At 36.9% G+C, this 72,089-nt stretch overlaps 2 protein-coding genes, 2 long non-coding RNA genes and 1 other non-coding gene across 7 annotated transcripts; 1 reads left to right on the top strand and 4 right to left on the bottom strand.

Moving 5' to 3' along the window:
* Nucleotides 1-3,976: 3,976 nt before the first annotated feature.
* On the bottom strand, nt 3,977-8,517 carry LOC144422688 (uncharacterized). 2 transcript variants are annotated; one of them, XR_013475319.1, is made up of 4 exons: nt 8,147-8,517; nt 5,812-5,918; nt 4,390-4,597; nt 3,977-4,284 (listed from the first exon to the last, which is right to left on the bottom strand). It is a non-coding gene; the product is annotated as an uncharacterized LOC144422688 (long non-coding RNA). The 2 variants fall into 2 exon arrangements; XR_013475320.1 differs by having other exon boundaries at nt 3,977-4,597.
* Nucleotides 8,518-10,839: 2,322 nt separating this feature from the next.
* LOC120344641 (zinc finger MYND domain-containing protein 19-like) lies at nt 10,840-20,957 on the bottom strand. The gene is made up of 5 exons (XM_039413943.2): nt 20,744-20,957; nt 17,399-17,565; nt 15,878-16,012; nt 14,062-14,242; nt 10,840-12,898 (listed from the first exon to the last, which is right to left on the bottom strand). The coding sequence occupies exons 1-5, from the start codon at nt 20,792-20,794 to the stop codon at nt 12,752-12,754; spliced, it is 681 nt and encodes a 226-aa protein (XP_039269877.2). The 5' UTR covers nt 20,795-20,957; the 3' UTR covers nt 10,840-12,751.
* An 8,791-nt stretch (nt 20,958-29,748) lies between these two features.
* On the bottom strand, nt 29,749-38,480 carry LOC120344636 (uncharacterized). 2 transcript variants are annotated; one of them, XM_039413938.2, is made up of 7 exons: nt 38,071-38,480; nt 36,004-36,060; nt 34,547-34,689; nt 33,670-33,807; nt 32,991-33,087; nt 32,073-32,213; nt 29,749-31,077 (listed from the first exon to the last, which is right to left on the bottom strand). In XM_039413938.2, exons 1-7 carry the CDS (start codon nt 38,417-38,419, stop codon nt 30,905-30,907), a joined length of 1,098 nt encoding a protein of 365 aa, XP_039269872.2. In that variant the 5' UTR covers nt 38,420-38,480; the 3' UTR covers nt 29,749-30,904. The 2 variants fall into 2 exon arrangements, with proteins under 2 accessions (XP_039269872.2, XP_039269871.2); XM_039413937.2 differs by having other exon boundaries at nt 32,073-32,216; nt 38,071-38,479.
* A 13,329-nt stretch (nt 38,481-51,809) lies between these two features.
* LOC120345244 (U6 spliceosomal RNA) lies at nt 51,810-51,916 on the bottom strand. The gene has a single exon (XR_005569880.2). It is a non-coding gene; the product is annotated as a U6 spliceosomal RNA (small nuclear RNA).
* Nucleotides 51,917-53,587: 1,671 nt separating this feature from the next.
* LOC120344659 (uncharacterized) lies at nt 53,588-55,936 on the top strand. Its single transcript, XR_005569761.2, has 3 exons — nt 53,588-53,652; nt 54,421-54,642; nt 55,149-55,936. It is a non-coding gene; the product is annotated as an uncharacterized LOC120344659 (long non-coding RNA).
* Nucleotides 55,937-72,089: the final 16,153 nt, after the last annotated feature.

Below are 72,089 nucleotides of genomic sequence, written 5' to 3'. Positions count from 1 at the left end.
AGTTATACAAGATCAAGCATGGATATGCGATCGACCACTGTAATATACACACAATACTATTACAATTACAGATCGCCAGTGTTAAAGTTTTTCCGAAGTTTATCCACCCGTTGACTATATCAATCTAACCTATAAGTGTGAAAACCTTTGACAACATCGATTGATGTATTTTTCGGGTTCAAGCCGAACCAACTCTTAATCGTTCTACGAACTAATGACTGGCGTTACGAAAACAAGAAATAATGATTACCTTAATTATCGCACAAAAAGGTACACAAAACAACAGCGAACACATTTAAGATGAGGAAACGGGAGGAACGTGAAAGTTGGTTTTTACACTTAGAAATACGTGTGATAATTTACCTAAGTAACATATATCACCAGCATTAATGGAAACTCAGAACAAACTTCTTTATTTTTATTCTTCTTTTCTTCGGCTGAATGTGGTTATATTCAGCCCGGTCAACATGAAAGTTTTCAAGAGACGGAACATTTCAATTTTCAAATTGAATATTAATAGTAAATATTGTTCGAGACATTTTAATTAAAAGAAATTATTCATGCCAAGTTATATCAAAGAGAAAAATAAATAGAAGAATCTTTAGTGCAATTAATATGCTAGATTGACTGAGGACCAAACTGGTTTCGTCCCCAGAAGAGGAATAGCCGAATTGTGAATTCCGGTATTGTATATAAGTAATTTTGGTAAAATTCAAGTTGCTTGTTTTATTTATCAAAAAATATAGCAATTCAATTCTTTTCATTTTGTAGCTCCAGATCCATATTATTTGCATTTAGGATTTGTTACTTCATCGAGTCTTGAATGAATTGTTCCTTTTTACGATTAAATTTATCAGTTTTAAAAAACAGAAAAATCGGAATAAAAAAGGTATTCCGAGGATAACCGAGGTATTCCGCGACTAGTTTCAAATGATATTGTCCTTGTAACGGTGTTTTATCATTTCTATAGGCTTAAAGTTACCTTAGCAATATGACCGAGGAGTGATGCCAACACACAGAGCTAAGAAATACGTCCGCACTCCACGATGACCCGAAGCACATTTTAATAGTAGATTTTTGGCAAAATAATCCGAGTTAAATGCTTCTGGAGTTCTGCTACAGATAATATCCCTAAGTGAGATCAGGATCAAAAGTGAGGCAGATGTTGACATTCCGGAGTGAGCATTCATTCATGTTCCCTTCCCAACTCAAGCGTATGGTAAGGTGTTTTTATATGAAATCTGATTTACATTTTCAAATGAGTCTTGCATTTCTTCAGTGATTCGTAAAGTATAGTGATTGGATAAATAAATAGAATTACACACTAGTAATAGATTTGTCTCTGTTACTCATTTTGGCACCAGAGATTAAATGTGCCTTTGTAGTTTTTTTTATTAAAGGTTTTTACTAAATGCCAACGGTCGTTTTCGTGGTATTCTTCAATGGGTCTTTCTTGTTAGACCAGAGTTGTCCAACCTTTTTGGCCGAAGGGCCACATGTAATTTACTAAAAATTGCGCGGGCCACTTGAAATAGTAGTTAGGTTCTAGTTTTGCTACACTACAGGTTAATGAAAAAACGAACAAAACCCTCACACCGAACTTTCACAATTTTAAGAACAATAAAAAAATGAAGATCCAGTAGAGTCAACATAGTTTTTTCTATACGTAGATATTTCAGTGTGAAATTTGGCACAACTTTTCGCTAACAAGTTTGTATGCGAAGCCAATTTTCCATATGGCTGTCAGGAATTAATGATCTCACGGGGGATTTGACATGTTTCGAACTTCGGAAAATCTTAGTAAGTGCTGCCAAATAATGAGGTCATGAAAACTGCCATTCTGTGAATCGTCTAAATTTTTCTTTAAGAGACGTATTTTCTGTCAAATTCTAGTAATGGCAAGTCTTTAAATTGTTAATTGTACGTTCCTTAGGGGCGAAAGCAATCCAAAGTTGTCAACTCACCAATATTTTGCTTCATTGCCGAAACATCAAGTATTTCATGTATGTACGTACCCCGTTTAGACTCACAGCAATTATTACTCATGCCCCTGGCAGGTGTGATCAAGTAATATTTGGTTAGTGCTACATTTGAACGAGAGACCACGTGATAAAATAGAAGAAGATTCTCTCACAGATCAGATAACGTCATAGAGAGTAGTAAGAGACCAAGTTTGTATCACATCTTTGTACACTATATCACTCGAAAAATAGAATTTTCACTCAATTTTTGTTTATTCAAATTTGGAAAATACAACACGGGCCACTCGAAACTCTACCGCGGGCCCCGGGTTGGGCTACCCTGTGTTAGACATTGACTAAAATTTCTATAAATGAATATTTCCACTCCTCGAAAACTACGAAAGTCTAATCTCTTATCTGGTGACAACATGAAGGACCAAGGTCTATTACACGCTTTCATTTTTTATTGTCTTAGTAGCTCTTGGCGTTCAGTGATTTCCAGTAATTTTGTTCAGTGATCAATCTTTTTATTTCTGAGTATTTTTTCGCGTGACCTCGCATTGAGCGAAATGATGAAAATTCTGTTGGATTATTGTATAACAGCAGCCATCCAATGCATCTGACAAATCGTGAGCGTTGATCTATGAATTCATATTTCGTTCAACTCGTATCACAATGTCGTCTACGTCTTCATTCCGATACATGTCAATTGCTCTCCACCGGTCCAGCTATTTCCGTTGACGTCCGCCTACTCGTCAATTTTGACCAACGGCGGCAGGACGAATTTGTGCGAGCCGCGGCAACTCGTTATGTTGGTCCTTAACCAGCTGTTTATAACGAAATCTCGCAACTTTTTCCGAGTAAGATAAGTGTTGATCGGGTAAAAACCATTCTTGTGTATAGTACAATTGTGACGTGCGCATTCCGTCGGCCGAAGCATATTTTGAAATAAGCAGCCCACACTTTATTTTCAATTTTCGTTTTTTCATTCTACTTCAAAAAAGTTGCGGAATAGGAATAAATTAAACAACGGATTGCGAGGTATATACAAGTTGATGGGAGATTATATAAAATTATTACTAAATTACGTTGTTGAGGATGAGCTTTTAATTCAAGTTAAATGTGAATAAATGTTTCGGAAGCAAAAGGAACAACCTATTTGCGCGAATACTTCGTCTCAAATGTGAAAATTGTCAAATCAGGAACCGGCTCAAGAACGAAACTATGACCAATTACCTCGCGCGGTATCAAATATGCCAGACGATATTAGAAAGTTGAGAAATAACTTTCAAAAAGAAGATTTGCACAGTTCAAAGAAATAAATTTCTATGATGTATATATCTTATTATTATCATTCTTCGCATTCGCCATGTTCAACAAAAAAAAATTGTAAGTCATGAGGTGTTATATGTTATTTAATGTGCGGACCGAGGCAAAACCAGAACACATATTGCGGTCTCAGAAAGCATTTGTTTGAAATGGCTGGTTTTGACAATGTCAGCCCTATCAGATAGGATGAGAGACCTATTATTGTTTATCAACCAGAAAGCAGTCATACCGACAGCAAAATTGAACAAAATAGGCGCGATACATCGTTTAAAGTCAAAACTAACTTAATTGTATAAGATTCACAGTTAATAGGAAACTAAAGGATGCTATGTGTTGCAATACTAACACTAGATTCGTCAGACACTGTTAGTTTTTCTCACTCTAGCAATATAAAAAATTTTCTCGCCGCAGGACGATTTCTGAGTTAGGCTTCTTTATGTACCATTCATCCAACAATTGCAGTGTAGGAGACGGGCCTCCAATATAGTATAAACATTTCTCTTTTCATCATTTTGTTTAACCCAGGGACCTGCTCCGCTTCTTCAATATTGATACTCTTGTCTGATTTCAGACGTAAACGAATACGTCATTTTTATCTTTAAACTTTGAACAAACAAATGAATATATTTCAGACGTCGTCGAATTAAATAAGAATTCATTATGAGCTTAGGTAAATCTACTTCCATTACCTGTGTGCGTGTAAAATCCAATTCCATCAGCCTATCATGAAAGTTCAGGAACACATCCGGCTATCGAAGAAGCAATCTGACCGATGCCACCAATATAACTACTTTTCGTACATATTTAGTCAACTGCTTCGGATACATAAACTTCTCTTAAGTATGCGATACGATACCTTCTAGTCACTGATACTTACGATAACCGTCCTTCCAATCACCGATACCTGCCCATCTAGTCACTGATATATGCGATACCTATCCTTCCATTCATTGATACGTGTGATACCTATCCTTCCACACTTGTCTGTTCCTTTCTAGATTTAAAAAAAGCATTTGACACTGTTGACCACGGCATTCATATTCAAAAACTAAGGCATTACGGTTTTCGAGGTGCAGCCGGTAATTTAATATGTGATTACCTGCGTGGTAGATACCAATTTGTGGAGGTAGATTCCCATAGGTCTCCAATGTTGCCTATTCAAGGTTCTCTGTTAGGACCTCTTGAATTTCTAATATATGTCAATGGTTTGTCGAATTCCTCTAATCTTCTAAGCAAACTGTTTGCTGACGATGCTTGCCTACCCAGTATTGCGAAGGATTCGATTACTCTCCAAACCATTATGAACTCTGAAATGAATGAAATACACAATTAGATGACCTGCAACAAACTTCCGATTAACATTGAAAAATCTAAAGTGATGTTATTTAACCCAAAAGCTCGATCTGGATATGTAAACCTTTCAATTAAAATTAAGGGTATATCTTTAGAAGTTGTCTACTCTTAAAAATATCTCGGACAATCAACTAAAATGGAATACGTATAATTGCATAAAAAATTGTCACGATCACCCTGGATTCTGAGAAAACTGAGACAATATATTCAGGACTCAACATTGCGAACCATATACTTTTCCATTTTCCAGTCCCATATCCAATATGCTATATCTGCGTGGGGCTCTGCAGCCTAAACAAACTTGCATAAATTGGAAGTGTTACAAAATAGGGCTGTTAGAATCCTTTCTAGAGCCCATGTTTGTTCTAATTTAAATACCGTATACAACAAAACAAAAGTGCTAAAATTGTCCGACATCCACGGACTAGAGGTCTCTAAAATCATGCATCAATTCCAAAACAATCGATTGTCAGCAGCCTTTGACACTTACTTTCTTACGCTTAGATCGGTGTATGAACATCACACTCGCTCCACCGCTAAGTCATATTTTTTGTACCTCGTTTTTTCTCAAGCAAATCCCAAATCAAGACCCTTGCAAGTACAGGGTACCGGTAACATGCTAGAGTTAACAATACAAGTCTCTTCCTGTCATAAAAGTAATTTGTTACTTGTACAGTTGACACTATATTACAAGATATGTGTGCTCTTTTACATTCAGTCTGCCTCAACCTTGACAACCATATGCACACAATCCAACACTCTATGCTCTTTTCTATACCCTAGCCTTAGTTGCCTCGCCATGACAACACTGAGACTATTTTGCACTATAATTTCCATGGTTACGTAGACTGTGGTGCTTGTAGTCTACCTTCTTTCGTTTGAAAAGACTACTGCTTGGTTTGTACCAGATCGCCTTGACTTACATGTTGCTTTTTTATTTTACTTATTAAATAACATAATTATTTTGTTCATACTTTATTGTATTTACCACGTTTCGTTAGATTTTCTCAGGGTGCCGCCGCTCGTTAACCAGTTTTGGTTTTTGGCGCCAAAATAATTTTTTAATATTTTCTTTAAAATTGTGTATGTAGAGTTCGTATTTTTCAGTATGGTGAAAAAATATATTACTGATTACTGATTAGGTATAAAAACCACGATCTCCTCTTACCTTTCTGCTGCTGCCACATCTTCCAGTTGATATTGTGTCAGCATTTTGTTTTCCTGGCATTGTCAGCTAAACACTGAACCGACAATATGCTGTTGGGTCTTTAGAACCTAAAAGGATAATTTTTTGAATTTCTTTTTGTGGCTTGCATTAAAATGAGGACATGCGTACCCATATAGGGCGATTGGGAACAACTAACAAGTCCGGCCTGACTGCGGGGCATGGATCGATATTAATATCAAAGTTCGGATGCGTGGTGGGGTGTTGCAAAAAGCATGAGATTCACTCAAGTCGATGGTATCAAAAAAACCGAAAACACGTAACATTCGAGTTTTATGGAGTTTTCAGAACTATCATTACTCACATTTTTTTAAAAGTTCGACAAGGTCCCAGGTTTATTCAGCGTCCAATGTAATATGAAACGATGATCGGAAACTATTAGAGATACCACGTATTCACAAATCCCAAAAGTAATAAATAAATTACTTCTAATATCTTTCGTTTGAGGCTAAGCCAAATGCAAGCTGATTATATACATGATTCTCGAGCTCCATCTCGCGGATATGCGTCATCGGAAGATAGCGATATTTCGTTTTGTCGCGCATGACCGCTAAAATGAAAAAAAGAGATTTTGTGAAATTCCACGATTTGAACTACTATCCTTTTTTAAACTACTTTTTTCCAGACTTTGGAAATAACAGTATTTTTTAAAACTGAGACGAATGAGATTTTGACCCAAACAAATAATCAATTGAGCACCTAAATAAATGATACCGTGTTTCCCCGATAATAAGACTCGGTTCGATTTCATTTTTTTCTCGAAAAATACCACTAGGGCGGCTTATTTTTGGACGTTTGGACGTTTTTTATTTTCATTTATCAAAAACAAAATTACAAAGTGGAGAATTACGAGATTTCCAAATACCGTATATGCTCGTTTTATCGCCCGATCTTGATTAAGAGCCCATTTGAATAGCCGCCCGTGTGAACAGAACATAAAAATAAATAAGGGCCGGTGCTTGAATACCCGCCCGATGTAAAAGCTGATTTTTCAGTGGTAGGGAACAATAGGAAATAAAAAGCGCTTTTGTCACAACGCTGTTAAATTTTAAGTGCCGGTAGATATCACTCACGCTTTAGGCGACCAAGTACATAACAGATAGCACTGATTACGCAACACCATGGTTCTCAAACTGAGCGTCACAACAAGTGCGTCGTTTCAATATTGATAGGGCGTCGCAAAACTTTTCTTCTTTTGCGGATTTGTACCTGCGGTGCGTAGAAAAAGTCAAAACTTTCGTTATTTTAAATCATAATTGAGAACTGGAAATAACAATATATTATTTATTGTAACGATCGCCTGTAACAAGCGCCCGTGCTTGTTTAAGGGGCCGGTTATTGAGTTGGTTGATAAAATATGGGCCCGGGCTACAAAACGAGCAAATACGGTATACAGAATATGAAAACCGATATCCATTTACTACTAAATAACACGTTTTACGGGAAAACACGTTAATATAAAACGAAATGTTACGGCTTATCTAGTTGGACCCTTGAAGAAAGGGAAGTGGAAATTAGCAAAAGTATGCAGGTTGCTTGGAATTAGGCGCGTAATCCGATTACGGAAATACGATTTTGAAATAAATAACTGTAATCGGATGCAAATACGGCCAAACCCCTCCAATCAAATAACACAAATATAATATAATTAAAAAAAAATGTGGCAAGAAGGCATACTAGGCCGGGACTTCGAAATGTAAAATTTAATGTTAATATTCGCTGGCTTCCAGAACCTCCAAACGAGCCAACCGGGTTGGATGAAATTACGCTTATAGTTAACAATGGCAACTAACTGGCCTTGTTCGGAGAAATAGCGCGAGCATGCGTCATTTCAAAACATTCTGAATGTTTGGAAGCGGAAATGGGAAAGTTTGAATCAGATTAAAAAGTGAATAAATTCCTGTATAGAGTGTGCTGCAAATTAAAATTGGAATGTAGGCGAACGGTATACGAAACTAATAAATAGAATTATAGCATTTGGTCTTTCGAAATTTCCAAGTTTCGGAAAATCTTCCAGTGGAGATATTGCTTCGACTAACGAAACATACCTCTACACACGGAAGGCCGAAAAAAACGTGTGCAGGGATATTTGATTAATTTATATTAAACGAAAAAGCAAAACATTAAATAGAAGACCGAAAAGCGAAAAAAAAAGTAAATCATAATTTTGAATTTACCATGTGCGTGCTCGTTTTCGTACATTACGTCCCCCCCCCCCCCCATTCACCAGTCTTCGCTTATCCTATATTCGGTCAACGCCAAAGACAAACCAACATACCGTTTTTATTCGTTATTTCTCGATTCCTTCTTCTTTCCATGTGTACATTTTCCCATTTATTATGCAGTAATCTAATTTGTGCATATATTTGTGGCGGGTTCCAATCATTATTTATAATTTATATAAATATTATTCCCGAGTTTTGTGGGGGATTAGAACGCATTACGGCATTTATAGGTAACATGAGCCCCTACTTACAAAACTTTCTACCGACAAAGGTTATTATCCTCTGCTAACAAAACGGCCTCCGGAGCGAATCAATTTCGCAAGTAGAAGTCCTACTGTAATCCATCCATGCATTTGTTATTTAAGACATTACAAAAGTCATTGATTTCTACGGAACCCACCACCAAGGAAGCGTTGCTATCTGATTTGTGTTTTGCTAACAGCTCATCTGTGGGGAACATGAAAATAAATACTCTAAATAAACTTTCAGGTAATACGCCCTCGACATTATGTTTGTTTTGCTACGTCTTCCCCAGCGCGCGATAAAGCTTTCGAATTCTAAACAGTCAAGTCAACAGCATTCTTAAACAAAACAATTGCGCACAGTAATGAGCAACGACTCTGCAATATTCAGTCGAAATAAGAGCATTCACTGGGTAATAACAAGCAAGTCTCTTCTGATTGCTGGCCACGAATTCAATCAAAATATCAGACCTTAGCAAGGCGGTATGGTATCATGGTATCATCATTGCAAATGGCAGTATATGATACTGGATGAAATTTATTAATTCGAGTCGATATGAGTTTCAAACATTGCAAAAACCGTCGTTGTTCGCGCGCGATTATGTTATGTACATGTCGTATTTCATGCAATAAACAACAAATTCATCGCTAATCCAAGCCTAACCTCAGTATCTGGCAAACGGCTAGAGAACGACACATATATGCGAACCCAAAAGTACTGAAATTACGTCTGATCTCTCTCATTTGACAAAATGAATTATCAGCCGATGTACAGTCTACACCAGGGTTGGCCAACCTATGGCGCATGCGCCAAACGTGGCGCATTGCATTATTAGAGGTGGCGCATTGCATCTTTTCATGCCAAAATTGTTAATTGCACTTGGCTTCTACACGCCAAGCCGTTTTTTTTGCGATTTACATGGTGACTTTTGATTGTACCTAAAATCTATCCTCCTTACTCCACGTCGCCGACTTACGGCTTGTTGGAATTAGAAACAACAGGCGATTATCGACGTTAGCTTTTGGACGGACTTTATGACATTCATTCTAGACTTTTAGCAAAAATTAGTAAAATTTACTATTTTTAGTTGACGTTACTAGCCATCTCAATGATCTAAATTTGAGACTGCAAGGCAAAAGCAAACTATTTCCAAGCTTAGTAAATGACATTATCGCATTCAAGATGAAGTTGAAACTTTTCGTTTCCCAGTTGGAAAAAGAGGATTTGTCCCAATTTTTCCTCACATAAAGAACACCGTGAATGTGCTGCTGGTAATGGCAATTTGGCAATATACACAGAAAAAATCAAGTTATTGCGAGAGTCATTTGAAAGTCGTTTTCATGATATTTCAAAAGAAGTTGACTCTATACTTGCTTTTATAAACCCATTTTCACTTAGTGAACTAACCATAATGAAGATGCCAAGCAATATACAATTGGAACTAATTGACTTGAAAACTCATCCATCATTGAAAATTAAATTTGATGAGCTTTCTTCAGTCCCAAGTTCATCTGACATGATCAAGTTCTGGCAATCGTTACCCCGTGAAAATTTTCCAGAACTGAGAAAATTTGCCCAGGGTTTTAGCCTATATGTCGTTTCGGAACGACATATAGATGTGAACAAACATTTTCTGCCATGAAACTAATTAAAAGCAAAGAGAGGTCAAGACTTACAGATTTAAATTTGATGAATGCACTGCTCCTCTCAGTAACAAACTTAACTCCAAGAATAAAAAAACTGGTGAAAGTAAAACAGCAGCAAAAGTCTCATTAAGGCGGTACTTAAATAAAATTGATCAGTTTTATTTATTATACTTCCTTGCTTAATTTCTATTCATGTGAAGTTGTAAATTGTAAAAACTACATATACGTGTGTATATATGTGCGTGTATTATAAATTTAGAAGCGGACATTAGGCGTGGGAATACAAGAGATTTACGGCGCATCTGAAACATTATGTTTAAAACGTGGCGCATGGTATGTGAAAGGTTGGCCACCCCTGGTCTACACTTTAACCTCGAGCTCCATCTTGCGGATACCTTACACACATAATGAAGCGAAATTTCAATTCGTTGCCACCACCCCGTTACATAGCGCGAAGACTAATTTTATAAAGTCGGAATTGATTCTATCTTGCGATACGCTTAATATAGCCAGAGTATAATTAAGTTGATAATGTCAAGATTCATTGGCTTAAAATCAGCATTTGCACTCTACAGGCGGATATAATACATTGGAGATTTGAATTCCGCGCTCATTGCATTCAGTTCCCTGGAACTGTCGAATGAATGGATACGCTATATCGATGCATACCATCAATAAAGTGCTGTTTCCGACACTTGAAATGAAGATAATTAAGCGTTAGGATTGGTTTCTACAACAGTATATATGACTTTTCAAAATGAAGTTAATATCATTCAAGCATGCATCCCGTCTCAAATATCAATAATTGTCGATTTATTTATATTTCTCGCTATTACGAGACGAATAAACATACAAAATACAAGCAGCTTAATATACTTTATTACCTTGCGGATCAATTTGAACTCCCGCCTTTTTCCAAGACAGATTTCATTACAGAACACGCAGTTAAGTACTTTCAATGTATACAATACTTTCAAATGTATTAAAATGTTTTAACTGCATTACATGACGTCTACAGCAAGCTTGAGAGCCCGGTTTTGAAAGAGACATCAACCAGGAAACTAAGCATTGCAAAAATAAAATTTATTCGGTACAGACTACAGCTTTCGATTTAATGACAAGCAACTTCAGGTTGCCAATATTCACCCAACAGCCAACTAAATCGTAAATTTAGCTGCTGAGTTATACAGGGAGAGAGAAGGATATATTATTCGTTAACTAGAAAACGAGCATTGTAACAACAATAAAAATATACAACATGCGCAAAGTTATTCGGTATAGACTGGAGGGAGCAATACAACCATCAGAGTCGGTGAATTTCATCCTACGTCAAGTAATTTCGAGTAATTTTTTTTTTTAAATCAAAAATAAGAAATCAATGTCACCAATTTCAGAAGTATATGAACATGTGTTTTTGGGCCCCTCAATGAAGACAATCAATTGAACTGAAACATATTGTAGCTTTTCACAATAAGAAACTGAATTTCCAGCTGAATGAGCAAAAGAATCGGTATTCCCGTAGTGTGTATACCAGGTTAGGGCATAATTTTATTCCAATTGTAGTTCTATCACGAGGTCGGGGACTGTCTATTAGCCAAGTGAATATACCCCTGTCCATATGTTTCAGTCCCTTCACACCATGGGTTCTCAAAGTGCTACATACAGAGTCTCGGGGCTCTGTGAGAGAATCCTGGCGGCTCCGCAAGCTATTTGTTTACATATTAAAATACTGACTTGGTAATTTTGTAACTGTCCAAAGAATCAATAACGGAATCAATAAAATTTGACAACGGTAGTGTCAAAAAGTGACAAGGAGGTAATTTAAAAATGAAATCACCCATAACCTCCAATGGATATATTTTTTACAAGTCTATTATGGGGCTTCATAAATAATAGTCAACCTCATCACGGGCTCCAGAAGTTTGAGAACCCCTGCACAACTTGATGTAAAATAGGCAAACAAAATTAGTTACTACCAACATATACCATATTTATTGGCAAGTAATTGATTTGTTTTGCATCCCATTATATTGAAATACGGGAAGCAGCACTCAAGCAGAATGACTGGAAGATTCCGCTCCGTCTTTACAGAGTGAAGGTGGGAAAGAATTAATACAAAACTGTTGCAATTAATAGGCAGCACCAACATGAGTTGTAGGATTAGATAATCAGGTAAGTGAGTGCCGAAGTGGCAACATGAGTTGTGGAATTAAGATAATCAGGTGAGTGAGTTTCGAAGTGGGTGCAACTTGACTGTGTTGGCATCACAGCTTACACTCAGATTCAATTCCCATATCCCCACCTCACCAAGTGTGTTATAAATTGGGTAAGCAATGCCACACCAGAACAATAACAGTAGCTCAATAAATATCATAATATATCAGTGGATTCTTGGACAGGCCCTTATTAGAAGATAAAGACATGAGTGGACATAGCATAAAAGTTTTTGAGACCCGAGTAACATTTCCCAACCAAAGTTGACCCAATAAAATGACAAAATCGAATAAATAAACGTTTCAAACATTTGAAGAGGAGAGTGAGTGCTGAAGCGCAGCTGCTTTCATATCCTGCTGTTTATTCATTCCCGATCCATCTATGGTGGAATCGTTATAAAAACTTGGCTCTTGAAATAGATAAAATGACTGAAAAATTGTTCAAAGCCATGGGGTATCATTAAAACCAGTCTTCTGCCACCCAATAGCAGAACCTTCATTAGATAAATCAGCCGTTTGTGTATCAAGTCGAAGTGATCTCTACTGCCACCAAGTATCATCGCTCAGGTGATAAACTCCGTTGCCGTAACTTCCTTTTTCTTTGTCTACAATATTTTTTATGAATTGTCCAGTCTTTTTGTTGACAAACATAACCGCAATATCTGAGTTGTTGGCAGTGGCCGCATACACTGAATTCACGAATCTGAACAAGAATTATAACTGTCAAGGCCAGTTGACAATATGTGTGGTTTATTTCTATCAGTAGAAAACAAATTGTACAAATGAAGTCACTAGAGCAGTGCTGGTTAAACTTTTTTGCAATGGTACACTCTTATACAGTGGTTCTCAAATGGTGGGGCGAGCCCCAAATGAGGGTGTTGACAATTTTTTGAAGGTGAGTGACGATAATTAAAAATGCAAATATATGTTAGATTTGGATATTTACATTTCTTTATTTTGTATATTTACGTTCCATCCACATATTTTCATTGTGTTTTTTCAATAAAACATAACTATCTGTTATTTGTAGCTTATTGTCAGCTTGTTATTTTTGAGGTGAGACACGCGGCTTGACAAATTCTAAAAAAGGGAGCCCTGCTTTGCAAAGAACCACTGCTCTAATGTGACCCACTCATAGTCTGCTGCACCAAGTCCACCTGCCAGTCGGTAGAAAGTACCAATGAGAGGTCTACAATTATTACATCTGTGAGTCATCCTGTAGTACATAAACCAAGATGGCAGAGACACTAGAACGTAAGATGTGTGGTTAGGGTTAAGCCATAATTTTATACCCAATTTTTCTTATTTTAGTTCTATTACGAGTTCAGGGACTAGTTGAGTGACTCTCGTAGTATTTGTACCTGAAATTAGGGCCTAACCCTAACCCGATACACATACTACTTTCCAGTGTCCAGCTTCTTGGTACACATACTACAAGAGTACCCATCTGTGTGTAGCAGATGATGGTTTGCCTATTCCGAAAAGAATTTGAACTAATAAATCTTCTCATGTGTTAATCATCTTGTAAAACAGTCAATTGCAGGGTTGCTACGTTTTGTTTGAAAGAGCCTCCTATTTATTCAATTCATTTTGATCAGAGTCCAAAAATTTCTCAGTAGGAAATCTCGCTGCCGGATATTTCACCATATATGGTTAGGGTATGCTCTTAAATAACAAATCTTTTTTAAATGAAAATATTCTTCAAAAACCTAACTGTTTTTATCACAAATACTTGTTTACAGCAAAATGCTCTTGCAGCGATCTTTCCTATGCGGCACAATTTTCCTAAACCCTTTTATTTGCTTCATGTGAGATCAGAATCGATAATTAATCCAACTCTATCATGTCAAATAGGGAAATACGTACCTCATGTTCTATATTCGTACATGGAGGGTAATGGCATTCATAGAAAGTAGCCCCATCGTCCCCTTCCTCGATCAATTCTCCGTTAGCATCGTAATATTTCGTCACGTTCAGCTCGGAAAAATGTTCATCGATGGGGTCATTTGGCAATTGCTGGATTGCGAGGTAGTAAATTGATGTGTCACTAGTAGGAGAGAAGAGTTTTATTAAACACATTGGGGTTTGCCGAACAGGAAGAAATAAAGTGTAGTTTCACTAATATTGTGTAGTTCAGGGGTGGGCAAATTACGACCGAAGTGTTTCATACGGCCCACTTGTGTTTGCTGAAATTACAACTATAGTTTTTATGAATATAAATTGTTGTTGAAAAAAAGTCAAATAAAATAATGTCATAATGACCCGATTGTTACATTGTGTTTCTTATTATATTAAAAACGATAGCCCAGCTGTTGGAAATAAACAGTATTTATTCATATTTTTCCATATTAAGTTTTAAGCCCCTGGCCCAGTAACCAAGTATATTATCTGTAACTGGCCCACTCAGAAAAGTAATTGTCCTGGAGTACTTATTTAGTATTTATTATTGTGATAAATATCTATGGTAACATTCTGAACTGATAAACTTTGCAAAATTGTAATTTGCTCAAATACACAGATTGAACAAATAATGGAAACATAGTTGATATTAGAAGTGAAGGGGGAATGAATGAATGAAAGAGAATCAAACAACAAAGAGAGCAGTACTTTAAAATGGTTGAGAACTACTGCCTCAGTCCATCACACCCAATGGATCAGACCTTGCTCACAGACGCTAAATTTAATACTTTGATACTAATGTTGAACATTTGTGCTTGGAATACACTAAATGAAAAATAGTTGGAAGAATGCAGTGACAATGATTGCCTAGTGCAGTGTTCCTCACTTCGTCTATCAGGAACTCCATTGTTTGAAATAAAAACTGTTTATGTATTTTTAATGGATCCTTAGATAGTGTTATGAGCATGTCCCGTGTACAGTCAAGTAGTTTGTAATGTGTGCATAAATAAATATTTTAGTAATAATAAAGATCTAAGCGCGCTCCAAAAGTATGTGTACCAATGGGGAGGTAACTAATTTTGTTTGCCTACTTTACATCAAGTTGTGTAAAGGGACTGAAACCTATGGGCAGGGGGTATTTTCACTTGGCGAACACAAACATTACCTGAAATCATATTGGAACTAAACTAAGGAAAAGCGGAAAAAAAATTATGGCCAAACCTGGTACACACACTACGGGAGTACCAATCTAAGAAATATTAGTGATATTACAGCAAATGCATTCCTCGGGAGGAATTCCTCCCACTTAGAAAATGTTGACTTAGTGGTTAAAATGTGAGACTTGTTAGCAGTGCCGGTTACACATCACAGGTTCAATGGTCACCACCGGACACAGAGTTACTAAATCTGGCAATGCAAAATCACAAAGATTTTTGTCGTTCTAATAATTACTATTTTCTTAGTTGTCAGTGATTGCTTGGTACATGGTCTTGTTCAGAGTGAAGGAGATATGTAATCAAAAGTACTCCCAAAGTATGTTAATCAAGATGGCGGACACCGGAACGTAGTATGTGTACCAGGTTAGGGTTATGCCATAATTTTGTCCAAATGTTTCTTATTTTAGTTCTATTACAAGTTCGGAGACTAGCCAAGTGACTCCCATAGTATTTATTTGTGCTTGAAATTATTACCCTAACCTGATACACATACTAGGTTCCGATGTCCGCTATCTTGGTTCGCATAATTCGGGAGTACCGAATCAAATTCTAAAAAAACTCCTCACCATACGTTGGTTGATGTTGTTTTTTCCAGTTCATTCTTCTTCATGAGTTGTAAATTATCGAGCCGGTTATCCATAGTGATGCCATTCTTATGGACAACACTAAAGCCAGGAGCAATTCCTCCTCTGTGTTTCTCCCTGGAAAACAAATGATGATTGCAACTGGAAATTTCACAACTTTCAGAATAATAGCTTATGTGGAATATCAATATGTTTTGGGCTCGGTCATGCTCAGCGGGACATGTCAAATTTATTTTTTTCCAACCAGTAAGAAAGGTAAGTTTTACACAGAGTACGAAATGGAAAGATAATCACAAACCAAAGCTGGTTATCGAGCAGCGACACCCAAGACAGACAACAAAAGGTGAACCAGAAGAGTATGTGTACCCATATGGAGGTGACTAATTTTGTTCGCCTACTTTAAACCAAATTGTGTAAAGGGACTGAAACCTATTAGCTTAATAAGGGAAACCTATGAGGGGCGTGTTTACTTGGCTAACACAGATAGTCCTTGAACTCGTAATAGAACTAAAATAAGAGAAATCGGAACAAAATCATGGCCTAACCCTGGTACACATACTACGGGAGTACCCAACAAAGACTTTGCTGGTTCAAAAGTCAAATTTGTATCATATCGTGAGACTTTCACTGCTCAAAATGACTATTTTTCAAAAATCGCTTTCTGCCTATTATTGATTACTCCCCAAATCAGTCTTAATCATCAAATATAAATAATTTCAAATAGCTTTGGACTGGTCAGAAAGATCATCTGGTGACTGATCATACAGAGATGCATAATATATCTAACAAATTTTGAGACTGAGATAGTTTGGAGAGGATACTTGCTCAGAGGATCAGACAATTTGTTGCGGTTTATAATTCCTGGAAAATTAGAATAATTACTTATCGATTTTGATCGGTAAGTATGTTGATAGGTATTTGTTTGTTTGTCTGTTTGTCCGTCAGTTAGATTGACGCGATATCTCACGAAAGCGAGGTTGAATCACCTTCAAATTTTGCATGAGCATTCATCTTATCTCGGACCAGAAGCCTATTGATTTTGGATGAATTGTGTTGTATAATTAGAGTTAATAATTAATTAGTGATGTGACACGCGGTGTCGCTATGGAGTAAGAGTAAGTAAGTAAATTTTGATCGATAAGTCTTCGATCTCCAACCGATATTCTCGTTATGATATCACACAATATTCGTTGCAGAGTGCTACCATGTTTTTGCATCACCCCTTCAGCTTCAAATTGCATACAATTACATACCTTAATTTTATTCCCAATAACTGTCTACAGTTATGCTAAATTCATTACTTCGTAGCTGTTATCCTGATCATATTGCACTTTTTTCACTTGAGCGTCGCTCAGAGATCACCTACCCTGATTCTGGGTAAAAGTGCAATTTTTGCTGCCTCACCAAACAGGATATTATTCAGAAGGGTATTTCTGTTTTTATTTAGGATTTGATGAATCATTCTGACTCATTTGGATTTTTTAATAAAAGTAAAAAACTCACCATAGCAAGTCCTGCACACGTTTTGCATGCGTTCTGCCCCGTTTTACGCTGTAGGCGTACGCAAATATTCTGACACCGTTTCCGTTATGATCAATATTCATGCGAGGTTCAAACACATATGTTGTCACCAAGGAAATATCGTCCTCATCCAGAATTGTATATTTTGTCTGAAATTTATAAAACGCTTTAGGAAAAGCTCGGCTTTGTCAATAACTAAAAACCAATGAGCTTTGAGTTCTTTGAAAACATTCACATTTCGGGTCTCATGTAGTTTCATATCTAACGTACTTCTAATGGGTGTTGCCTGTTTATTTTTTCAAATGTCAATCCTAACCCCACCTGACTACACCATCGATATAATACGTCATTACAACGTCTTAATCATGCCATAGAGTTTGCTAAAGTATACCGTTACCTACGGCCGCGCGAAATGGCATTTGCACCTATGATAAAGAACTTTCTGATAGAAACGAGAGAAATAGATTGCTCGATGTCGAGTGATCGTCCGAACGTATTAGATGATAGTTTGATAATTATTGGATGACGAAGTCAGGTGGGGGTTAAAATTAACATACGCATAAATTATCATGCTACAACCCCTAGAAGTACTGTGAAAGCGCCTAACTTCGGACAAAATTACCATATTTTCATCAATAACTGTACAATATAACATTTATTGTCCAAACGACGCCAAAATTGCTATGTAAAACATTCGTGCAGTAATTAATATTCCCTGCAAATTTTGGGTTTTGGGTTTGGGTTTTTACTATTGAAATATTCTACTTTTCTTGCCATCTGACCGTTATCCTTCACAGCCCTAACTTCGAATAGCCATTTTCCTCAATGCAAAACTGCAACGCACAGAGAGAAAGAGGCTTCCGATGCGGGTGACCTAGTCACGTCGTTGCGTGAAGATAAGACGCTCGATTGACGTCGTAACATAAAATCAACGCCGCGACGACAACGCATTATTTGAAACTTTCATCGTCTTATAATGTTTACATCTTTCGTTCGTTATTTTCGTCAATTCAGATCAATATAATACCACATTAACCAACTACATATCTGATGTAAACCGTTTTAATTTATAATGAAATATTGTAACAGGCTTGTATTGTAAGTCTTTGAAATATTATCATTCTCGACGGATAGCTTTGTTGATGTTACGCTGATAAATCGATATCAAATATACGGCGAACCCAATTGTAAAGTTTAATCTTCAACTTACTCTTGTTAATTAACATTGAGATAGGTGGCGGGATTTTTGTTTGAAATTAAATGAATTTTTCACTTCGAGTGAATAAAATTCACCCAGGCTGTATTCAATAACTGCCATTTCGATTTCATAAAATAATTGTTAAGTCAGTATACATATAGACTGGAATTTTTCTAGTTTTTTTATATGTTCGATTTTTGAAGTCGAGTAAGACACGTATTCTCATTAAGTTGATTTTGGCATATATTCACACATGGACCGAACAAAATACAAAAATATTACACTGGAACGCCGTCTTTATCTAAACGGAAAATGCTAATTTGGCGTCAATGTCGGGCGTCAAAATTCATTTCCACGACCAGTGTGGCGTCGTGTCAGAAGTGAGCAAAAAATGATCTACATGAGATTGACGTTACTTTTGACGCAGCTTGGAATCTCAATAATTTTACGGAATTTTCAATTCAGAACAGAGGTTTTATTCAAATCTTCTACAACATCTTGCGATCACTCTGATAATGTATATACTTTGCTATCGCCCTCTACCGAATGATGGTATTTTGACGATGATAGCTTAATAAGTATGAGCGACGCTCTGCGCCGTTGAATACCAGACAGTCATTTTTTGGCAAAATTCCCGTTTTCTGACCAAAAAAATAATCATGCAACAATAAAAGAATTAACAATAGATGTATATATAACAGCGCTACCTATAATAATTGGAATTTGCAAGATACGACGCCTTTTAGACAAGATATGGTCGTTTAAAATTTTTGTCCTAAATTAGAAACTGTCCGAAGTTAGGCACTTTTACAGTACTTTCGGTACGAAACTACACTAGACCCGAGATTTCATGCTATACCCATAGTCAGAAAAAATTTCGCGATATTGACCAGGTCTTATTTTAAGGGGAGGCCTTATATTAAAATCATTTTAAAATTCGGGCCAGATCTTATTTTCAGGGTACCGCAGGTCTTATTTTCGGGGAAACGCGGTGGTACTGAACTTGAATATTGAAATACTGAATTAGTAAACAGAATGGTATATAAGTATATTTTGATTTTCCCGCAAAAAAATCATACACAAAACCCAAACAATGAACACACAAAAGATTGGGGAAATATGGGAAACTGGCAAAACTTTTATAAAGGTTTAATACATGTGTCAGTTCACCCTCATTCAACACAGAAACTTTTATTCAAAATAAAAAAGACAAAGACACGCATGGGTATCGTTCGTGCGTCAAACTTGTGTAACATAAACACTCGGTGGGTCCCAATCAATAAATACACTTTGATAGAATAGAATGGGGTCTCATGTAGTTTCGTACCTAACATATGTATTCATGTTTCAATCCTAACCCCCACCTGACTACACCATCCAAGAATTACATCATTACGACGTCACAGTGACATAATAGAGCCCTTCAAACTATACGAACTGCCATCCAAAACGCGCAAACGAGCACCCAGAATCGAACAGTTATTACTTTTGTTTTCTCGCCGCAACGACGGCCTTGGATTTCCCTTGCGCTTTGGTCGTTCAAGTCGCGATTTAACTTCTTGTATTGATATGCAATAGATGGCTGGTTCTAGCGGTCAGAGCAAAGTATAGCAATACTTCGTGTGGCGTAATTTGTTAGATATGCTTATCATTATTAAGTCGAAAGGTTTCGCCGATTTAAAAAAAAAAGATGGGTATAATTTGTAGAGCCATTTCAAAGCAAAACACAAGAGCAAGTATGGTTGGAGCCAATGCAGAAAAGCAATGGAGCCAATGCAGAAAAACTCTGCTCAACTACATCTGAGACTGTTGAACTGGAGCTATTGAGATTCATAAGCTTCCTGCCCTTACAATATGTGTTCTTTCTTGCCATGCACACATTGCATGAGTTCAACATTTCAATTCTTTTGCAAGAAAAACACAATATGTTACTTGTAGCCATATTTGTAGGTGAGAAAACATCGGTATCGGCCTAGTTTTAGAAAACTATCGGTACCAGTAGGTTCAAAAAGGCCCTAATCACAACAGTGCTTTTCCTACAAAAATATGGAATAAAAAACACTCTTTGGCGTAAAAATGTTGGGGCTATACACTTTATAAACAATATCATCCATATACATAAGACTCACCTTTCCGGCAACTCTTCCAAGTCTCACAATTCCCAGCTTGACATTAGCCATTCGTGGAAAGATATTCAGGCAACCCGATTCAGCGCGAAACAACCGAACAGAATCGACGAACAGCTGCCGCGAACTCTTTGGCGCCACCTACAAAAGCTTCTGTGCACTCTAGGCCAGGGCAGTGCTCGTCAATCTTTTCTGAAGTACGCCCTTATATCCTTCACTTAAAATCTGGTATACCAATCCTACATTTTTGTTGGCCAAAAACACAATATTTTGAAGTTATACATGTTTATACCGACAATATTTCTGTTATTTACTCTAATGAGATAGCCGCACAGTATGACGTATTAATCCTAATTCAACCACCCCTCGCATTAATGTGATTGAATCTTTACTCTAATTTATTTTCGTTATTTTTATGACAGCAGGAAACCCTTGTTAGGTGAGCTAGATTGTAGGCGTTCGGACGAGAGAGGAAACAGTATGTGTGCAGATACTCAGAAACTTCTATCGCCACCCTGACTTCAATGTAGGGTATTTTTTGTGCTTTGCCCTGTGCGCCAAACCTGATTGTGATTCAAGAAGTATACCAGAGAGAAATTCCGCAATAACAACACAATTGCCATCCTGAAGAATAAAATTATAGGAAAATTCAAAACCGAATGACATTTGCCCTTGCCAAACCATTTCCAGTTTCATTAAGAATGTAGCACAAATTCAATTTTAAAGTGGTTTTTCCAGTTCTGATGTTTACGTACATTTGTAATTAATTTGAAATAGAATCGACCGAGATCACATATATTTTACATGGAAAAAACCTTATATTCTCAAGATAACGAGAAGGCCTTTTTTCAAACTATGGATTCATTCACTCAAGGGAATGATGGATATGATTTACATATTTAGCCTATCCCGGGGAAGAGGAAAGCCGTTTTACCATTTAGGCACTAAACGCCGTTCTAGTAGGCGTGGCATAACCATTTTCGCCCCTGCTTACACTTTCCTTCTTCTCTCTTGCTCCCCTTCTTCTCTCTTGCTGCTCCTCCCCTCTCTCCGCGCTTGCTCTTGGCTTCCTCTATTTCTGCTGACCCAACCCTGGCTCCTCTCACTGGGCCTAGTCCATCTCTGAGGCTCCTCAGTCTGCCATGCCTTGCCTGCTGGTTCATCACTGAGATTCAGCCTACCCCGGTAGATGCCCTCGGCCGCGTGCCTTGCCTGCTGGCCCATACCTGAAGCTTCTGTTCACCTTGTTCGTTGCCCCTCAACTGCCTGCTTTGCTTGCTGGTCCACCCCTGAAACTCCGTCTATCCCGTTGGCGTATCTCTACAACTCTACCTTGTGGGGTTCGAACTCGGCCTCATGTTTGCCCATATCTCTACGCTTCCCCTGAACTACCGCTACTGACGAGGATCGAGTGGATCAGAATCTTACTTGATTAACAAAGTCACGCTTGGTAGCCCACGACAAGATTACCTCGAAAAAATTACGTTGTACACACTGTGGTGATTCCAAGCATGTGTATTCATGCCTGTGATATCCCGTTTTTAAATTTGTGCTACATTTTAGTTCACTCTTTTTTATCAAAAAAATGCGTTGATATGCAATCATAGCGACGCATAAGATAACAAATTTCTGACTGTGAATGAAGGAACACCAATGACATTAAACAACATGATGCGCAACTCCGGCATTTTTGTCCGAAGATCGTATTCGATAGCACGCTCCAATGCACATACTTGACGAGACGAAAACGAGCGGATGTGTGCTGCTTTCAAGGCGTAGCACGAATGGTGTTCGTGCCTGCTTTGACAGTTGTTGTCGATTTTAATGATATTTTGGAAAGTTAAGGTAAAAAGAAATCGAAAAAAGGTAAGGTAAATACTATTGTTGTATATCACACCCGGGCATCGCACTGTTAAGTACATGTGGGAAAGCCAGCCTTTGTCAAATACTACGAAGGTATTAATTCAGTACGGTACGTAGTTGCCCATTTGCCGAAATTACATATTTACTTACACCTTATGGTTTCAAATAGTTCATGCACCTCCAGTTAGATTTTTTTAATCAGTGAGGATATATACTCATTGTTGATTGCTGCTCATTGTAACATACTATTACGCATTCACTTTTATTTGCGTATTGAAGTCGTAGTCTGATTTCTCAAGTATTTGGAGCCACGAATGCTTGTAATTTTCTGACTAAACCCTTTTATTAGTTGGTTTATATACCAAACTCAGTAAAATATTTTTTACATAAAACATGAGATATTGGATTTATTAGCTTTTCCATTCTGAATCATATAGACTGCTTTATTTATTCTTAACGAAAATTAATAAATCTCCTCTCTTTCTTCAGATGTGAAAGTTGTGGACAAACCTGTCTAAGCATTGTGAGACTCCTGCAGCACAAGATGCAATAGCAGAAATAGTAAGTATATCAATCAAGAAATTAAGCCGACATAAAGCAAAACTTTCAACTATTCGTCTAATCTCAATTTTCTATTATTTATTCACAGGACAACTATAGCAGAAGGGGAGATATCAGAAGTCTGGCGACATATCAGTGACAGTGTGATTCCAAGAAATATAATTAGAGTACTCCATAAATGTTTGCAATAGAAAAACAACTTATGGAGGCATGCAAAGACATTTGACCCTCCGGTAGAGTTGTGTATGGCCCTCACATCCTGCAGGGCTTAAGGAAAATAACTAAAAATTCCAAAGCGTAATATTGCATAAGCGGTCTTATTTATAAAAAGGCACAAAACACGCCAGACATACTTAAAACAGCTTTGGAAAATGAGGATTACGGGTAACTCACTGCACCTGTGTTATATTTAGTTCATCAACTTTTGGTAGTACTATAGAAGAAATTCCGGAAGGGGTATAATCATCATTCATGATAAAATACTAACATATATTTTTTGGACAACTTCAATCTAGACCAGGGATCTCAAACTCGCGGCCCCAAAGAACTTCCAGTGCGGCCCTCAAATGCTTAACAATAATTGTAATAGTATTTTGGAAGTTTTTTTTTATCTTAATGTAATAGATTTTTCAAACCTTTTAAAGTGAAATTGAATATTCACACAGAAAACAATTTACTGAAAGTAGTTTTGGAATATTAATTTTTTTTGTCCACATTTTGACCCAATTAGGAATATACACACCAAGCTAGCAAACGAATACTTGAATAAAACACTTGAGTGATTAAATTAAACGCAAAGTACATGAAGAAGGTGGCATTTTCGAAGAAAATGGGAGTTGCAACATTTCTGCTTTTCACAAAATTCTGAAGCACATTGTTTAATTTGTCATATTTCCATCAATACAATGAAAAAACAGAATAAGCTCAGCAGTCAATATGAAAAATTCGAAGACCAACTTCGAACAGAAAATTTCCATGTGTTTGTATATTAATATAATTATACAACGACTTAGTTACTAAAAATCAATATCAATAATAATTCAAGCAATCCTATGTCACGCAATGTGGTGCGAAATGTCTTGTCGAAAAAATCTGTCATTTTTTTTTTTACTGATCTATACATGAAATGATAAAAGTAACTTTTTTGCATTACCGGAATTAATTAAACATTTGCACAGATTAACCCATGATCATGTGGCCTCGTAAGTTAGAGTTGGTACTATAAAATCATTTCAGCCTGGCCTTAGTATGCTGGTGACACAAAAACGATGCCAAACGTCAGGACAAATGTAATTATTAAAACATTGAGTTTATACTGTAGTATTTTTGTTAATTTTAGGTTCATATATTTAGATTAAGTTATTTTTAGTGTATGTATTATTCTTTCCTTATTCAAAGCTTGTTCAAAAATGATTTTGATGGTTGTACATAGAATTTTAGGATTTTTTATAATAAATACAGTAACTTGCAAATGTTGCAATAATAGTGGAATGCAAATATTAATATGTAATTGCATTTGAAATTGAAGAAAATAATAAAACTTAATCCAACTGTTTAGTTGCATCACAATATATGTCACAAACTAAAACTATCTTAAAAATATCTTTTAAGTATACATTATCAAAAACTGTTTGCGGCTCTTTTTACAATTTCCAAAATGCAATGCGGCTCTCGAAAACCCATGAGTTTGACACCACTGATCTATTCTAGACGATTCAAGCATTGCTTTGGGAAATCATATCACTTCAATTAAATTGAAATAATCTCGCTATATTAAATACAAAATCGTTGCTATCATAAAGGTAAACCAATTCAGCCACTCGAAATATATTGGCCTTCACAAAGCAATGGAGGCAAAATTGAGAGTTCATGAGCTATGAACATTTGTTCTTTTCTTTGTCTTGAACTTTTCATACTCCACAGCCCCTATTAATTTTATTTTATTTTAATTACCATGTGATGGTCATACATATCTTTAACTTGTATTTTCTGTCATGATGTATCATCTCAATGTGCCAAACTATTAATTAGTGTGCATATTTTGCTTCCAGATGACATAAATGTATTTTCTTGTTTATTACCTCAGCTTGGAGTATTGACAAGAAAAAGGTGCCAGTAAATTAGATAAAAATTTTTTTAACTCTTTGTTATAATCAGAATTCACAATCAATAGGAATTATAAACATCCAACAATCAATGAGAATTATATGCGAAATCCCTGAGCATAAATTTGTCTAAAATCGGAGGAAGGCAAAAAATATAGGTAGTTTCCATCCACACAAGCATTTCAAGAAGACTTGCTCGAGTCAAATTAAATGAGCATCGTCAGGTGATCGGTAAGGCTGCAAGTTGAATTCAGCCCTGCAACCTCCTGCATAGAAGATAATATTAATTAGTGGGCTATGAGCTAAATTCCTGAATTTAAACAAACCTATCTACGATGCATTATGTACCAGCAATGTTACCTACGATTAACTGAATATGTAATATGTCTAATAAATTCACCTACAAAAGCAAGTTCGATAGGTGCAAACTTTGTGTTATGGAATTGTATCACAGCACAGTTTTGTATGACACCCTCTTCAAATGAAATTTCAATGATTAAGCGCAAACATTAAAATTACTAACTTTGAATTTTGTCATTATCTGCAAAATGTTCCAAACAAATCTTTCGGCTATCGCGTTTGTAATCTTCTCTGATAAAAAAAAACGTCTGTGATGTCCAGAATTGCTCTTTACAGCTTGCCTGCCATTCCAGCTTTCCAAGTGAGCAAAACTTCTTAGATATAGAGATTATTTTGTTTCGTTACAGGCGCAAAAAGGCAAGTACTACACGTAAAAAAGACGCCGAGTAGCAAAAGCGAGTGGAAAACGGACGCGAAAGGCGACGAGAAATATGTGCATTGGAGCGTATCATGAAATACAATCTTTCGCCTATAGTCTTATGGAGTGACGTCAGAGTTGCCTATCATGTTGTTTAATGTCATTGGGAACACTAAGACTGATAAGGGTTCATCAATTTGATCCTTTCTGTCTCCTCTGCGCTAATCATTATAAAGTAGGCCATGGTCAATTAGTTTTCCATCTTATTATTAATGCAATCCTCGGGATTCTTTCGCAGGTCGTGTATGGAAATTTCTGTGGTGCCACCTTTTCCTTGGAGCCCTAAACACGTGATTATTTACACGATTTTTTTTTATATTCAGTACAAACCAAGTTAGTCTGGCGACCCTGATCGCTGCGTCAAAGGCATATAAAGACAGAGATAGAGCAGATCAACTTGAATGAAAATGAATGAAGTTTTGAAAATAAAAAAAGATAAATTAAGAGATGGGTAATCCAGAAATGGGTAAGCCGAGGTGTAATGTCTGCGAGAAAATTCTTTTCGAGGATTCAATGAATAGGAACAAGCAGCCACGTCGAATGGAGTCGAACCACCCGGGCTGCGTCGATAAACAATGGGATATTTGCATCGAGAGAGAGAGAGGGAGAGAGATTTTATTATTTCGTCAACCAAAAACCGTAAAAAATAGTCATCAGTAAAATAGCACTAGCAAAAAAAAATTTTTTTTGGTATGGACAGGAGGAAGCGATACGACCATACGGTCATCGAAGTCAGCTCCCACCTTTATATGCTGATTTTATTAAGATAACACTGAAAGATGACCGACCAGTGACAAAACTTAAACTATTACATTAATATTTTTACAATAAAATTCTGAATAAAATTAGGGGACTTGTGGGTAAATGCGTTGTTATGAGTATTTTTAAAAGAAAGAAAATAGAAGAAAACAAAAAAGGAAGGGGGGTGTCCTATGTTAATCTAAAGCGACCAGAATAATGCTATGGAAATTTAATATTTAGCTGGAAACTAAATTACTAAATTCAGTTGGGCTTGAAACGATAATTAATAGAAATAATAAATAATTGGATATATATAAACAGTGGATCAGGGACAAAATTTTAATGTGACGAGAATGTGAAAAAGATTTTAGTTCAACTTAGTGATACCTACACAGTATTAAGAAAGTAAATAAGAAAAACATGAAAATATTAATTGAACTCCCGCAGTATGTGTAACCATGTTTGGGCCAGACCCAAATCCTATCCAGACCTTGTTTATCTTAGTTCCATCAAAGGCTTGGGAGCAAATGAGTTTCTTGCCAAACAGGACTCAGTCACCTCATATAACCCGATGTAAAGCAGGCGAACAAAACCAGTTACCCGCCCATTGGTACACATACTACTACATACATTAATTAATCAACAACACATAGCAATATCATATACACCAAAATATATGAAAGAAGCACCATTCCATTGATCAACAATAGCAATGATAGTAATTAAATAAACACTGGTATGGTGAAAGGACCTTGACACAAATCTGCAAAAATTTAGAGCAGTAAGTTGTGTGTATTGAGAAGAAATATTACAAGTGATTAGAGCTATAGTGTGGAACTTATCCATTCCACACCACAACTACAAATACGAGTATAGTCAGGAATGACTGAAATGCAGTGTAAAAGTAATGAGGATTGCACAATCGATTTGGCTAAGAGTTTTAACATTATTCAATTACGACAAGTGCAACTGCACAACATATACCGTAATGAAAATTGAGCAATTAGAGGTAACTTTGTTCCAAAAAATCTCGAAATATAATAATAGATACCACACACAACTGATAACATTTGAATTGAACAACAATGATAGTAACTATTATAGTGACAAACAATTGTGATGCAGCGATGAAATTTGACATTTTGGTAATTCCATTCTTGCAAGTAATGAAAATAAAGAGCAGCATTGGGAAAGTTAACTATTAAAAGTACATATGCTGAAAACAGTCAAATTTTATCAGGTAACAATATAGGAGGGGTTTACGGTAACTACTATGACCTCATATCATGTCAAAAAAGTACAAATGCTGAATAGTTTATAGTTTGGCTTATGATGAAAACTGTTGGTGTTCCATACAAGCTCCTGTGCTACAGTTGAACTAAGTTCACATCAGGAGGAAAATTAAATTTCAATATAGAAAAGAGCTGACTTAATAGATTATATTTGCAAAAATAAAGATGCAAATCGTGAGTGAAATAGTTATTAAGAAGATGCAAAAAAAAAAAAAGGGGGAATACAGAAAATATATCCCTACACATATTAATATTTATTTATGAGATACCTCATATACTTATATTTGAAACAGCTATAAGACGATTCTATGATTTCATTGGGAATAGAGTTCCAAATACTTGGACCAGTAATTTTAATAGAGTCGCGGGCCAAACTGGAACTTGTCCGACTAACAAAATATGCTCCTCTACCCGCTAAACGAGTGTTGTATTGGTGGACATTACTACAATTTGTGAAGTAGCTATCGAAAATTTCAGGCAGACTTCCATGTTTAAATTGAAACATGATTTTCGCTATTTCGAGTTTATATACATCAGCTACTGTAAGAATATTCATCTTTTTATAACTGGGACTTATTCTCTCACGAAAACGAGTACCACTCATTAACCTTACTGCACGATTTTGAAGTATTCTAATCCTATCCATATAAGTCTTAGGGGCAGAACCCCATGCCACAATTCCATATTGAAGATGTGAGTAAAATAGAGCAAAATATACGGTTCTTAATACCTTTTCAGATACAAACGGTTTCAGTTTAGACATAGAACCTATGGCTCTGGACAGTCTACCTGCAAGTTGATCAATATGCCTATGCCAGTTTAGCTTATTGTCTAGAATAACTCCAAGATATTTGACAGAGTCACAGATACTAAGTAATGAGTCGTTGAGTATAAATTTTGGAGTGAGGTTCGTAATCGAAAGTTATATCGGAGCAAGGATCGGCCATGAAAGTAGTTACGGAGAAAACCTGACTCACTCAGTAACAAAAAGGAAATACCATGATAGCAGAAAAAGGGGGCAAAATTCGAAGATAACATTCGATTGTACCTAAGCATCGTCACACTCCAAAAATATGACGATGTACAGGCGCATTGCTTCCATAAGTATAGTTGAAAGGAAATACTGATTTTTGAAATTTCTGTACTTCTTTTGATGTGGGGTCATAAACACCCGTGATGTTCGAATTTACAAAAATCGGGGTCGAGAAAAATGTTGGAAACTAGTTTGTGTGTGGTTTATATTTCCACAACAGGCTGTAGAGAGAAGGCTGAACACGGCAGACTGAAATTGTACAAATAGATAATTGTACGATGCCATACCAGAAAAATAAAAAATTCGCTCCGTGAGCATGAGGAGTCATTTTCCTTTCGGTACTCCCGTAGCATGCGGTTAGGTGAGGCCATAATTTTATTCCGTTTTCCCCTATTTTAGTTCTATTACGGCCGTCCGTGTTAGCCAAGTGAATATACCCCCTGCCCATAGGATTCAGTCCATTTATACAACTTGATGTAAAGTAGACAAATAAAATTAGTTACCTCCATATTGGTACACATACTTCTGTACCTCCTATTTTTTTCTATAATACATACAACTCTTAGGCGATATAATAAATATCACACGAACACTCACTCGAGCTCGCCAATATTTTGCAACAAAACAAAATCAGGTACCACTATATACATTTTATTATCATCTTTTCTCGGGTTGTGAAAAATATCCGAAATTTACAACGGCATTTGAAAAGTAAAAATATAGACAATATTGAAGTAGTATTAAGAGAGTGGTCGTAGAAGACGTACGACCACATATCTCACGAGAAACGACTTTTGAACACCAGCAGCTTGTTAGTATAAACTTCCATACAAGATTTCAACAAAATTAAAAAAACGTTTACGACATTAGGTGAACTTTACAACAAGATGACGTAATAGGCCAAACATGTAACAGCATCGTCTATAAACTAGATTGAAAATAAAATTCCAAACGTTAAATCAAAAAAATTACACATCGCTACAAAATATGGTGTCACACATACATGACGTCATCCAACTACTATATCACAAAAGGAAGCATCAACCTATTGGTTGTCATAGCAACGTTGTGAAACATGCAATAAGGCTCGCATAGTAAAAAAAAAATCAGGCATTCAGAGAATGGATGAACGCAACTGTTGGTCAGCATTATTCCTTGCTTTGATAAAGCAAAGTAACATTATTAGTGATATTATAAAATAGAAATAAATGGAATCTTAGATATATACATTGCGGGGCAAATTATGCGAAAATCGACATTTCCGCTCATTAAAGGATGCCTATTTATTTACTTGGGAATAGCGCATAACACAAGGCAAATTAACTCGAGCAGGGGGGCTGTTGAAATGGAAACAATATTTGAAATATTTCATTCTCCTAGAAACAGGTCCATCGAAATAACGCATTGATCTATTTACTTTTGCAGAGAGAGAAACAATTTTTTTTTCGCTCTGACATCCAAAAGCATTTACATTCTCATTTCTCACCCGAGCCAGGAACAAAAATGAAGAAAGCCTGAAATTAAAATCAAAATCTACCAGGATGCCATTATATGAGTGTTGTTGCGTTGCTATGGCAGAAAATAATTCAAAATCGAATAGTAGAAATGCGACATCTAGCGGTTGTGCGGTTAATATCCGTTTTGGTGTACATCTTAAAACTCATTAGTAATTTTATAAATGTTGAAAATGTTGTTTTTGACATAAATGAAAAATTTTGCATTGATTCACGCCGTATCGTGGACTCCTGACTTCGAAAATTCGAGCAGATTTTGAAACCCGGAAATTTTTATTTAGCTCGCAGCTTCGACGGGAACCGATGCGTTTTCTTGGGCTGCAGGAATTTCTTTTTGTGAATCTTCAGCTGGTTTTGCATCCCCATTCACCTTTGTTGCGTCACCATTCTCTTTGGCTGGTTCTTCTGTGACGTCAGCGGAGGTTTTCTCACCCCCAGCAGCAGGAACATCTACAAACAATCACAGAATATAAACTACTTAAATATTTATGATCTGAACGGTTTTTGGTAAGCAGGCTGTAATGTAATAACGTCGAGGTAAAAATCTCAAGACCTTATGCCTAAATAACACAGTTACACATCTGCAGTAGATGCATAAGCGACTTTTTGGCGATTCCTCAGTTATAACTTTATTCTCTATTCAATCTCAAACGCGAAAGACGCTCCAGGAGTGTGTGTACCAATACGGAGGTAACAAATTTTGTTCGCCTACTTTAAATCAAATTGTATAAAGGGACGGAAGCCTATGGGCAGGGGGTATATTTACTTGACTAACACGGACAGTCCCCGTAACTCGTAATAGAACTGAAATAAGGAAAATCTGAATAAAATTATGGCCTAACCCAACCTGGTACACATACTACGGGAGTGTCGCGAAAATATTAAACTGGTCATTTTATAATCACTGCTGCAAAATGCTGCCATTTTATCTACCGTCCAGACTTGGCCTGATTTGACCGGCAATAGTTTAATTTACAGCTGGTGGTTTTATCTGAGGCCAAGCATGATTACGAGAATCTGAATTTTGATAGAGATGACGATGTCCAGGCTTAAGAAAAATCTTTTGAAGTTGTGAATATGAACTTTAATTAACCGCGTGGGATCTATTTATAAAAATTCCGAGATACGACCGGGCACTGTCCACTCCCGGTGTCAGAATAACGATACCCAGACATTGCTAGGCTGAAATGTTAGGAATTTTCTGGGCAGGACGGCTTCGTTAAAGCTTGTTAGGAACCCAGACAAAATGAACCTATCTTACAACATGTAAATGCGACCATTCATTTTTGACCTTTATTGCAATAAAGAGTTTTATTCGAGGTTTTCAAATTTTGAATTAAACATTCCGCGATATGCGACATGCATACATCAGATTCTATATGTATTGGGCATCGACTCTTTCATTGTCAATATAAAGCATATGAACAATTCATATATACACCCACCTCCATTAGCTTTGGTTTCTTGTGCATCTCCGTTTTCTTTAGGTTCTTCTGCTGTCTCTCCAGTCCCCTCTGCTTGTTCAGCAGGCTTTTCTTCAGATTTTTCGTTGTTTTCTTTCTTGTCTTCGGGAAAATCGCCCTCAGCTGCTGAAATGCAGATATGGGGGATGAATAAGAAGATATGGAATTATTTCCCAGAAGGCAAACTATCCTCTGATCTTATGCTCGGATCATGAATAGCTTCATTTCTCACTCCTTAACCGAGCGAAGCACAAGAGTAGAAGAGTTTTGTCATTTATATTTTATGGTAAATAGAGGCGGATTTCCAAAAACCATTAGTCCCAATTAAATACAACGCTCAGTTAAGTACTCAAAATTGGTAACTTTCGGGACCAAATCGAGAGTCAATTTTTGTGCAACTCGAGAATTTATGCTGGAAGAATTGTCCACGAGGCTGTAATACCTTGATATGATTAGTTCGCTGGATGACTCATGCATGGACGTACAAGAATTTTTGAATGAATCTCGCTTTCCTCGTCAACGATTTTCGTCAATCTTACGTCTCACAAGAGAATTGAAAATCATAAATTATTCAGTTTAAATTTTTTGGTGTAAACCAAGAATCGGCCGGAATACGAAAAAAACAAATGCTATTTTTTTTTGTCTAAACCAAGATTTGGCCGGAGTAGGAAAAAACAGACTGGCGTCAACAAAAAAAAAACGCAAAAATAGTTTACATTTTCGAACCCAACTAAAACTAAGGTTGAAATGCGCAGTGGGTGAAACCTGGTTGGGATGATGGGATTTCAACCAAATGATGTAGCACCGACAATGACCATATGTTGGAGTGAATTCAACAATTCCCCCCTACAAGAAACTGCAGTTTGTCATATAAATATGGTCAAAGGGATAATTTCTTACCTTCTTCCTTCACTTTTGCTGGTTTTCTGCTGAACATTTTCGAAAATACATTTCTAAATGATTTGCTTGACAGACGCTTCCTTTTCTTTTTGTGTTCCTGTAAATAAATATCGAGTAAAATATATGTTGCGGCATCAGCAGATCTACATTATGCAAATCACACTGATGACTCAATTTCACAAGGTTTTACTTCAAACCACAAAATTGTCGTCGCCGTCGGGCATTCTAACAAAAATCATTTGAATCTGTTCAAAACAATTTTTAAATCTGAACCATGAGCTGAATGTACTTGTACTGAGGTAAAAAAAAACGCAAAATCAGCGTTATGAACCAGTTAATAAAATGATTGAGTCGTTTAGTCAGATTCATATCAGACTAATCAAACATTCCCGCTATATATAGGGTACTCCCGTAGTGTGTGTACCAGGTTAGGCCATCAGTTTATTCTTATTTTTCTTATTTTAGTTCTATTACGAGTTCGGGGCTGTCTGTGTTAGCCAAGTGAATACACCCCCTGCTTGATACTTGATGTAAAGTAGGCGAACAAAATTAGTTACCTCCATATTGGTACACATACTTCTGGAACGCCACTTTTAGTCGAGTTCAAATCAGACTAATCAATATTTCACGCTATTTTTCGAATTCGTAAAAGATTTCGGGCCAAATCGCAACAAATTACCTCTTCCTTTTTCTCCTCTTTCTGTTCTTTACTTGTTTGCGGTTCTGATGCGCTCGCTTCAGCTTTGCCTTCTTCCGTTGGTTTTTCTTCCTTCTCTGATTCTTCTGGTTTTACTTCTTCTGTTGCGGCATCAGGTTCCTGTTGGAATGAAACGAGACTCTGCTATATGTGGTGGGACATGAAATATTATTCAGTGAATAGGTGGCGGGATTGAACACATGTTCGCTTCTCTCAAATGTTTTTTTCAGTCGAAAATATATTTATTATATATGTAGAACTGAGAGAAAATTGAAAACCCAATTTTATAGAGAAATGGAAATTGAGGGAAAACCAAAGCTGTTAATAAGATACGCATGGTCCTGATATCTAATCAAACTTCATAAATTTTACTGTTATTATCGGCGAGTTTATTAATTTGCCATTTTGCCAATTGAAATTGACCAATATATTTATATGAGACACCAGGAGGTATCTCTTGTCACAATTTCAAATTTCCCGGCCGGAGTCAAGGCGATGAATACCGTGAGATAAATGAAAGTATTTAGGGAATTTGATAAAATTTCATTTCAAGACATATTCTATTTGATTCATTCAATACGGTTTTTTCACATGAACCTAAAATGTATTTCTGTAACGTTTTATTTATACTGGGGCATCCTTGCATTCCATGAATAATAACCCACTGAAGCAAAGACATAACAGAAGGATATGGAGTCCGTCTGAGTAACCCCAACTGATAAAAAATTCCAAATGCAATATTTGAAAGCAAAATGAATTTAGGGAAATCAGTCAGATACAGCTTCTAGGTAAATGACCCTACTTCTACAACTGGTGTCAAGCACCACGGCCTCATCATGACAAAGCAACATAGACCAACCTTCGCTTCTTCCTGCTTTGGTTCTTCTTTGGCTTCAGTTTGTTCTTCATCAGCTGGTTCTGACGTCACCTCCTGTTTTTCTGTAGTCTCGGGAGCAGTCTCCGCATCTTTTGGTGTTTCTACCTGAGCGGCTTCCACTTGTTCTGGAAATAAATTCAATCAATGAAACTTGGAAAGAAACAAGAGATCGCTCGCTAAAAGCGTTGCTACTGCAAATGGAATTCGTTACACTCGGTCGGGCCGTCTGTGCAACCTAAGCGGCCGCAATAGGCACCCAGTAAATCTGGGCGTAAATATTAACACTGTACGTTATTATCATGTAAGGGCCCGCGTTTTTATTTTTTTTTTACGCAATGACAGTAACATAAATTTTATTTAATTGCCATCTCAAACATAGTTAAAATGAGACGAATTCGTTTTCCCTTGCAATCATATTTCCGGATATTATTTTCATCTCTAGTGTGCACGCAGAATCACTTTCTCATAAGGTCTAGCAATAGTTAAGGCAGGTCCTGCACTCCGACAAATGAATGATCTATCAATTGCCATTCTTTTGTTTTACATTAATCAGCAAACTTAACTTCGTGTTCTCGCTTTAGAAGCGATTGATTCAGTTCGGACTTTGATTATTTGGATTACGTGCTCTTTGATCGCGCCAGTGCGTGAGAGCTACGTGAAATTGCGTAAACTCAGCGTACGTGTTATTAATATATTGCGTTACTATGTGACGTAGGATTTGGCGACTATAGCTTTCAAAGAATTATGTCATTCGCAAATACATGAAATGCATCTTCGAGGGAATGCATGACCTCATGTTTCTTTTGGCAATAAACGAAACCTCCTTAAAGTAAGACAAAATATATACAATTTGCTGTATTTATTTGCGAAAATAAACCCTTAAATATCTTATAGACATTGGGCCACAGAGCGGGCGTGTACAATTTTTTGAGGGGACGTGAAGCTTATTTAAATAAAAATATTTGTTAGATTTGATCTTGCCTGCCCTATTTTGGATGGTTACATTTCTTTATTTTGGATATTCACGTTTTGACTAAAACATACTTTCGTCATACTATCTGTTATTTGTGGCTTATTGTTAGCTAGTTATTTTTGAGGTGGGCGCGAGACTTGACAAATTCTAATAATAATTATAATTCTATTTTAAACGTTTCAGACCCATTATAAATAAGACTTAAATACATTTTGGAAGCGATTTACTCGTTAGTAATTAATGTCGTAAGTGATAAAGACACCACACGATGCAATGTTGCAGGCGGCGGCTCGAATAGCGAGCGTTTTTTTTTATTGCTGCGTAGTCTGACCTAATGTTGAATAGGTCATCGGTAATTTCGCATCCATTGTTGCGTAATAATTAGTTTCCTTTGATCTACGATAATCAATCATTGTATCGAGGTTTCTAAAAGCAATTGTTCGATCATAGAGAAAATTTTAATTACCTTCGGTTTTCGTTTGTTCTTCAGGCATTTCGTCTGTTTGTGCTTGAGCAGGTGCTTCTGTGATGAAATATTCAAATAACTATAAAAACAGCTGACGTAACAATCAATATATACGAAAACCTTCAACACTGGAAATAAGATTACACGAGATTAAAATATGATACAACAATGCCAAAGGAATTTGCATTACTGCAAAACAACTGATAGAACAAGAATGTCAATAATCCGGTTGCTATGGGTGGAATTTCATAACAACAACAATGTAGGTCTAGTCAGATAGAAAGAATGTTTCGCAATAAGTGTGGGAGGTGGGAACGAACATTTTCTCAGAAATATTCAAACAATATCCTGGAACGTGCATGTGTTTTCGCCGTTTTGTAGTGAAACTCAAGTTCGTGGACGTTGTTTCATTTCGAGTATTAATTCGAACCCACAAATCCGGGTGAAGAAGGTTGAATATACTAAAATAGGGCACGAACAGAAGGCATTTTTAAAATTCGGATGACCATTTTAACCAACTTTTCTGCAAACGCATAGTTCTTATGTATGGGTTATTTTAATAATAACACCCTATTGTTTCCTATTTTGTATTTGTATTTGTGAGCGATAGTGGGCGATTCCAACTTCTAAATCCTTGTACTGGGGAAAACAAACATAATTACAACATTTTTATGTTCACTATTTCAAACGAACATCTTCGTTAACCAACTAGTTCAAATCACTATAATCTCGTCCCTCGCAATTATGCTATGGATTCCTTCTCATCCAATCCAATATCCCTTACTTAGGCGAATGTCCTGTCCTCATCTCGCGCTCGAAGTCTAAAATGACCACAGCAAAAAACGTTGAAAGTATTCGATGACTCCTATAGCTAATCGATCGCTCGCAGCCACGCCCCGTCTGCAGATACATTCGCTGTTTCGACTACCAGACTGATCGACTCTCGCGTTATCGACACTCGTTACCGCGTACGGGTCGATGATACGCTTTTGTACTGGCTTTTCTTTGGATGAGCTTGGCGCATGTTTAGTGTTTCTCTTTTTTCCATGACTTCTACAGAAGCGCTAGAGCCGACATTCTGATAAAATGTTTATCGCAAGACCTCCGTAAAAGGCCGCATAAAAACCCCGCTCAAAAATCGACTCGAAACCTCTAAATAATTGATATGTCATGCGAATGATGCAGACGTACAGAAGGCGGAATCCACACCGAGCCATTATTAAATTTACTTCGTAGATTTTTCGAACTCATACCTAAATATTATTTTGGGTTGTTCCATCAGATATGGCAACGAAAATATTGATATTGCCTTCAATATACATAAGCGGTTTTCTCTATGAAAACATTCTGTAAGAAATTGGACAATAGAAGGATTGAGCGTTAAGGAACAGAAATTCACAATATCCATCTAGAAATGCTAGCCAGGTTTACTTCTTATGTGTCAATAAATTCGCACAAATTACCAATTTTGATCCTTGTCCTAAGAAGGCTAAGATGCACGCTTTTTTGATAGATACTAGGTATAATCAAGCTACAATCAACAGACACTATCCAATCCCAATCCCAACAATATTTCAGGTGAAAATCGCCACCTTGGAGTAAGTTTTATGCTAGAAAATAAACTTTTCAGAATCAATTATATATTATAAACTGAGATAATTCGCATTGCACTAACAGTCTGTGTGTAATAAAGTCCAAACTAGGATTTAGGAGTTTTTTGATCAATATCTGACATTTTGCCAAGACTATTACGATGTATATTTTTTGCATCAAGTAGGTTGCGTAAACATCTTTGGCCACAGATTAATCCGAACACGGGATCGGCAATATAGAAAAGTTTGAAATAAATTGCTTTTGAGTATTCTGAATGAATCTATTTGCGAAATTTTACTGACTCCGAATTACACTATGTAGGCGCAGCGAAGAAACCCAGATCACCAGAGCTTGGACTGCCGAGCTGGCAAATCACAATTTTAGATTTCGTAGTGACGGGTAATAGCTTATGATAGATAACAAAATAGGTAAAAGTCCCCCCCCCCCCTACCATACAAGTTAACTACAACAAACCTTCAGTAATGCTTTCCTGGGGTTCCTCTACTGTAGTTTTAGTAGTTTCCTGCGGTTCTTCTTCTTTGAGTTCAGTAGTTTCCTGCGGTTCTTCTGGTTCAGGTTCAGTAGTTCCTTGCGGTTCTTCTACTTCTTTAGGTTCAATAGATTCTTGCGGTTCTTCTGATTTCTCGTCTGCCTTTGCTTCTGTTTGCTCCTCGGCTGTCGATTCCTCTGTCTTAGAGTCTTCCACTTTTGTTTCAACTTCGTTTGGTGTGTCTTCTGCTTTTGCTGTCACTTCACAATCTGCTTTTGCCGGTTCCTCTGTGACTTGTGAATCGATAGTCACTTGGGGATTTTCTTCGGTCATAATGCTCTTTTAATTATTCCTTTGTTCGTGGTTAAAGATATTCTAGACTTAATAATAGAAAATCGCAAAGTTTAACAACGACGCACCGATCTATTATCTGTCAATTAACTCTTTTGTCTCCGCATGGCAATTAAATCCTCGCGGGACAGTCTGTTGTACAAAAAAGTATGAACAAACTAACGGTAAGAAAGAGTCAGAATACAATTCAAGTTATAATTTCCACATGGAACCTTATTGCATAGCTCTAGTTATACGTGTGTTACCGTGAATAATCTTGGTAGCAACCACTCGCTATGTAAACTGAATCTCTGAAAGCCTCGAATGCCAAATAGATTTTCTACAAAATTCAACGCTTTCAGGTGATTTTCTAGCAGTGATCAAACGCCTCGGCAGACCGATTTATGTGCTGTTCCGCAACAAATAAGACTGTGAACAAGTATCTACTGATACGAAAGGTCAGTAAGTTCGGTGTCAATAGTGTCAGTCCTATCACGTCAAAACACAAAATCGTATTCTATAGCAAGTACGGACGACAGCAGGGATGCGGCTTTGTCTCGATGATTATCTGGATTAACTGCGCTCAGCTGCCGTCTGGACAAGATTAAGCCATGGGACATTTCTAGTAAAATACATAAGACTGGACGTTATTTGCTCATCGTATTATAGCTTGTCTATTCGATAATAAGGACAGATGTTCGTTACCTGGTGAGTTGATCATTATGCGACAAAAGCACCTAATTATCGTGCGCTTGATTAATATTCATGGGGTTACAGACATGTGCGCGTTAAAATCACCGTGGCGGTCTTTTCATTAAACAGTCAGACAGCACTTGGTTTTACTGATCGGGCTTAAGAGAGTAAGTGGATGTAAGGGTAATAAGACGAACATTGTATATCGTACAAATTTATTTAAATCTCCTATGGTTATAAAGCACCGGCATTATACAGACCACCAATGCAAGTAGATATTATTGGTGAGTTCTATAATAAAAAATGCCTCGCTGCATAAAGGAATGCGATTGATACCTAACAAACAATTATGATTTCAGCTACAATACCATTTGAAATTAAAATTCCAAAGTGATTATGCATTTTATACAAACTTATATTGAACCATGTTTGGCAGAGCAGAATGAATTTATAAAATACAGTTGTTATTTGACTGCAAAGGAAACACATGATAACGCGGGGTACATAATTCATTGCTCATGTCCACTAGTTCGCTCTAACACCAATTTTCAGCGAGGTTGACATAGCTTCAGTGGAAACCCAGAACATCAGTAATTAAACACCTGATGTGAAAAATATTCACTATAAATTATCGCCCTGAACCCTTTCTTTTGCTCAAGTATGTTCCAACGAACTTTTTTAATTAATTACTGCATTTAAGGTAAAATTTCACATTAACCAAACCAAAAACAACCAGGCGTTTAATTCTGCAAACCAGCGCCAGAGTGAATAATGGAGCTCAACCTTTTTAACCACCGCTAAAGACGACGATTTTTTTCTTAACCGAACGAGCAATACCCAACTATCCTAGATATATTATTCCAATACCTGCCACATACTGCAACAGTCATGTTGTAACGAAAGTGACTCACATAGAGAAACCTAATTTATATATAGCGAAGTTGAAACACGTTTAGACTTCAATTCATTTCGAAATATGACAGCTACACTTTTCGCACATAATTGACAAATGATGACGCAAGTATATTGCATTATAACGTCAGCAATATCACATCAATCACAGACGTTTTCAATCAAAAATATTATTGGTGGATAACATCAGAAAATCCGGAAGTTTGAGAAAGGTTATCGGAGTCGAGGTCCTTCACACAATCAACTCAAGATCTTCTGAAATTCTAAAATGTCTTACCAATGGGCAAACTACTGCCCGAGGACCAAATTCAGCCTGCTGGGCAATTTAACCGGCCCGGCAGATTCTACCACAACCAAACTAAAACCAAATTTTGATACTTTAGTTAAAAAAATATTCAAGGAATTTGTTGAGATTGCGATTAAATTGAGTATTGGCACGAGGCCTATTCTTTTTTACTTTTGCTTCTGTAACACTGTAAATATTGTACATAAAATGTAACATTTTACGTCACACTTAAATGGCCCGCCAGTGAAGGTGGGCAAATTTTTTGGCCCCTGGTTTAAAAACCTTGCCCACCCCTGTTCATTCTATCCCCTTAAGCCACTGCACTTAATATTAAGCCACCTATGCTCCCGCTCCATAGGCCTCGCGCTAATTCTCGGTGTAAATACTCGCAAAGTTTTGATTTCGTAATTGATCAAAAGGCGATGTAACATGTAAAGACAGTTTCATTTTATATTAGCGATTACTAATTTAATTATTATCTGTTAAGAGAATGGTATTATCAAGGTCTTTATTTCGTGCCGTTTCGTCTGGCAATAGTATAACATATCAAAAAGTATAATTCCCAAGACAACCAACCACACTGGGCGGAAATTCGGAAAAGATGCCACAACTTCAAATTAGATGTCAATAGCTACAGATTTAGCTCAACCAAATGGGGTTGTTCCAGCTAGTTGTTCCGCATGCAAACAAATTTTTATAAAGATTGCCCAAGAACAACAATAGTTAACTCTCTTCAGCTTCGGATGATTCATGACATGGAGCTGTTCAGATTTATACATTCACCACCATATGGCAAGTCGAATGTGTATTACTAATTAGGATTGACGGTGGTATATCGTGGTACTTGATAATTAACAATGCTCTTGTTCAACATATGTCCCCTCCGGCCAACAGAGTGAACGGGTCAAAAAGAGGAACAGCGATATCTAAATATCACCCCAACATTTGAGCCCTAAAAACAATATACAAGTCTACATCGCGCCTCCTAAAATGTACGATTGTCTATTACCAAAATAATTTTCTATGATACATAGTAAGATGCTATTTGAGCGAGGCCTAGACCAGGGGTGTGCGGAAAGACAGAAGTTGCGGCCAGCAAAGAGAAATTGTGCTTCCCGCGAAGAAGTGCCAATTTTGAATGGTGTGCTGCCTATGAAACGAGTTTTTAATTTACTTCAATCTGGAACGTGCAAATAAGTCAAATCTTATGCAAAGCGAACAACGTATTTCATAGGATGAATAACCAAAATACATGTGTCCGCAGACCGCAACTACAAGAAAGTCTATGTTGAAGAAAGGTGCAGCCCGTCGTTTCACTCAGTTATTTGTATCTAGCCCTCCTGTGCTGAGGGTTGCACACCCCTGGCCTAGACTGCTGTGAAAGCTTTTACGATAACTGACTAAAATAAAAACACCATTCAGCACCTGATTACTACTGGACAAATGAAGACAAAGCTCCTCAATTAAATCGCAAAATGTTGGCAAATATGTTGAAAGAGAACCATAATATGGCCTTAGGATTCGAAATTGAAAAAAAAAATTCCAAATTTGATAATAATACTAGACCACTAACACCCACTAAACCAAAACAGCCGCCGCATTCTAGAAGCAAACTGGAATCGATTCAAGACATGGCCTGTGCTATTCTGCGATGACTCACAACGTACATTTAAAGGCGTTGGTATCAAATTCTAAATATCAGTTTTATACAGCAATATACAACGCAAAAGTTTCCGCTGTCCAACACCACACAAATCGACAAGAAATTTCACAAATACTTCTGAATATGCGATAAGAGTTAACGAAACGTTAAACGCCTAAATATCACATAGAATAGTCATCGTTACTCCTATATTATAGCTCTAACTCATGTTATAACACCCATGCGTTACACGGCCTACGGATTTAACAGCACAAAAGTAAAGGTAGGAAAGTAGTCTCGCATAACCCTGACTCATAACTAACCATACTTCCTAAAAGCGCGATACAACAAAAGTATAATATCAGAATGTGCGCTCCTATGCGGCCAGGACTCACCACAGTACCAATTCTAACGTCTCAATTTGCGTTGAAGGGACAGAGAAGCTTATTTTATAAACAATCAAATCTTTTCACTGAATCATACATGGGCCGTTTCCAAATTACTCTCTTTATATATGGGCCGTACTTGGTAATAAAAATCCAACGCTACTTGATTAATTCAAAACAAACTGTCGATTGATTGAAGCAATTAATGATTTGTTTACATTTCCCATTGCTATCACAAAAAAGTAAGATTCACGTGCATTTGCAAGAATCTCCCTCGTGAAGGTCAAATATATAAAATAGCAAGTTAAGTCAAGTTTATTTTATTTAACCAGTACAAAGCAATCACGGACTATATTCAAAAAAGATGTAATCATACAATTTCACTTTAAAAGGGAAACCGCGGGGAACCAAATCTGGTTATCGAGCAGGGACCCAATGTTGTAATATCTAGTTAAAAAGATCGGGTAAATAAATTATTATAGTAATACTGTTGTAGGCCGTATAGATGAACGCACGTAGATGTATAGGTCGTGCGGAATCCTAACTATGCCCAAATATTCCATACATTCGCATACATCTGTAGAAACGAACTCAAACAGGCTTACGCCACCTCATGGCGCGAAAAAGCTATATACAATGGAGATATTAACATAATGCGAACAGATAAAGTATAGGAAATAGTATTATATTCATATTTGAGGTTGCAAGTCATTGGAGGGCCGCACATATGTTTGGAAAGTTGAAAACCGAACGGATGAGCAATGAATCACACTTTTTCACACAGATCAGAAGTTAAATTTTAAGCATCGCGCGAAAACTGACCATTTGAATATTTTCCGCGCCAATAAACCATTTGCACTCAGCATCAACTTTTCTGCGTTTTGCTGCCATTTGTCTAAATATAATCAAATTAATTAAACTCGTAATTGTGAATTATATATTTGTTAGGTTATAAGATAATTTAGTCTACACGTGTCTCAAAATGAATTTTGTTCCGTAAAGAATATAGTCGTCAAAACAGCTGTTTTGTTACTATAATTCAGTGAAGCGTCGCGGGATCCGGCCCAGCCGTAGGTTGCCGACCCCTGTTGTAAGTTTTAAACTGGTTGTGAAAAGATTACTGGGGCTCCCGAAGTATGCGAACCAAGATGGCGGACATCGGAATGTAATATGTGTACTAGGTTAGGGTGAGGCAATAATTTTAGGTATAAATACTACGGGAGGCTCTTGGCTAGTCTTCGAACTGATAATAGGACTAAAATCAGGAAAATTGGAAAAAAAAATATGGCCTAACCCTAACCTGTTACCCATGTTACGTTCCGATGTCCGCCATCTCGCATACTTCGGGAACACCGATTACTGACATAAGGAAACATTGGTCAACTCACACTCAAACCATGATCGGATAATATTATACTCCAGCAATGCCAATAAAAACATAAATGATGATTCCAACCGAATCATTCGACTACAGTGAGGGTGACAAATGCCATTGTACAGTTGTAGGCGTCTATTATCTCAACTCGAAACTCGCATTAATTCTACGTAAATGTCTTCCACGCGAATACAACACGGCCAAGCACACCTAATAGATGAAGCGCACCATATAGACTCGTTTTTGTCAGAGTTGTATTGCGAAACTAGTTTTATTGCCACACAATGTATATATCTCATCGCTACTGCTATTGCGACTCATAGACACAGGCTAATAAAAATTGCAAAGGCTGTGACGTCACTTCTCGGTTATGCGCACACATTCCTTTGAAAATAGTCAACAATGTGTGGGCTTTGTTGGATCACGTGAAAGATAAAACTTGATTTCATAAACAGACTGTCAATAAAAATAATTTTTTCCATCATTATTTCACGCCCTGGTCCAAAAACATTGCCAACCCCTGATGTGGATCATCGGTAGCGTTCATACTGAGGCCTCAACAAATATTCAATTTCCTTCGAGTGATTTTTAAGAAACTCAACTTAAAGTTTTTCGGCTGTACCGTTATGAACTTCATGCCCGGCGTTTTATTAATAGTTGAACACAAGTTAAACACAGGCGGCAGACGCATCATCAAAATAATATAATTTTAAGAACTGTGAATACCTTGTGGAAAATTTTGTTTCAAATCAAGTAAACAACATACCATCGCATGCACAGTTTGGAAATCTCTGGCGCAGATCATCATACCTAACGATATTGTCTGAGAACTGAGACTCGAGTGAATGCCCCTAAAACATATCTGTAGGGGCCGTGAAACTGTGAAAACAGCCTCATACCAGGATAATACAAACCTATTTACAATCTTTGATTTAGGGTGAACTGAGTGAGTTTCAACGTGTTTCCCACCCTTAGCGCGTTCCAGTACAAACGAAGCCTGTGCCCATCGCATCAAAGGCTTTATTTCACGTACGTTGTATCTGAGACCACGCCAGGACGCGCAAGATAATTTCGAACCATATCCGGGACTCGATCGAACGTTTCCCGCTTATTTGACCTAAATATCGCCGCAACATATCGATATCTGGAACGAGGCCAACACATTCCTTTCTAAATTTCTAACATTCCAGCAAATGTTAACCCTTTACATACATAATTTACAGCCATTTTGTTAAATAACACACACAGACTTCTCATGAAACCTTCATTATACCAATTAAAGATTCCCCAAAAAAGCACCACAAATAATTCTGTTGTCACATATTCCACTGTAGATTAGGCGTCGCCGTATTCAGAAAAAAACGTTTCATTCATAGGTGACGTCATAATTAAAATAGATTTCGTCACAGTATAGTCTATGACGTCACAAAGATGCGATAGCGAGCACCCTTCACACAAAGTTCAAATGAAATAACCAGTTTAAGCGAAAATTAAAACTTCAAGTTTCGCGACCAGACCTGATGTCTAACGATCATTGCGTCTGTGATTTAAATTCCCTTCGGTAAATTTGTTAATTTATAGAAGGACAGCAACGGCAATTAAACTGGAAGATAAAAGTTGGAGTCACTTATAAGGAATATTGCGCTGCATAAACTCAAGTTCCCCAGAGTATCAACCTACAGTACTGATGTGAACAACGCTGCAATTGACTAACCGCGCCCACCGTGTACCCGTAATTTTGCTGTCCAACGGATTACGTCATGATCTATCATTGTTGCCTCACAGAAAAAATGACTCATGCGTTACGATCGGTAATTTGATCAGTCAAACATTCCGCAACGCCAAATATTTCGAATCGCAAGCTAGACTTCAGTCTTGGTCAAGCTTCTCGATAGAAATTTAGGAAGGTAACGCACTTACCGCGTTTCCCCGAAAATAAGACCTAGCCTGATTTTTAAAAATGTTTTTTATATAAGCCCTCCCCTTAAAATAAGACATAGTCGATGGCGCGATTTTTTTTTTTGGCTCAGTCGATAGCAAGAAATATCTCTTACGCGTTTTAAATGATTAATAATCATGTTTAGCAGTCATTTTAAATAAAAACGTTTTATTTATGGATATCGGCTTTCATATTTTGTATATATATCTGGAAATCTCGTAATTCTCTACTTTCCGATTTTGTTTTTGATAAATGAAAGTCAAACCATCCATCCAAAAATAAGCCGCACTAAGTGTTATTTTTTTAAAAATTGAAATAATGTCTTATTTTCGAGGAAACACGGTGTTGAGCTTTCTGCGTCAACTTTGAACTCTCTGCAGTCGTAAGCGGTATTGGACCAGATAAATAACATGATATCGTGAAACAGTTACGTGAAATGTTCCGTGGTAAAAATGGGGTACTACCGAAGTATATAAACCAAACATGGCGGACACAGGAACGCAGAATGTGTACCATGTTAGGGTTAGGCTTCCTTCGTTCAGCCATGTGTTGGTGAATGCACCAACTCAGGGGTCTCCAACACGCGGCTCGCAAAGCATTTTTTGGAATTTTTCCCAGAAAAAACTAAAATAATACAATGTCAACTATGAGTTTCATCGTGTTATTCAACCCCACGAGTTCGGTACAACAAACTGTTGAAAGTAAAACAAAAATACCCCCCCCCCCTCCCGAAATTCCACTTTACTAAGTTCATATTTTATTCTATTGTAAATATTATATTGTAAATTCAATCATTTCATACGAAATAAATAAGTTTCGGACAGATCATGGAAGTGTGCAGTTGTGAATCATTAATTGCTTATGAATCATATGTGCAGTTAACGCAAAACTAGATTGTTATAAACTTGGGGATCATTACACAGGGAAAAATAAAAATCTGTGTAAAGACCAGCAAACCAATGCAAAATAAGGCCAAACATCCGAGTCTCTCATCGCTACAAAACGGTGTCAAATAACCAACACAAGTAAACGAATATGTTTCATGTCTCGCTTGGTGTAAGATTCAAGGGTAATTTCAACAAATATATTCAGATTTACTTTGTTAATTTTTGTATATTATTTGTTAGTTAGCGTCTTCAATAATTTTTAAAGAGTGGCCCGCGACATATTTTGAGTTGGACACCATAACTGCATACACATACTGTGCGTGATGCTTTTTCTGACTAAATCTTAGAGAATAAAATTCGTGACAGTTTGATTCAGATTTTCGAACGATTGATAAATAAAAATACAGCTCTATATTGTGCGTAAAAAGTGGGTTAATCCCAAAAATTCACGACAACCTCTATTTTCGCTTCTACTATGCCCGACATTTACAAGTTTAAAACGCATTGATTAAAGGTTGCCAGCAATTCAAGTAGTTGATGATGACTGGGCCATTATTAAATTAAAAATTATTTATTGCAAACTATACAGATGGATTGCCAGCACAAGTAGAAAAAATAAACTATGGGGAGTTGGCATTTTAAAAGCAAGCAAAATCAATAAATAAATTTCAATTTTTAAGTATGTGTTGATTTTGAGTTTCAAATTGTATGAACGATTATTGCACCTTCTTCCACAATCAATAACAAAGACTTCCGATTATCGTAGTTAAGCTGTGTTGTCTCAACTCATCAATTGCACCTGATACTTTGTTGTGACGATTCAATTGAGATAAACAAATTTCGGATTACAAACTAATACCACGAATACTTGAATATTCATAATATCGGCAAATGCTCTATTATAATTGTAAATATATGTCCAAGATCAAAATTTAATTTATTCACAACGTTTCGAATGATTTCGAGTCAATATAAAACTCACAAAACACGAATACAATTACACACTGGGCAAAGTTCGCTTATAAAACCACCTTTCAGATTAAAATCAAATAATCTAAGCTTCAGAATATTCTTAATATAGTTGTAGTAATTGCTCGATTAACGGAAGGCATTCTTTTTCAAAAAGTTGTAAATTTATTTACAATATTGAAATTGTTTACGACGCGCTTACAAGGCAAACGTTAGCGAACACACAACTAAAGCGAAATACTTCTTCTTCAACTCATACCACCAACCTATCAGAACGGCGAGGAATTGACGAAAGATGAAATTTCCGAAGGGCAGGAAGTCTAACCTGCCGTTGTTTGGAGCCTTCCTCAGAGAGATTCTACAAAGCGACCTATTAAACCAGAATAACTTTTGTATGTTCTACATCTGTCACATAAACGAGAGTTTAACTAAGCTTCATAATCGCTTCTTCCTCGCTGTACCTTAGATATTTAATGAATTTTAATTACTAGATCGATTAGAATTACTATATGCTTTGATAATGATAAAATCCATCAGAAATATTATCGCCGAACACCCAGTCCTTCACGTCAACTAACTAACCAAGCTTTTCAAAATGACTTCAAATACATGTTTTCCATTGGCTAACAGCAGTGTTCCCATGGTAAAACATAGATTGTAAATTAATATTACGTGAGAATAAGACTGCGAGAGAATTACAAATGTCTCCTACCTCCGGTAGTATGCATAAAGCCACAGTAACACCAATGAAACTGATTTATATTGCTATATATTTGAAAGTATTTTAAAGAATAATCGAATGGGATCATTGCAAGTGGATGTGCTGGTCTTGCGCAAGATGAGTCGAGCGCGCACGTTTCCGCTCCAAATATCCGGGCTCAGTTTAAGCTGCTGTTCTGCACGTACAATGAGTTATACTATGACCTAGCAAGGTCCGTAGTTCAGTCGTGGTAAAGGGGAAATTGTTTAGTTTCTCAAGAACTTTTTCGTCGAATCGAATTAACTTGAAACGAGTTGATTGGGTCTTCATCGCATATTTACCCAATATCAACATTTGATGACGTTTAATTTGTCTGAGATAGTGACGTCATCTGATCTAGCCCTTGTTCAATTTAATACATTAACATAATTTCGTTATCTCGCAAGGAAAAAAAAAATCCAAAATCTTAAATTCGAAAAATGTCACTCATTGACAATCTTCTGTTAGTTTTAAATTTTTTTGTGACGCTATTATTGTTTGATAATGATCGATTGTTTCGAAATAACATGCAATTTGCATGACATATTTCACGAATTGTAATATCATAATCGATTCTTGTCTCGTCACAATATAGCGGCAGCGGCAATTGGTAATATGATGCAAATGTATTACGATGTAGCATTAGGACATCATATTGCAAATAAACACGTCATAGATGTGGCCATGGCGCAAATGACACTCTAAAAATAAATATACAAGTTTCAGTTGTTTGAGGCGTTAACTCAGCTTATACACATAACTTGCTATTGACGTTTTACAACCTTACAACAGATTGAACACTTGTGATTTTAACCCTTCATACCATATCACGAAGGAGAAAATGTACATTTCTGTTGCAAGGGCGCTCCAGAAGTGTGTGTACCAATATGGAGGTAACTAATTTTACTCGCCTTCTCTACATCGGGTTGGGTAACGTGACTAAAACCAATATATATATTCACTTATTCACTTGGCTAACACAGACAATCCTTCGAACTCGTAATATAACTAAAGTAAAGAAAATCGAAATAAAATAATGGCCTAAGCCTAACCTGGTGCACATACTACGGGAGTATCGTTGCAAGTACAAGTGGTGGTTTCCTCGCGTGAGCATTTTTGAACAATAAGGTTTACTTCTGTACCATTTTTATCTCTGTAGATGTATGCTTTGAAAATTGAATCTAAATATCAAGCCCAAATCAAAATTTTCAGACAATCTAAAAATCTTAATTTGAAATTGTGCTTTCACTGATCAACATGTATGTTCTTCTACGCCACCCGTATCAAACTTGAATATCAAATGCTGTTGACTCGCGGACGAAGGACACTAAGGACGAAGACGAGCGTATATAAGGATTACAGTTATTAAATCCGTAAAACTGCTTAAATGTATCTTCATTGGCCTTCTTTTAAAAATACGCAAAGTGTAAGAAGTATCATGTTTTTTGGACAATAACCCGACGAATTAAATCCAACAAATACAGTCACAGACTAATTAAGATATCTTCATTGCACCAGATTTTTTTAGACACCTTTTGCACATTTTTAACATCTCCGCAATCACTGAGTATCTCTTCGAACGTCATCTAGTGACTAGTCTGATAGGGTGTAACCTCGAGTAGAAAGCGGGCATTCATTCATGAAAAACAGTAAAGTAATCATGCATTTTACGCGATAGGAGATGTAAAGTTAACAACATACTCTAGAAATTGGTCAATCGCCCGAGGGCTTGAACAAAAATGCTGGAAATGTGTTATTATGACCAAATAATATGTTGTTACTAGATATTTACCAATTCAACTCGGGCCACGTTTGATGCGCGGAAAATGTGCAGTAAATTTGATATAATTTTAAAATAAATCATCGGTTGTATTCAAGTACCCTGGTTTTGTGCTATAGCAGTATCGTAACGATTTCGTAATCGGTCGAAGCAATTTGTTACGACTTGAGGGAGGTTATTGGCACATGTTCGGCGGCATATATCCAGTTCAGCTATGAACATTGCTTGAACCGAACCTGGGCCACAGTCAACCCGCAAACCAGACAGGTAGTTTTATTCCGTCTTATGTTAAAAAAAGTCGACAACTTGTAAACTATAGTAACCTTGATGAACTTTAATAACCCTCATCTTATTGAAATAGTCAATCATAGCACGTCGCATGGCCCTGGCATAGGAAGAATAATGGCGCTAGATCAATTGGTTGGATGACTTCCAGTCGCGGGTAGTATTCGCGATCAGGCATGGACCAGATTTAGACAGAATGCATTATCAATACGCCTTGGTGTTGTCATAATGAAGAACAATTTGATAATTACATTGCGAATATATTTCTATCTCGCAACGGTTCTATATGCAAAAAAAATTGCGGTTTCGGAATGGACCATAGTCATGAGTATTTCGTGTACAAAGAATAAGGCTGCGCATGTTGACATATACAGGTTAGAAACTTCTATAACCATTGAGCAATATCAGGATAGCGGGCGACTGGGTTCAAGCAACTTTTCTATCCTTAAATATTATTCCTTTCACATATAAATAATGTCATATGCAATCTCATGTACAATGCCGTCATGAATACGGTGGACAGTCCGGTTTGAATAGTTTGTTATCATGTGAATGCCTTCGTTTTACCTAGTGTCCTTACGCTAAAAAAGGTTCAACTAAAAGTGGATTCATAGGACATATGGGCATAGTTCAGGTTAGAGTTATACAGGTGCCGTCAGATTAGCGGTATATGTCGGCAATTGTCCTATAAATTGGCCTGTATTTGTATAATATTATAATTAAAAACTACCTAGTTACTAAAAATGAGAACCACACCTCAAGCGGTCATATGTCACGTAATGGTAGCAAATGTTGCAAAACGTGGACCGAAATGTCTGGTCCAAAAAGTCAGACAGTTTGTTTGTTTACTGATCTATACATGGAATGATACACGGAATATTTTTGTATTTGGTACTCCCGAAGTATGTGCACCAAGATGGCGCACAACCTGAAAATAATATTGTACCAGGTTAGGGTTATCAGGTTGTGCGCCCATTTTATTTTTTTTACAATCTGGTAGCACTTGAAATGCTTTGAACACGGATTTCCTCGTTTACTTTCGTAATTTTGGCCAATAGCCAAGTTGTCAAATGTGACGTAGGAATTTAAATTTTAGCTGTCACTTAAACAGCACTTTGTGACAAAATTAATATATACCTATCTTACTTTAAAATGGCTCTTGTTTAAATAGTTTGGATTAAAGTGCTGTTTATGAGAATGTGGACCAGTTTATGAGCAGATGGTTGCAAAAATACTAGAAAAAATAAAAATAAATAAATAACAAGGTTAAGTATAGGAATAAGGGTAAGGGTCAAACGTTAATTCCTATGCCAAAAAATGCAAAAAACAATGAAGATAAAATTCAAAACTTACATGCTACCAGGTAGGTGGTATTCGCTATCGGAACTGTCAGCCTTAGTTCTTACTACCGAACCGCTGTAACTCCGTCGTGTCTCCATACATTTTTTTTCTTTATAACAGACATCGAGCATTCTTTTCAAGCATTGATTCGACTTTTTTTCAATGGAGGAACGCTTCACGATTGTGCGTGTCATCCTCGCGCAGGGGCCGGGCTAATCTTCTCTGCACCGTTCCAATTTTTCCGTATGTACACCCGAAGGTAGTACAGATGATGGCTCGAAATGCTTCATATGGATCATTCACCAACCCACGGGCGCCATCTTGCGATTTTTGACTGAATAAACCGAATCCTAACTGAATAATGTTCTGCATCGTTATAAACACTACACATACAAATCACATGGAATGGAGATTCCAGAGAATGCGTTTTAGAAAGCCTATAAACGAGCGTAACTTCTAGCCAGAGCTAGTTTGATCTAAATCAAATTCAGTTGATGACCGTTTTATCTATGAAACTTTGTCGCTTTAAGTTATTACAAGTATATATATTTAGACCAGCATCGGGCTTTGTTTATCTCAAATCAGCTTAAGACTAAAATACTGTTTCCAAAAAGCCCATCTAATATAACGGACCAGATTTTTTTTGCGAATGCGCTGCTTTGCGAGTGAATATCATGCATTTCACGTTCACCTGAAATTTGTGAGACGATTTATTTTTACATTAAAACATCAACGTCATTTGAGCACATTACATAAGAAGCTATTCAATATGCTACAGAACGGCATTTTGTTTCGCCTCTTAGAAGGTCTCATTAAAGGTATCTCCGAGGTCGCAGGTCCAAATCAGTCAGTTAGTCAGTCCGTCAGTAGTTTATTTTATCACATACCAAAAGTACACAATGGACAAAAATAACTACGAATCACATATAAAACAATACTTTCAGTGTGAAGGGAGGCGCGATAAACCAGTAGAGGTTATCGAGCAGCGTCACCCTGGGGGAGTGAGTCTAAAAATTAAATCATAGTGAGAAAAAAGTCAAACAGGATACTAGCAAAAGTCGTGAATAATAAATAAAATAATAAAGTCGAAGACGGCCTTTTACACATTTAAGTGACCGATATCACGGTGTCACTCTAGTTAATATGAGAAAGCGACTCCCGACACCACTGGTCGGGGTAGCCATGGTAACAGCAGTTGGTTATTGAATAACAAACAGAAAGATAAAGTCGAGTTAGTTATTCCAATCGATGCGGAAATAGTGTTATATTTTGACGCCGTACCGAAGTACGGCATAGGGGGTAGAGACGCCGGAAAGTATAAGTGAATTCTGTAGCACTCAGAATTTGAGTGATGTTTAAATATAAACTCGTAGGTCTCTACCGAAGCTGGAGGCAGATGTATTCATGAAAATGTGACAAAAATGGAGAAAAAAGCAATAAAGGGTAAGCATTACTCTGGTAGATAATAAGCTGTTAATCATAGGATAGATCCAGTACAAAAGCGCATGAGACAACAAAATGCACTAAAAATATACAAATAGGATGATGAGAACCACTATAGTACCGGTAAGGTATCATGCTATATTAGTTAAATAAAGCTGCACTCAGTAAATACCAATAATTGATAATAATATCTTAATAAATAACAATAATACGAGTTAACGCTTGTAGTATTGTTTAAGCGTCAACTCAAAGATAGGCACTTGTGTGAGACTGTATGACCACGGATATCTGAGTTAGATTGGAGGTAAGAAAACTGGCGATAAATAAAGCAGTTCAAAAATTCTATAAGATTGCGCACACCAACATATATAGAGTATAACAAGAATAGGGATGAATTATGATGATTCCACAGTAAATTTGCAATATATAAAATACAACAATAATTTAACAGCAAATAAACAGGTCTCTTTATTACAGGCAGGCTGTGAATCGAGTTGAATATGACCTTGATGGACACAAAGCAAGGATAAAATATGAAACAGCGACTTGGAAAATTCAGGTGGGTTGGTAAGAGGAAATCAGGAATTTTTTATAATTAAATTTGAAAGTCATGTAAGATGACTCACGTAGGTCTTGGGGTAGACTGTTCCAAATTGAAACATCTTGATATTTCAAAGAATTTTGGGATTTGCTTAGTGAGAAACGAGGAACATAAAAATTACTCTTTGTTGAGGAGCGGGTGTTGTATTTATGCACTGAACTTAGGGTGAGAAAATACTGGTCGAAAGCCGCTGGCAATTGATTGTTTTGGAATTGGTGCATAATCTTAGAAATTTCTAGTTTGTATATGTCATGTAATTTTAGTACTCTATGCTTATAATAGAGATTGTTTAAATTGGAACGTAAAGGTACCCAAGAAAGAATTCTAATGGCCCTATTTTGTAAGACTTCCAATTTACGCATGTTTACTTTAGCTGTAGAACCCCATGCCGCTATGGCATATGAATGTGGGCCTGGAAAAGTGCGAAGTAAATGGTTCTTAGTGTGGTTTCCTGTAAGTAATATCTAAGTTTACCCAGGATCCCTACCGTTCTTAATAGTTTTCTATGCAAATCAGCAGTGTGGGTGTTTCACTTTAATTGGTGGTCGATATTGAGTCCTAGATATTTATACGACTGGACTACTTCTAATTTTCTGCCATTGGTTCCAATTGCGAGGTTGGGGTATCTAGTGTGAGATTTTGAGCCGAACACCATGACTTTTGACTTATCTATGTTCACTGTTAGCTTGTTGCATAACATCCATTCATAAATTTTATTTATTTCAGTGTTCATATTTAGCTGGAGTGTAGTCGGATCCTTCGCGCTGGTGAGCAAGCATGCATCATCTGCAAATAGTTTACTCAAAAGATTCGAGCTGTTGGACAGGTCGTTTATGAAACATAAGAACGCTAATGGGCCAATACCGAGCCCTGAACAATTTAGCAGTAGATGGGTAACATTGGGGATCTATGGGGACCTATTTCAACAAATTGATACCGGCCTGTCAGGTAATCGGATAACAGTTTTCCTGCATTACCCCTAAAACCGTAATGTCTTAACTTGTGAATGAGAATAGAGTGGTCTACAGTATCAAAAGCCTTTTTTAGATCTAGGAAGGCACAAGAAACATACTCGCCTTTGTCTATTTTATCATATATAAATGATGTCAGATCAAGGATAGCATGACTGGTTGAGTGTTTGGTCTGGAATCCAAATTGACATTTGTTTATCAAACTGAATTTAGTACAATAGCTCATCATTCTGGTATACAACAACTTTTCCATTATGATGCTAATTGAAGATAAAATAGAGATAGGTCTATAATTTGAAGGGTTATTTTTTTACCGCATTTAAAAATTGGTATAACTCTAGCAAGTTTTAATGAAGAAGGAAATATACCTAGATTGAATGACGAATTGAAGAAATTACTCAAAGCTGGTGATATGATATCAGCACCTAATTTCAAAAAATAAGAGGAAATACCATCCGGTCCAACCGCTTTACCCTGTTTCAGGTCCCTAATTGCACAGAGAACTTCTAAAGGTGATGTTGACTCAAAAAAAGAAGAGTTCTGTAAAGGGACACCCAGGAATTCAGCATTTGATTTGGTACTATGTGGGATTTCATCTGCGAGTTTTTTCCCTGTAGAAGAGAGGAATTTGTTGAATTCAGTGGCCACATGGACGGGGTCTGTCACAGTAGTACCATTTTCCAATTTTAATTCTGAGACGGTGGGGACCTCTCTTATCTTAATTTTTACAATCTCATTGATGGTTTGCCATGTGCGTTTGACATCTCCTCTGTTGTTGACTAGAATATTATGGTAGTACTGCTGTTTCGATTTCCTTAGAAAGCGTGTTAAAATATTCTTGTATTTTTTGAAGTAATGACGCTGCGATGCGTTTCCATTCAGGAACATTATTCTAAACATGGTGTTTTTGTGTTTGATGGACTTGCGAATTCCCCTGGTTATCAAGAGCTTGGAATACAATTTATTTTCTCTGTGTGACAGAGGGCGTAATGATGCGTGCTTATTTATCAACCACTTAAAATGGCTAAGAAAGAGGTCAAATGAACTATTAAAATTTTCTTTGGATAATATAACACTGGCATAATTTCTACACATCATTTCAACTTCCAATCTGAATGTGTCGGCCATGTGTCGGAATCTGAATGTGTCGGAAAAATTTGCCATGTCACGCTTCATGCGTGTTTTTGTTTGGACTTGAGCACTAGTTGTTGATAAAGTACACATAATAGGAAAATGATCGGTGAGATCACTAATAATAATAAATGATGATGAGCATGATTTTAAGGTGTTGGTATAAATGTGATCTATTAAGGTGTGGGAGGATGAAGTAACTCTTGTTGGTCTAGTGATGATTGGGAATACAAAATTGAACATGAGCATATTCAAGTATTTGGAGGTTGGAGTATCGAGGGTGTTGAGGAGGTTTATATTAAAGTCACCCAAAATTATGAATTGCTTTTTGGCTAATGTCAGCTTTTCGAATACAGAAGACATCGCTCGAGTGAAGGATGAAATATTGCGCTGGGGATGCTTATAGATAACACCGATAACAAGGCTTTGGGATTTTGTTCAGAGCATTTCAACTCGATCCACATGTTCTCACAGTTTTCAAAAACTAAGTCAAATTCTTGCGTTATTTGAAAATTCATGTCATTTTTAATATAGAACCCCACACCACCTGCTTGAGTTGGGGATGGAGCATGGATAAAGGTGTAACCAGGGATGTCAACGTTGTTAACAGCGGCGTCCCTCTTTATCCTGATTTCGCTCAACGCAAGAATTTGTGGCAGGAAATAAAAATTAGTAATTAGTTCAGCTAAGTCATCAGCATATTTACCCAAGGATCTAATATTGAAATGTAAAATAGTGAGATCTGAGGATAGAAAACTAGATGTTACTTCATTGATATCCGGTAATTCAATATACCGACATGGGATTGAGCCAAAATGTGGATGAAATCTTTCTGAATCCCACTGCGAGTTGTGATTAGAAGTTATTTCTTGGACCGATGAGGTTGTTCGATTAGAATTTTTGCGCTGGGGATCTTAAACACCATCATGGAGACTGTTATAGGGAGGTAAAATACATAGCACATGCAGCAAAGGATGGCATAAGTCACACTACAAGTGCTAAATGGGTCACAAATCATACTACAGGTAATAATAAAACATGCTACAGAGTGATTTGAGTGGTTCATCGAAGAATAATAAATGTCATGTAAAAAAAAATAAAAAAAAGTTATGAAGAAGATTTGACTTATCTTATTTTATTTAAATCTTCATCATCATCAATGGGCAAGGTGTTGGTGTCTTTATCCTTTTTAATCAACACTTTTCCAATAGAAGTCCATAGGAAAGCATAGCCACACTGATTTTTACAGACTTTTGCTTGGTAGAACAGGTTCTTATTTCTGTCAGTCAAGTTTTCAACAATAAATACTTTTGATATGTTTCTTATAGATGTTGAGTTGACAGAAGTTTTAATGAGGTGGCGATTCTTTAGGATTTTGGCACGAATTTTTCGGTTAGTAAATTTTGCTACTATGGGCTTGTAAATTTTGGAGTTTCGAGTCGGACAGCGATGAGTAATAGAAATGTCAGAAGGTTTTATGTTGACATTAATCATCTTGCCTATTTCCATAACTAGATTGTCTGTGTCCTCATTTACTTAAGGAGCAATGCCGTGAAATTCCAGGTTGTCTAGTCTTGAACGCCGTTCATGTTCCTCTATTTTTTCTGTGGTATTGAATAGCTCTTCTTCGAGATCATAAACGAGGTCTTCAAGATCTCGTATTCTTCTACCATATTGTGTGAGCATATCTTCTGTTTTTTTTTGTTGACCAAATCTCATCGTATTTCTCGGATTGAAAATTTTGGGATTCTCGAATCGAAGCGATATCTTGTTCAATTTCTTTTAGAGATGTCATTTGCTCTTGCATGCACTCTTTCAATCCTGAACTTAAGGGAAAATATTCGGAGGAGAAGTTGGCCGAGCTAAAATTATCCGCAAGACATGTCGCTATTAGATTTGTAAGCTGATTTACGATGGTACTTTGAATCACCTCCTGCAGCACTAGCTGGAAGTTTGCACGTCTCTCAGGATCTTGAGTGATGAGACCAATTGGTGATAAACCAGGATCTGGCAGACTCCTACTTAAACGTTGTTTAGGCTTTGGCTTTGTGATGTTGCTTAATGAAGCCATGTTGTTGTTGTTAAACTTTTTGCTGGTAAAATTTGATGTTGAGGTAGACAGCAAATATAGTTGTTGATCGACTTTTCGCTGGTAGAACAGATGGTTGAAGTTGACAGCAAATATTGGAATGTTGGACATACTCAGCTATTTTAGGTTAGATTTAAAACCTGTAGATCTTAATCAAAACAGATACTTCTTACACTTTGCGTATTTTTAAAAGAAGGCCAATGAAGATACATTTAAGCAGTTTTACGGATTTAATAACTGTAATCCTTATATACGTTCGTCTTCGTCCTTAGTGTCCTTCGTCCGCGAGTCAACAGCATTTGATATTCAAGTTTGATACGGGTGGCGTAGAAGAACTTACATGTCGATCAGTGAAAGCACAATTTCAAATTAAGATTTTTAGATTGTCTGAAAATTTTGATTTGGGCTTGATATTTAGATTCAATTTTCAAAGCATACATCTACAGAGATAAAATGGTACAAAAGTAAACCTTATTGTTCAAAAATGCTCACACGAGGAAACCACCACTTGTACTTGCAACGATACTCCCGTAGTATGTGCACCAGGATAGGCTTAGGCCATAATTTTATTTCGATTTTCTTTACTTTAGTTATATTACGAGTTCGAGGGATTGTCTGTGTTAACCAAGTGAATAAGTGAATATATATAGGTTTTAGTCACGTTACCCAACCCGATGTAAAGAAGGCGAACGAAATTAGTTACCTCCATATTGGTACACACACTTCTGGAGCGCCCTTGCAACAGAAATGTACACTTTTTCCTTCGTGATATGGTATGAAAGGTTAAAATCACAAGTGTTAAATCTGTTGTAAGGTTGTTAAACGCCAATAGCAAGTTATGTGTATAAGAGTGGACAAGTAAATCAACATTTGTTTTCTCAGTTCATGAAAAATTTAAGAAGCTTAATATAACAGAGAAATAGTCAAAAGCAAAGTAGTAATTGTATTTATATATGGAGATGGTACAAGTGAATGGAAATACTTTTAAAAATTTGTTCTTTTTTTCTGATAAAATTGATTGTAAATTTGTAATTTTGATTTTCAGTCATCTCCATCTGGCAATTAACAATCTGGGGTGTAATTTTTGAAAATATTAGTAATGCGTTTGTGAGTGAAAATAAGTATTTGGAGCACCCGATGAATTTATCTGTTATGCGTAATATTAAATTACTTGCCAACATCAACAAGTATCATTCGTGGTATTAATATCATTTTAATTAATTTATCAGAAAAATGTTATAAATCTACTTTGTGGTCTGGTTTTAGGTAAATATTGCGAGTTAAAAAACTGGTATTAAGTCGTGTAATTCACTTTGAATTCCCATCACCACTACCAGGATTTACTTTTGAAAATTTTGATATGCATATTTGAACACACTAAAAAATATTCAGGAGGTGTGAACTAAAAGTAAATTCGACTTGACGGGAGACCGTTAAACAACATACATCCCAGTCCTGTGTGGCCCTCCATCTATCTCTATGAAGAAAACCAAGCAAATACAAAATATTTCTAAATGCAGACTAAACTGATGTCGGCTAGAATTTGTGGCGGTATATTGCCTTCTTGATAAAATTTGAATGATTCAGTCAATACAAGTGAAGCACAAGTGGGAAATTATCAATGTAAATGTAGAACAAACAGGATAAGTGTTGTGCAACCAAGACAAGTGTGTGGCAAGCTGGAAAAAATGTGTATCAAGCAGTGGCGGCGCTTCAATAGGGCCAACCCCGGTTGTTTTTTCGGTATAATAAAAAATATTCGAAAAATAACTCAATATCGGTTGCACAGACTGTCTACACTAGCCATATTCTCCCGACATGGTTCATTTTTCGCTCGCAAAGCCTTCGCCGAACGTTCGTTGGTTGCTTGAAGAGTTGATAGTTTCTTCGCCTTCGTTTTTGTTGCTTGTTTCGCTATTTGAATCAGTTAGAGACCTTTAGTCCATTTGGTTTCGATTTTCCACATTCCTTTTGAGCTCCTCACTTCTTTCCGGCTTCGCATTTCTTAGCCTTAGACCTCATAATGAATAAGGTTGATGCACTACTTCGCACTCCGTTTTCGCAGCTGCCGCTGGAACAAAAATTAGAGGTACAACGTCTTGGGCCTTATCAACCAAAAAAGTGGTCACTGGAATAATCCCATGACGGAGGAAAGCGTCGCCGTACATTCTGCGCAGAAACTTGGTATAAAAAACACGAATGGTTGTGTTACAGCGAGGACAAAAATGCACTTTTTTGTTTTTATTGCCTACTTTTTGCTACCGCCCGTGACTCACGTTGGTGTAAATTTGGTTTTAGAGATCTTAAACATCTTTCCGAGCGTGCCAGGGATCATCAATCTTCTATGGAGCATCTGGACAATGCAGTAAAATACCGAACATTCGGAAATGTTAATATTGCAGCACAGTTGGATGAAAGACGCGCGGTTTCTATTCGTCGGCACAACCAAAACGTCGAGAAAAACCGCCATGTTCTCGGTCGATTGATAGATGTTTTGAAGTTCATTGGTTGTCACGAGCTGTCCCTCCGTGAGCACGATGAACGGGCTGGCTCTTCTAATAGAGGGGTATTTTTGGATATGGTGGAATACACAGCATCCCTAGATACAGTATTGAGAGATCATCTTGATGCCGCAACTGTTTCGAAAGGGACATCTAAGGATATCCAAAATGATTTGCTCGGCTAAATGTATAAAATTTATTTACAACATTTGGCTATGGAAATTGAGAATTGCCAGTTCCTTTCGATTCAGTCTGACGAGACAACTGACATCACGTGCATTTCCCAACTGGCTGTGATTTTTCGGTTTGTGAAAGATGGTAAACCTACCGAGAGATTTCACAGCTTTGTACCAATCGTTGATCGCACGGCTTGCGGGATATCGGCTGTACTGAAAGAAGTGTTACAGCCTTACAACGCGAAGTCAAAATTGATAGCTCAAACTTATGACGGCGCGGCAGTCATGAGTGGGTCGAAACATGGTGTTCAATATTATATAAAAGAAGATTTCCTCATGCGCATTTTTTACATTGTTATGCACACCAATTTAACCTCGTTAATAAAAATATGTGTCTTGATACCCCTCTCGTCAGTATATTTTTTGCAAATGTTTCGGGGTTTTCTTCATTTTTTTCCGTTTCGCCGAAGCGCTCTGACCTCCTTCGCCAGATATGTAGCCGCCGTCTCCCAGCTTGTGCACCAACACGTTGGAACTTCCAATCACGCGTGGTGCAGGGCGTGTCCGAAATTAGGTCTGAGCTCATTGAGTGTTTCAATGGCATTCAGAGCTCTCCGGTTTGGGACGAACGCTCTGTGAGGGAGGCGGCAGGTCTAAAGCGTCTGCTAGAAGATGGTGAGTTTTCAAAGTGCTCCGTACGGAGCCCCAGGGCTCCGTGAGAGAAACCCAGGGGCTCCGCGAGCTATTCGATTACTTTTTAAAATACTGAATTGGCTAATTTTACTATTAGGATTACTGAAATGAAAGACTACTATTCTGAAATAACATAAAATACGCGAAAAACTGCCAACTATACATAAATTGCAGTCGTATTTTTGCGATCTTTGGATTTGTCAAGCTTGATTTTGTTCTTTCGCACTCACGAGCAAGATGTCGCCGTTTAAAAAACAAGAGGTCGGGGCAAAATACGAAAGATTGAAATTTATTTCATTGCATGCGGCTCCGTCGGTAGTTTCAGAATGGAAAAATAGGTACATCGCGCGCACAATTGACTGTGTTTCGGTTTCGCAGTTACTACGACGAATAACCAAAGAAAACCCAACATAACACCAAATTTTTGATTCACAATGTCTATGAACGTGTTTTTAATCTGACGCGAGTCTGCTGAAACAAAACTTATAGTGTTATCTCCCATTTTAAGTTTTAGTTTTAATATTTCAGTATGCCGCTTTTCAATCAAGAAATTTGAGTTGCGGATTTACCTTTTATTATTTATTATTTTTAGCATTTCGTCTCCGGTGACTATAATATGGTAACATGTTTTTCACATTGAACTCATAATTCCCCACGAGAACAAAAAAGCAATACTCGTCGTCATTGTGGAACAATACATCATAGATGTATATGTCGAGGAAAATTTTTGATTTAGGGAGAATAAACACCGCCATGCTGACGAAAACAATCGGCGATCGTAACAAAATGCAATCGAGTACGTTATTAGCGGCCTTTTAAGTCTTTCAAAAATATCTAAAGGTAAAAGATCCGACCCCTAATTTATTAATATGTTTGTCAAGTATCAAGTTTACAGCTTTAGTATATATAATTCATCTTTTACATTTAGATTCATTTATGACTTGTATTAACCCTTTTAAAAGAGGTTAAGCATTTAAAATAAGTACAGTACTTTTGACTTACTCAGGAATATTATTCGGAAAGTAACAATTTTAACATTTATTTTGGGGCTCCGTGAATAATAGTCAACTTTTTCAAGGGCTCCGCAACACAAAAAGTTTGAGAACCCCTGAAATAGACGATCGTCTGCGCACTGAACACCTTGCCGCGTTCTCTTTGATGAACCCCAAAAATTTTTCAAAATTTGCACGTCAATTTCCCATCCATTTGTTGGCTACTGTCTCCAAATTTTACGCCATGATAAACGTGGGTAAATTGGAAAATGAATTGCCATGTATATACATACACCAATCAAACTTTTTTGAACATCACATCAACTTGCGCGCTCTATGGGTTCCTCATAGATAACACTCTAGTAACTACCTTTGCGGCGTCTGCAAAATTTCTGAACATCATTTTGACGACGCCTATTTCTTCCGCCGACGCAGAGCGAACATTCAGCACGCTGAAGCGTATTGAAACGTATCTCAGAAACACAATGAAGCAAGATAGATTAAATTCCTTGGCTGTTTTATCCATTCACAGAGACGTTATTTCTGGGATGCATGACTTTAATCAGCGCGTTATTGAGCATTTTGCTTCCAAGAAACCGAGGCGTGTTGCATATATGTTCAAGCAGTAGAAGTCTAGCAGCATATATATCTATGAGTGAGCGACGCATGTCCTTATCTTCGCATTAACTTTCCTTTCTTCATAGTAACGTTTTAAACCTTATTTTAGGTTTTGTCTGCTTTCCCGAAGTTTCTGTTAATATGTCATTGTATTTATCTGGGTAAATATTGCCTTTCCTTTTGAAAGAGGTTTCAAAATAATCTATGTCTTTATTTATTAATCCCTTGACTTGGACCGGTTTTAAAGAGACTTTCTTATCGTTAAAAATTGTCGCTTTTGCCGATTGGTTGTTACCGATGGAATGGTTTTTATACTCATAAAATGATGGGAGAACTTACAGCGCTCATCCTGTCCCCGTAGATGGGGGTGACTTGGTCCCGCAGTAGCTTGCCCCGGTTGTCAAAATGACCACGCGCCGCCACTGGTATCAAGTAAGACAAAATTGATACAAACAATCCAAATGTGAAAAAAACGAGTCAAAAATGAAACCGTAATTATTTCTGCGTGTCCTTAACTGCGTATTCGTTCAAAATTTAATGAGGAAGGCAACGTAGTCTAACTGAATTCAGGCTATATTTGAAAAAATCAAAATTTTCGGATTGTATTCATATTGTCTATATGATACTATAATAACGCCAAGAGGATCTAACATTTTTGGTATTTGTGTTTATTCCACAATTAGTAGCTTGTTTTAAAATATTTTTTTTTATATTATTTTGTATGTTTTATCGAAATACCCTTTGCATCGCCGTGAAACTACGCCAAAACGTTGCGGTCTGGAAGCTGCATACGCTGACGAACCTATAATTTCAAAAATGTAGGTAAAAATTCTCGTTTTGACTTTTACTTTTATTGCGTACATTTATCGCCACGATTGTACCTACGCCAAAATCATAAGATTTAACAGAAATGTTATACCAGGAAGACGTTTTGAGGAAGAAAAATCATGAAACTTGCCTACTACGAAAGCAATTGGATCAATATAAGCCATCGGTGAAACGAGTGCATTACGATAATGAAGAATATACTTACGGATATATATCGGCGGGAATTTACTGATTTAAACGATGAGACTCCCTAGCCTAGGCTATGTTAATTGTAGAGTCCTCTGAAACAAAGACGCCATAACGAATCTGTTATGACGCCATAATAAGGATTTCAAGTTTATGTATTGACATTTTTCTTATAAAAGAGGTATTATAACGGTTAAAACATATAAATTATTAAAGTTTTCCTATTAAAATTGGCTGGAGGAACACACACGACTGGGCTGTATCGAATATACTCTTATTTTTATATTATATACTTACACAAATGATAAAATACTTGTTGTTTACAACGTTGAGCTTTACATGTCTCAGCTGTTGAACAAACGCCGCAGCTTGATTACAAATAAGCAAACAAAAACATCTTCTATACGATGAACTATTTTTAAACAGAAAAAACTTTTAAAATACAGTCAGCATTCGGTTAGACTACAGTGCCTTCCTTGTTGAATTTAGAATGAATACTTGTTAAGAGCACGCCGAATTCATGCTGGTTTCATTTTTGACACGTTTGTCCTGCATCTGTAATGTTTGTATCGAGCTTGTCTTGCTTTTCACATACTTGTCTTGCTTGTACAAAACTTTTCTTGTTTGTCCTATACTTGCCATGATAATCTCCCACTTGTGCTGTTTGCGTCACACGTGTATTGATTTATTTATTTCAATTTTATTATGAAGGCACATTTACCGTCCCATATTCTCGGCGGCTTTAGTCTGCTTTTTAAAATTCTGTAATTGCTCACCAGAACAACATATAAATTATTAGTTTTCCTAATACAATTGGCCGGAGGTCCACACCCGACTGGATCATATGTTATTCAGCCAAACCGAATATACTTTTACTTATGCAACAGATACTTTACGTTACGCTTCGTAGGTTTCGATTGTTGAACGAACGCCGCAGCTTCATTGTGAATAACCAAACAGAAACATCGACCAAGGTCCGCGACCAGGTTACATGAATTCGGCTCCAGTCTGCTTTTAAAAATTATGTAATTGCTTACCAGAAGGACATATTAAATATTAGAGTTTTCCTGATAAAATTGCCTAGACTCTAGGCCCTAGAGGATCACACAAGACTGGGCTGTATGTTGCATAACGGTGTCCCGGTAAGACCGAATACAGAAGTTACTTAGACTTATGACAAATACTAGTTGTTTACAACATTACCCTACGTAGGTCTCAGCTGTTAAAACGAAAGCCGTAGCTCAAATAAAATAAGCAAACAAAAGAAGGCGTGACCGGGGTCCGCGACCACGTTATGTAATTAAACCCATGCACGTCTTAGATCGGAAGTTGAGCAAAGTCGACCTCGTTTAATACTTGAATGGGTGACCGCCTGGGATTACCTGATGTCGGATCCTCGTCTTTTTGCAAACTTTCTATATCATTCAATAATTCCAATTCAATAAAATATGTTAGACTACGGGACCTTTCTCATCAAATTTATAATGAATACTTCTTAAAAAAAAGAGACGCCGAATTAATTTTGGTTTCATTTTTGACTCGTTTGTTCCGCATTGTGATATTCGTAGCAAACTCGTCTTGCTTGCACAATACTTGGCTTGTTGTTCCAAATTCTAAGCGGCTTCAGTCGGCGTATTCAAATTCTGTAATTGTTCACCAGAAGGACATATAAATTATTGGAGTTTTCTTAATAAAATTAACTGGAGGACCAAATACGACTGCGGCGTATTTTGCTTGAAACAGTGTTCCGACCAACGACATAAGAGGTGCTTTACGTTTGCCAAGTGAATCTATTTTGCTTGATTTCAGGCTGGTAATATTACCCTATTTCACATAAATTGGATACCTATCATTGCTATTATCTAAACATGGCCCCAACATACAAAACTTTGGTGGTCCAAAAGTAGGTATACAGTTATTAAACTATTTTATATGCTTTGAAGCTACTTGCAGTTCACTTTATGTTACTTGTTAAGCACCACAAAAATTGCTTATTTTTTAGATAATAAATCTAGTGTGAATTTTACATTAGTTTTCTAGCTTCTTTGAAAGTAATACATTTTGTGAATATTCATTTTATCTGAGGGTTAATGGCGAATAATTAAGAGATTACCTTAACGAAGTTTTTCCGCAGCGTTGGTTCGGAAGAAGAGGTAGCATTCAATGGCCACCACGCTCACCTGATCTAACACCATGGATTTCTTTTTTTGGGGTGTTATAAAGAATAAGGTGTATGAGAAAAATCCCAAAACAATAAATAAATTAAAAGATTACATTCATGACGCATTCAGAGAAATTGATGAAGATCGAAATTTGTGCCGTACTGTTTGTCAGAGTGTTTTGGACAGGTGTGAAGAATGTTGCAATGTTGGAGGAGGACATTTTGAGCACTTAAGAGATCAAACAGTTTCTGTCTACGATATAGCTAGCATTCTCGAACTTTAAAAGTGCCTAAATGAGAACTACAAACCTACTTTTGGACATAAACCCTACTTTTAATAACTGTATACCTACTTTTGGGCCACCCTGATATTTATAATTTTAGAAATGCCAAAACAATTTTGCATTATTTTGTCGAGTGTTTTTAAATTATTGATTTGTAATAAATAGCAATAACTTTTTTGCTACTGCAAAATCCACCACATTCATTGAATGCATGAATATTTCTCCTGGAAACGTTACATTTTACAAATTCCAATATTTTTTATGGGGTATTCACATTTTTGTTTCAAATAACACTTTCTGACTTTGTCAGTGTGGTGTGTCAAAGTGGCTGTTATACTTATATATATGAGGGAGTCCTCGAGTTACGACGTTCGCTGTTTCGAGGTTACGAACGCGCACTCCATAACGCTGTTTCGAGGTTACGAACGTACTCCATAAAAATATAAAAGATAATACTGTTCTGTAATATCTAAGCCCTTAAACTGAATCACTGTGACCAAGAAAATCAGTGCGTTGGGCTAATTGGTTTTCGTCATTTACATCGTACTTTTTGCATTATTTGTACATTTTATTACTGTACCATACTTTACAAAACAGTTCGATATTTTAGAGTAATTTATGTACTGTACAGTATAATGTTCCGACTTACACTGAAATTCGGGTTACACCGCTTCTCAAGAACGAAACAACGTCGTAAGTTGAGGACTTCCTGTACATGCTTAGATGGTAGACAAGGCCCAAGCTCCAATTGTTGTAGGCAATTTATTTCAAAATATCGTATCTAACTTATAAATTTTTACAGACAGCTCGAAAATAACTTTTGAAGAATGATTTGCTGTCACCAGATGGGGTTTTGGCAAGGAAACATATCTAGAGGGAATTTATGAAGATATGTTTAAAAAAACATTTGAAACAGCCATGTAAACCAACAAACCAACATGTTTAACTCAATAGCTTGACAAAAATGTCTGTTAAATATTCAGCACTGGTATATCACAAAGTATTGTTTTAGATATTAATTTATTGATATTTTTTATTGGATCTTTCTCCTATTAAGCATTTAAATACTTGGAGCATGATTATTATTTCTAAAATTACCAATATTATTCGGGTCATCAATAACAGATGAACCATGAAATTTTTCTTTCTAGGTTCTTCCTGCATCTGTTGCTGAGATTTTGGAAATGTCCGAATTTGGAGCAACTGCCAACTATTGCAAACTGCAAAATACCTTTCTTGGCATATGCAGCAGCACTACAAACGTGGCCAACCTTAAAAACGGAAATCTACTCCCTTTGAAACATCTAGAGACAAAAGACTGCAGTGGATCAGCCAAAATTTAATAAATTATTTTACACAATGGAAGTCTACAACAGGTGATTAGCCCGACGATTTTTTAACAAAACAAATTTTATACAGCTGCATGCAACTCATTTTGTACTCATATTTTTCTTTAATAAGATAAAAAACAACAACATTTCATTGCTTCTCCAACGTATGAAGGGCACTGAATATACCATATTAGACCAAACATCTGTCAGACCCCCCTCCCATAAATGTAAAATAAAAGTCTTCTATATTCATTTTCTATATCAAACATATTAATTTTTCGTGGCCTGAAACACATTTTAGAGTCAGACCATCTGGACTATTGAAAACCCACATTTGCCGACTTCTGCTCAGACCTTCTAGGGATTTTGGTCTAACTTGTCAACTAACCCACCCCCCACCCCCCATACGCCCCTGACCCTAAATATTGAATGAACCACCAAAACCATTCCCAAAGCCTCAAAAAACATCAATACCACCACTAACATTACTCGTCATTCTCGATATTCAATTATTCATTACTCGATATTCAATGTTAATCACATCAATAATTAAAATAGATAGTAATTTGTATTTCTATGGAATATTGAGAAAGAGACTTGGGTACTCCAGAAGTACGTGTACCAAGATGCGGACAATGGAACATCGTATGTGACCAGGTTAGGTTTAGGTCATAATTTTAGGTACAAATAATACGAAACTCACTTGGTTAGTCCCCGAACTCATAATAGAACTGAGATACGAAAAATTGGAAATGGCCTAACCCTAACCCTAAAATATTAGAGTTTTCTTAATAAAATTGATTGAGAGGACCGAATACGACTGGGATATAATTCGCTTAAAACAGTGTCCCGGTCATACCGAATATATTCTTATTTATATAAAAGATACTTGTATTTATGATAAATACGTGATGTTTACAACGTTAAGCTTCAAATATCTCAGCTGTTCAACGGATGCCGCTGGTTGATTGAAATAATCAAACAGGAGCATCGACTGGGGTCCGCGAATAGGTTACGTTGATCAAACCCGTGCGAGTCTGAGATCGGAAGTTAAGCAAAGTCAACCACTGTCCTATCTTTTTCAACCCTCCTATCCTCAAACCACTGCCTTATCTCCCTCTACTTTCCTATCCTCGACCCACTGCTCTATCTCTCTGAAGTTTCCCATCCTCGACCCACTGCCCATTCTCCTTCAACTTTACTATCCTCGACCCACTGTCTTACCTTCATCGACTTCTTGTCCTCGACCCACTGTCTTACCTTTCTTGACTTATCACAGACCCACTTCCCTATCTCCATCAACTTTCCTATCCTCGACCCACTGTCCTATCTCCCTCAAGTTTCCCATCCTCGACCCACCGTCCTATCCTCGGCCCCCTGTTCTACCTACCTCAACTTAGTTGTCCTCAAACCACTGCCCTATTCCCTCAACTTTTCTATCCTCGACCCACTGACCTATCTCCCACAACCTTCCTTACCTCGGCCCACTGTCCTATCTCCCTAAACTTACTTGTCTTCCACCGATGGCGCTATACTCCTCAGTACATGACCTAATGGCGCCTTAGTCAAGACCAGATCGTCAAACTGAACTTCACTCTCTTGCGACCAACTTCAATGGGTTATACTGGTCGAGAATGCCAATGAGATGATTCAATCGTACGTCGCCAAAACATGACTGACGGCATTCCTAAATGTAGGCTGAAATCTCAATTGGAAATAAATCACCATAATTAGTAGCTTAAAAAGCCATAATTAGTAGACTACTGATGGCTTCGATTATGGAATCACTGTTTTCAATATTTTATCAAGCCTTTCGATATTAACATAGGTCGAGGACATTATCCTGTATAAATCATCACTCTAACGTAGAGTAGCTGGCCCAATCGGCCCAATTTTGTAGACCTATTTTTATTCATGTGATACGACCTCAAGATTTACTCAATATATTTAAAGACATGCCAAAATCGTGCTAGTTTCAAGATCGGCGTCATGATCCCACATTTGTAAAGTTTGTGTCCAACTTGGCTTACTTGTTAAACATTTTAACTGCTTGTCACACAGTTGTCCTGCTTGTACAACACTTATTCTTGTCACGATAATCTCCAAGTTGTTCTTCTTGCGTCGCACTGGTATTGATGTGTACACATTCCGATTTTGATAGGAAGTCACATATACTGTCCCAAATCTTTGCTGCTTCTGTCTGCATTTTGGATATTCTGTAATTGCTTAACAAAAGGACATATGAGCTATTGAAGTTTTTTCATGCCCTAAACCGGGCTATAATATATACTTATATGGATGACCGTCTGGAGTACCCGAGTTCGAATGCTATCCTTACTTTATGCCAAACTCTCGACCATTCAATAATTCCAATCCAATGACGTATTTTGGATCAGTAATGAATGAATTTTTACAATACAGCCTGAATTCAACTAAACGACTGGGCCATGCTAACTAAAATTGGAATCTATGAATGAATCTAAATTTTACAGATAAATGACATATATACACAGGGTGTCTCAAAAGTAAGTATTCACTTTTAATTTGCTTTTGAGGTACTCATCATATAGCGTTCATTTCTTCAGAAAACATAGTATGGATAAGTAGTAAAATTTATGTATTGTTTGCATTTTTTATCAACCCACAGAATGACAAGAAGAATAAACCGAAAATGAGGTGTAAAATAGTTGTTTAGCAGTAAACTTATTTGGAATTGATTCGGCTCTGAATGTTTTTTTTCCGAGTGGTTGCTCTTTGGTATTCCTGATCTATTTGCATCAGCTACAGATCCATTTTTTTATAAATTTACGATGAATTGCATATAGCTATTTGGCAAAAAGCTTAAAAATCAGTGAAGCAAAGTCAGCGCCGTTTCAACAGATAATATGGAATTATATTGGCTCTAAATGTTTTCCACAGAGCGTCCGCTCCTTGGTCTTTCTAATCATGGTACATTAACTACAAATCCAGTTTTCATAAACTTACAATGAATTGCATAAACTGTTTGTCGTGTAGGAGCCAAATTAATTCCAAATTATCTGCTAAAGAGCCGCCGAGTTTGCCTTACTGATTTACACGCTTCTCGCCAACCAGCAATTTTGCACCTCATTTCTTGTGTTAAACTCCTAGTCATTCTGTGGGTTGATGAAAATGCAAACAATACCTAAATTTTACAACTTATCCATACTGTGTACTAAGTAATGAATGCTCTATGACGAGTAGCTGAAAAGCAAATCAAATTCAAAGTGTATATATACCTAATTTAGACTAGAGACGCTCTGTATATTAAGCTGTGCTGGATCGTCCATTAGTCAAAATAAGCGCGTGCTTTGGCAACCAATGAAAATGGGGCAAAAATTTCCATATACGAACCGGAATGAATGCGTGGCTGAATGAGGCTGTTTGACCATAGCCTTCACATTGATTAGTTGATATTTCATCTGAATCCGGGGAAATATGACGCGTGTCAGAATGAATAGAAAGATACATAGCACGCGCAATTTACTACATTTCATCTTTAGTGCCTGGGGGTAGCACGTTTTACCTGTCGCGGGGCTATTTAGACAAAACGGGGTTTTTTATTTTGTTAGTGTGCGTGATATCGTTTCAATCGCGCCAATTTTGATCTGAGATTTATTATAAATTTAGAAAATTAAACCAGAGATACGACGGCCAGTTAGCACAAGAGACAGAAATGATTAAATTAATATTACTCCACTAACAGTCAGAAATTTGGTTTGCACATTTACTAATTTGAATTATCTTCGCATTTTCCCTAAAAACTAAACTAAATTGAACCACATAGTTAAAATGGGATATTCACACATTCAATAGTTAAAGCAGCGCACACGATAGTCCCAGATGAACGCTCTCAATTGAAATATGAATACACCTGCTTCGAATCAACGAAGCATGTCAAATGTAATTTTCTGGGGATAATTGGCCTCGTCATAGGCTGCCAAGCGTAACGTCGTTAATTAAGTAAGATTTTAATCAACCCGATCCTCGCCCGTAGCTGTAGCTCAGTGGAAACGTTGGGACATGATCAAACATTAGGATCGTGGTTCGAATCCAACGTATGGTTGATTGAGTTGAGGGACAAAAGAGCGGGCGAGAGCAGAGATGGAAAGAAAATAGATCAAGACGGAGGGTAAAGGGTCGGCGAGAGCAGCAGCCAAAGAGAGCCGAGATGGAAGGGCACGAGATCAGGTGGAAGGCCAGGCGATCAGGGCGAGGAGACATATGAGAGTGAAACCAGCGAGGCTAAAGTTAGCGAACGAGCGAGATTAAAAGTAACACGATAAGAATGGTGGTGACCTCAAACCCAAGAAGAGAGCGTTTCAGCGAGGCTAAAAAATATAACGAGCGAGTTTAAATAACACGATAAGAATGGTGGTGGCCTCGAACCCCAGACGAGAGCCAGCTAATGGGAAG

Source organism: Styela clava, chromosome 5 (assembly GCF_964204865.1).
Source record: "Styela clava chromosome 5, kaStyClav1.hap1.2, whole genome shotgun sequence".
Classification (NCBI taxonomy): Eukaryota; Metazoa; Chordata; class Ascidiacea; order Stolidobranchia; family Styelidae; genus Styela; species Styela clava.
This window is presented reverse-complemented; position numbering and strand designations above follow the sequence as displayed.

Bases quoted from the DNA above. Each gene is read 5' to 3' on its own strand.
- LOC120344636 (XM_039413937.2), bottom strand. From the start codon at position 38,419: ATGACCGAAGAAAATCCCCAAGTGACTATCGATTCACAAGTCACAGAG. The intron at 33,088-33,669 runs GTAATTTGTTGC...ATTTATTTACAG, and splicing joins AAGAGGAGAAAAAGGAAGAG to GAACACAAAAAGAAAAGGAA. The intron at 32,217-32,990 runs GTAAGAAATTAT...TCTGCATTTCAG, and splicing joins AGCAAAAGTGAAGGAAGAAG to CAGCTGAGGGCGATTTTCCC.
- LOC120344641 (XM_039413943.2), bottom strand. From the start codon at position 20,794: ATGGCTAATGTCAAGCTGGGAATTGTGAGACTTGGAAGAGTTGCCGGA. The intron at 16,013-17,398 runs GTGAGTTTTTTA...TTTGTTTTCCAG, and splicing joins CGTGTGCAGGACTTGCTATG to GGAGAAACACAGAGGAGGAA. The intron at 12,899-14,061 runs GTACGTATTTCC...ATTCTTGTTCAG, and splicing joins GTACGAATATAGAACATGAG to ATTCGTGAATTCAGTGTATG.